This window comes from Gossypium arboreum, chromosome 11 (assembly GCF_025698485.1).
Source record: "Gossypium arboreum isolate Shixiya-1 chromosome 11, ASM2569848v2, whole genome shotgun sequence".
Taxonomy (NCBI): Eukaryota; Viridiplantae; Streptophyta; class Magnoliopsida; order Malvales; family Malvaceae; genus Gossypium; species Gossypium arboreum.
This window is the reverse complement of record NC_069080.1, coordinates 26,913,288-26,985,376: the sequence shown is the minus strand read 5'-3', so window position 1 is coordinate 26,985,376 and position 72,089 is coordinate 26,913,288. Positions and strand designations below refer to the sequence as shown.

General features: G+C 34.2%; 4 protein-coding genes and 1 long non-coding RNA gene across 5 annotated transcripts; 3 read left to right on the top strand and 2 right to left on the bottom strand.

The window, feature by feature from the left end:
• Window positions 1-29,048: 29,048 nt before the first annotated feature.
• LOC108470402 (uncharacterized) lies at window positions 29,049-33,756 on the bottom strand. The gene is made up of 8 exons (XM_017771692.2): window positions 33,225-33,756; window positions 32,916-33,011; window positions 32,660-32,770; window positions 31,757-32,066; window positions 31,547-31,637; window positions 30,478-30,808; window positions 29,942-30,090; window positions 29,049-29,826 (listed from the first exon to the last, which is right to left on the bottom strand). The coding sequence occupies exons 1-8, from the start codon at window positions 33,504-33,506 to the stop codon at window positions 29,316-29,318; spliced, it is 1,881 nt and encodes a 626-aa protein (XP_017627181.1). The 5' UTR covers window positions 33,507-33,756; the 3' UTR covers window positions 29,049-29,315.
• Window positions 33,757-45,901: 12,145 nt separating this feature from the next.
• On the bottom strand, window positions 45,902-47,625 carry LOC108472974 (protein RADIALIS-like 3). The gene is made up of 2 exons (XM_017774542.2): window positions 47,085-47,625; window positions 45,902-46,161 (listed from the first exon to the last, which is right to left on the bottom strand). The coding sequence occupies exon 1, from the start codon at window positions 47,367-47,369 to the stop codon at window positions 47,118-47,120; it is 252 nt and encodes an 83-aa protein (XP_017630031.1). The 5' UTR covers window positions 47,370-47,625; the 3' UTR covers window positions 45,902-46,161; window positions 47,085-47,117.
• A 1,253-nt stretch (window positions 47,626-48,878) lies between these two features.
• On the top strand, window positions 48,879-50,326 carry LOC128284314 (uncharacterized). Its single transcript, XR_008274711.1, has 2 exons — window positions 48,879-49,196; window positions 50,020-50,326. It is a non-coding gene; the product is annotated as an uncharacterized LOC128284314 (long non-coding RNA).
• Window positions 50,327-52,732: 2,406 nt separating this feature from the next.
• On the top strand, window positions 52,733-65,720 carry LOC108473658 (U-box domain-containing protein 5). Its single transcript, XM_053022119.1, has 11 exons — window positions 52,733-52,946; window positions 53,164-53,256; window positions 53,360-53,394; window positions 53,855-53,975; window positions 54,081-54,201; window positions 61,210-62,308; window positions 62,451-62,534; window positions 62,789-62,974; window positions 63,129-63,236; window positions 63,340-64,502; window positions 64,708-65,720. The coding sequence occupies exons 7-11, from the start codon at window positions 62,478-62,480 to the stop codon at window positions 65,465-65,467; spliced, it is 2,274 nt and encodes a 757-aa protein (XP_052878079.1). The 5' UTR covers window positions 52,733-52,946; window positions 53,164-53,256; window positions 53,360-53,394; window positions 53,855-53,975; window positions 54,081-54,201; window positions 61,210-62,308; window positions 62,451-62,477; the 3' UTR covers window positions 65,468-65,720.
• A 3,405-nt stretch (window positions 65,721-69,125) lies between these two features.
• LOC108471965 (laccase-11-like) lies at window positions 69,126-70,010 on the top strand. The gene is made up of 3 exons (XM_017773500.1): window positions 69,126-69,222; window positions 69,317-69,441; window positions 69,486-70,010. Exons 1-3 carry the CDS (start codon window positions 69,126-69,128, stop codon window positions 70,008-70,010), a joined length of 747 nt encoding a protein of 248 aa, XP_017628989.1.
• The last annotated feature ends 2,079 nt before the right edge of the window (window positions 70,011-72,089 follow it).

The window sequence follows — 72,089 nt, the reverse complement described above, 5'->3', positions numbered from 1 at the left end:
TTATGGGGTGTTATATTTAGTGGTATCAGAGTCAAGCTTGTAAAAACTCAGCCTGTGTTTTTACGTAACCGTGTGTTCGTGTGTTTGTTTTAAAGAAAAAATTTTGGGAAACTATACCATAGTGTTTTAAAATGACTTGTGATTAGAAAAAACCTTTCTGCAAAAATGAGATGTCCGAGACTCTAATGTCCGAGACTCTGATGCCGGTCTAAGCTAAACTTAAGGAATTGTAAGATTAGTTAGGTAAGCTTAGAATTGCAATATTTAGACATTTATGCTTGTGTGCGATTTTGGAAATTGTAGATTCTTAAAGCTTAGGTACAAAATTGATATAGATTCTGAAGGAAAGCGAGATCGTGAGGGGTCATCTGTTTCTCCGCGACGTGTGTCTGTTCAAGAGTCAGAGATCAATGCGATTTCGCCAACTTCAAGTAGCGATAACTCGGAGCTTGGTACTAAGGCCTTGACTCGGGTAGTAAGGGAAGTGCTAGAGAAAGTGGTTGAGGCTAGATTAGAGAGGTCTAGAGAAATACTTCCATCTAGGTGCGTAAAATTTAGGAAGAAAAGAGATCGCAATCCTCCGAGGTTAGACCTTTGGTCTGCGGAGCGTGCTAGAATGCATTAAAGTGGCAATAAAGGTTTTAGGGAGGGTGTTGGTAGTGGTGCGAGCCCTTCGTTTTGTGAGTACTGTAAGAAGCGTCATCCGGGAAATTGCTGGAAAAAGACAGAAGCATGTTTTCGTTGCGGGTCCACAGAACTTCGAATTTTGGAGTGTCCTCTACAACTTTGAGACAGGTATAGTTGTGAATGTTTTGATGTTTTGATTAGAGTATAGTAATTGTGTGTGATAGAACAAAAATGTGTATTTGCTTCAGTAATTAAGTGTTCTGGGTGTGTGTATGAGGTTCTGAGTTTAAGTCTAACGTGGTAGCACTTTAGGACTAGAGTGCGCAGCGGGAGCATAGTGGTGTAGCTTGTGTTATACCACTGTTTTGTTAGTTGGAAATTTCGGGGAAGAAATTTCTTTAAAAAATGGTGAGTTGTAACACCCTGAATTTTAGGGTTAGAAATTTTGAACTTTGGGGTTAGGGTCAGTGAGTAGGTTGTGCTATTGTGTTTAGTTGAGCGTTTAAGTGACAGAATGAGCCTACTAGTCTGGTGGTTGGTAGTGTGTTATTGTGCCTTTGAGCCTGGGGTTCTAGTCCTCATGAGTGATCTGATGGACTATTTTTTTTTTGTTTTAAAAGTTTAGATAATTATTTCCTTTATTTAGTGTTATTTTATTATTTTATTATGATTATTAATTATTTTTCTAGTTTTTTTTACTGCTCTTTTATTTTTCACGTTCTCCTTTTTCTTTTCCTCTTCCTCTTCCTCTCTCTCTTTTGTTTTGCTTTTATTTTTATTTTTATTTTTTCTTCTCTTGGGAAATGATTTTGGTTGTAGATTTTTGAGAACGTCGCTCTCTTGTCGTCGAGTCAGTGTCTAGACGTCATTGATCGCGAATCAAGTGTGGGTTTCGTATCTTTTCTAATTTATTTGCAAATTCTCGATTCGACTATGTGAAACTTAACATTTTAGGTGTGTGTTCGCAAATTGGTTATTTACGATGTTGTACCACTATTTTTATGCTTAGAACTTGTTGATTTAGTATAACTTCAAGTTATCGAGGGCTGAAAAGTGATTCGAGAGGGAAAGCATGTTTCTTTGAGCTATTTTAGGATGGTTTCATGACCACACAGGTGGCCACACGGGCTTGTGCCCTCACACAAGCAGTTCACATGCCTGTGTATAATTAGGAATTAGGGTTTTCGGGCAGGATTTAGTGACACACGGTTGTGTGGCTGATTTGGGGAAATTAGTCGATTTTCACACGGGCGTGTACGATTGGGGAATTAAGGATTTAGTGATTTGGAGATATATGGCCGCGTGGCTAATTTGGAGATTTAGGGATCTCATACGAGCGTGTATTTTGGACACACGGCTGTGTCTAGTGGGCACACAGCCATGTGAGACCCTTACATGGCCGTGTCTGCTCTGTACTCATAATTTAACGCAATTAGATAGAGAGTTACACGGGCCTGTGCATTAGCCACACGAGCGTGTTAACCCCCACACGGCCTAGGCTTTTCCACACGGCCAGAGCACACTGCCGTGTGGCCATAAGTCACCAATTTTAGTCTTGTGTATGTTTTTTATCTAAAAATGTGTCTGTGTGTTCCGACCTCTGACTAGGCTTTAGTGAGGGTAGTTAAGACTCTAATATGGGCTTTGGCTTATGTATTATTTGTGACTGTTGTGCGAGATATCTGATTTTGAACCCGGTTAGCTAGATATGTACATGTTTGTTTCTGTTTGACTGTCTGTCGAGGTGTCTGTAAGGTTATAAGCATACATGCACTTGTATAAAGTAATTTTTGGGTTGGTTGTGAATAGAAGGAAGACTGATTCTGATTTGATCTGGCAGTTTAACTGCAAACTTATCGGTACAGTAATTTACCACTCTATACCACATGTACATCAACTTCCCCGCGTACTATTATCTAATCTAGCAGTTTAAACTGCAACTTGTCTGTACAGTGATTTATCGCAATGCACTGTACTGCAGATACATCAGCCTTACTGTGTATTATTATCCGGGTGGATTAGTCCACATACATGGTGTGTAGGGTTGGATGGGCCTTTCGAGGTCCTATGTGGTGTGTTTGGTTGGACGAGCTTAAAGAGCTCTTTTGGGGTGTGATCGAGGGACAGAGAGGTGTTTTGGCTGGATGGGTGGGTTTTTAATACTTTACTACATTTATATGCATCTAGATGTGAGCTACTTATTTGTCATCTGTCTGTTCCTTATAACATTTTTGACTGATTCTATGCGCATTGAGGTGTTAGCGTAATGTCATTTTGGATTCTGATGATAAGTATTATTGTATCAACCCATTGACAGATTTATCTGTTGGGCAGTTTGTATGTGATTTGGTGTGCTTTGACCGTGCATATTTTTGGGATGTTTGTTCCGAGTTTGTTGTGTTTTTGAGTTTCTCTATAAGTACTTTTCATTATCGAACTACTGTTTTGGACTATAAGATCTGTTTTAAACACTGTGGTATAAATTTTGGGTTTTACACATTTAAGCGTTATTTGGATTAAATTTTTAAAATAATGGGAATTTGATAACTTAGAATCTTTATGCAATTAAAATTTTCCTACGATCACTTTGGTGATCAATGTAACCTCCAAGATTCAGTCCAAACTTCTAGGCCGGGTCATTGGGTGTTACACCTGTAGCTAGGATGGAAGCTATTAGAAAACTTTATCTTTTGCATGCATTAATGATTTTAAATTATATCAAATGGATGTTAAAAGTGCTTTTTCTAAATAGTTTTATAAATGAATAAGTGTATGTTGAACAACCACTCGGTTTTGAATATTCAAAATTTCCAAATCATATTTTCAAAATTTCAAAAGCCTTATATGGTTTAAAACAAGCTCCTAGAGCTTGGTATGAAAGATTATTAAATCTTCTTACTGGATATATTTTTCAAAGGAAAGGTTGACACAACATTTTTTATATAAAAAAAGACAAGGATTTGTTCGTAGTTTAAATATATGTTGAGGATATTATTTTTGGAGCTACAATGATCTTTCTTATTAAGAATTTTCCAAGCTAATGCAAGGTGAATTTGATATGAGCATGATGAGAGAACTAAATTTTTTTTTGGGACTCCAAATCAAGAGAAGGAAGGATGACATCTTCATCAATCAAGTTAAGTATACAAGAGAAATGCTCAAGAAATTTGGGATAGACACACTCAAACTACAAGCTACACCCATGAGCCCTTCCACAAAGCTTGACAAAGATAAGAAAGGTATATGTGTAGATTTACAGTTATATAGGTCTATGATTGATTCTTTTTTTTATCTTACCCAAGTAGACTCGGCATTATGTTTATTGTTTGCTTGTGTGCTAGATATCAATTGTAACACCCCTAACCCATCTACGTTGTCGGATTAGCGTGATAGAGCATTACAGTACAAAGTAGGACATTTATTATCAAATAGAAAAAAATATAAAATAAATGATAGCATTCAATAGCTTATAAAAATCAAGGTAAAAATATACTTACGGGCCTTAAATCGAGCTTACAGGGCCCTAAAAATAGTTTGGGAACAATCCGAGACTAATTTGAATCAAAACAGAAAACTATGCAAAAATTTGAAACTTTTGGAAATAGGGATTACACAGCCATGTGGAATAGCCTAGGACGTGTGGCTTCCTCACACACCCGTGTGAAAAATCTGGGACCTAAAAATTAATAAGACACATGGCCGTCTATGTCACATGGTCGTGTGGTCAGGCCGTGTGCTCTTTAAAAACCTTCTAAAACAATGCAAGCTTTAATCCAACACTTAGGTTCCAAGCCAAATCAAAATCAACCATTCTCATACTTTAAAAACACATTCAAGCAAGCCTAAAATATGCTAAAACAATCAACCTATAGGTTCTAACCAATATGTCATTCAAAGGCACCTCAACTTAAAACAATTTACTATCACTCAATAGCTTAAGCTTACTTCAAGCAACCATAAACATTTCAACCATTTGAACCACACATATAAACATGTCTAAAACATACATTTACATGTCACTCAGTGTGACCAAAAGACACTTATTTACAAAGCTTTACAAGTTCACCACAAAACATAATCTCCAAAAGATATGACCAAACCAAGTGGACCAAGTAACATATTCATGACACCTTTTACATATGAGCCTTATACATGCCAAACACACATCACACACTCACCATTTAGTTACTTCATTCTCAAATTATACCACTTAGTCACATTCCTTCACAAGACACACATAAGAGACCAAACTTACCTACTAACACAAGCATATACCATTTATTTCAAAACATATATATATACACAAGCATGTTAGGCATTGGCTCAAAAAATAACAAACAAACATACAACCCTATACATGCCATTTATAACCATTATCCCAACTTATTCAAAAGCTACCAAAATAGTCAATGGATGGTGTGATTGTGCTCCGACGAAGATTCCAACCGTTCGAACCTTCTAATGATCTACAAAACAAGGAAAACAACTATATAAGCAACTAGTGCTTAGTAAGCTCGTATAAAGGAAACTTAAACTTACCAAACACATTGAATTAAACAACCAACATACTTTCATCATTTCATTGTCAAACTTCCTTTCTATACACTGTAACACCCCTAACCCGTATTCATCGCCAGAATAGGGTTACAGAGCATTACCAAAATAAACAAATCAAATACAAACATTTCATATTATTTAACATTCATGTCAGATATTATTCTTAAAGTCCCTTATATAAGCCCTCGAGGCCCAAAACATACATTAGAAACAAGTCAGGACTAAACCGGGTACTTAAAGAATTTTTCACAAAATTTTAAAATTTTTCCTAGGTGCAAGGTACATACGCTTGTGTTATCAAATCGTGTGAGCCCACACGGCCAATAGACACGCCCGTGTCACAGGCTGTGTGGGCTTTCAAAATAGCGCACTCGACCATGTCCCAGCCCGTGTTAGTACCCGTGTAACTCTTTGACTTGGGTCACATGGCCAAGTCACACGTCCATGTGTCAAGCCATGTGATCAATTCTGAGCATTTCATTTTGAAATTTAAATAAGAAGGGAACACATGGCCAAGCCACACTCCCATGTGCTAGGCTATGTGCCACACACGGCTAAGACACACTCTTGTGTCTTTGCCAGTGTGGACGAAATAAGGCTATTTCCAAGCCATATTTCTTACCTAAATTTGCCTTCCACCTACATAAACACTTAAATATGTTCTCAAGTCAATATAAGACATTCAATCAAACAATCAATATGTTTATAAATTATCCGTAGTTCAACCATACTAGCACACATTAAACATGATAAGACCTTTTACATACATATCAAAATATGATCATTATAAGCCATTCCAATGGCTATTTACAACCAAAATTATTTTCATATTAACATTGGCTAGTTAACCTATATATGCCATTATAAGCAAAAGTAATTTATTATTTATACTGAAATGAATCGAGGGAGAGTATGAAGATGCTCTGACCAACCTCCAACTGTTACGAGCTTTCAAGTACTATAAAATAGGGAAAAAAATAAAGTATGCATATAACATTTAGTAAGTCTGTATAACAGGAAATTAACTTACCATTTAGTTCACATTAAGATAAGCTAACTAAATATGCTCAAACCAATTTGGCTAATTGCCTAAACACATATCCTCATCAAGCATGTTAGTCATGTAATTCACATAAATACCAAAAAACATGAATGAGCTCATCAATATTCAATTTCCACATACATGTATTTATTAGTTCAAGTATATGCGAACATGTACATATCATATATTTGTACTTCAAATATTTCTCATAGTAATTCATCTTGAATTCATTTCATCTCATATCAGAACTTTACCCATTGAATCATTTAAAATATCGATGGATACAAGGGTAGTACACATGAAGTGTATGAATCAGAGATCCATCAATTTATATTCAAGGGTGCTCATTAGAGAATATAATCGGAAAGCCCTTTCACGAGCCATATAACAGGAAGCTCCTGAGAGCCATTAATGGGAAACTTATCCGGGCTATATAACGGGAAGCTCATAAAAGCCATAATTAGGAAGTTCATGCGAGCCAATAACGGGTAGCTCCAAAGAGCCATTAATCGGGAAGCTTCAGATAGCCATATATCGGGAAGTTCTAACGAACCATATCAGGTAGCTCTGGAGAGCCATTAATCAGGAGGCTCACAAAGAGCCTTTAATCGGGAAGCTCACAAAGAGCCATATATCGGGACGTTCATAAGAGCTGTGGTGTGTCTACAATATATGCAGAATCACAACCAATTGGGATACTCCGAAAAGCTATTAGCGGGAAGCTCGCAAGAGCCATATAACGGGAAGCTGGAGAAGGCTAATAACAGGACGCTCTTTTGAGCTATCGTGTGTCCGCAACATATGCAGAACCACAATCAATTCGAGAATCTTGTATCCATTGAATTTCATTTATTCAATTTGGACTTAATACTTATCTAGCATTATCAGATATGTGACTGATTTTTATACGTGTAAATTATACAATTCGCATACATAACAATCAATTTAAACATATAAATATATACAATTTAGTTGCATGAACTTACCTTGACAAGTGTTTGTTGATTTGTTATCTACTAATCTGACACTTTCTCTTTTTCTCGATCTAATTTCATATTTTGTCTTTCAGGATCTAATTGAGCCAAATAAGCTTGCTACCTTCAAGCTCTTCTAACTAGGGTTTCCATGTAAAAATATTTAGAAAACATGATGAAAGAGATGATATTTTCTTTATTTAATAATTTATCATCATTTATTATTTTTACTTTCCAATTTAGTCTTTTTCTTTATTTAATTTTCCATGGATGACTAAGCATACTTATCTACTAACTCTTCTTAATTGTAACGCCCCAAATTTCTGTAATTTTAAGACCTTTGTTTTGAATCATTTGGCCTAAAATATATGTGGTTTAAGAGGTTATATGCTCTGGGGTGTGTTTGGGAGGTTCCAAGTTCGAGCCTTAGCTTAGGCTAAGTTTTGGTTTTTATTTGAATTAAGCCTGACTTTTGGTTAATGGGCTTATAAGAACTTATTGGTAGGAACTTAATAGAATGGGCCTACTGGTTTAGTGGTTAAGTGGCAAGGGATTATGTCTGAGATCCCGAGTTCGAGTCGTGGGTGTGGCATTATTTTACTGCTAAGCCGTGCGAAAGTTTGAGTTGGACTAAAACACTAAGGGGGGTAGGGTTTATCAGATGTTTGCCTAACCTGTTTTACTTTTTCTTTTTGGCTCTCTCTATCGTTTTCTTCTTTCCTAAGACTCCTTGCTACCAAAATTTTCTTTCTTTTACCCCTTCTCCTCCGTTTTTCTTTCTTTCGATTAGTTTTGGCGTATTGCTAATGGTTCCGTCGGCTCGGTAAATATGGTTTTGCTAAATTGTGGGGTTTCTTTTGGAGATCGTTTAAGAGGGATTTATTTTGCTATCTAGGGGACAATCAAGGTTCTATGGATCATTAATCGGGGTTCTAAACAGTGAGTAATCGCCATTATTCGTTGAAGGTAAGTAGCTCTCTTATCGAGATTTGTCTATTCTGAATGAATCAAGAAACTGAAAATTTGGCTTATGATTGACATTAATAGGTTCTGGAGTGTTCGGGATTGTGTTAGGCTTCAATCAAAACCAGGTGTGTACTCTAATCGATTTGAAATCGCGTTTCGCTGAAAGCTAAAAACGTTACTGTCGATGCCACACGGATGTGTGGATTGCCCGTGTAGAGGCCGTATGGTGACACATGACCGTGTGATCGACAACCAGGCTGTGTGCGTGCCATACAGATACGACGGACACAGGCATGTGATGGCTTGTAGACTGTGTGCGAGGCACGGGCTTAGGCAAATAGGCCATGTGGACCCACACGGGTGAACCACACGGGCGTGTGGGCGTCTGGGCCAGGCTGTATAATCCACACGGGCAAGGGCAATATGGGCCGTGTGACCCACACGGGCTGGGCACACGGTCGTGTGAGCCTGATTTGCTTAAAATGTTCTGCAAGGTTGTACTGGTCACCCGAGTCGACTGTGACCTGATTGTAGGGTTGGTAAGCGTTACTTAGACTCCTATACTCTAATCTGATACTAAAATGTATATAAAAGTATGATAATTAAAGTATGTGTATCTGTTCTGATTTGATGAAGATGTTATGATCTAGATCTGTTCTGATTTGATGAAGATGTTATGATCTGGTATCTGCATATGAGCATGCCATATTATTTTTGTTGCATTGTATTGGGTTGGGTTTGTTGTTGAAGAGAAGGAAAACTGAGAGGCTATTAGCCTGTCATCTAGCAGCTATGCTGCATATATCTGATACATGCCACCACTTGGTGTGTAGGGTTGGAAGGGTTGATTTCATCCCCATACTTGGTGTGTAGGGCTGGGTGGGTTGATTTTATCCCTACATGGTGTGTTGGGTTGGACAGAGATGGTGTGCAGGGTTAGTGGGCATTGCTGTTCTGATTGATATGCATGTATGTCTATATGGGCTAAGGCCTGAATGTATCTGATACTGTTCTGAGTAGGCTAAGGCCTACACTAAATCTATTAAGAGCTCAGGCTTGATTATGACTGTTTGACTGCTACCCGTTTACATGCATGCTTTACTGTGGGGATGTACACACTGAATTTGCCAAAACTCACCCCTTATTTCATTTGTCTATCAGTAATCCCCAGCAGTAGGTAGATCGGTGCAGCGGAGGGATCGATGGTAACCACGGCCTTATATATTCTGGTTTTATGGTTTTAATTCTTTTATTATTTAACTGCTATGATTGAAAGTATTTTTGTAATTTCTGGACTCAGACGGCTTGGTTTAAATTCGAAATTTTGAACCTCTGTTTAAGGATTTTGAAACTGTAACGTATCACGATAAATTTAATTGTTTTTTTGAGCTTCCGCGTATAAAGAAATATTTTAAGTAAACCAATCAATGCACGTTTTCTGTGCTAAGTAGAAGATAATAAGGAACGGTTTAGGGTAAATGCAGTTTTAAATACACTCTCATGTGACATCGCCAGATTCAGCCATAATGTCTAGGCCAGGTTTGGGATGTTACATTTAGTGGTATCAGAGTCAGGTTGCAAAACTCGACTGTGGATTTGGGTTTAAAAAATTTGGTTTTAAGAAATGATTTGTAAAGTGACTTGAAATATTTTTTATAATAAGTATGTGGTACACCGAGCCTCCGGCACTGATCTTGTAAGTTCTCTAAAATTCTTATATGTACTTCTGAAAGCATGTTCATTCTGAAATATTGTCTGAATCTGTCTGAAATACTGTGTGTATTATAAGACTACTGTAGGTAGTACTTTACTGAAACACTATAGGTAGTGTAGATTGAAACTGTAGTGAGACTGCTCCTTGCGATAACTGACTCTGAAACTTCATTACTATGTTGCATAAAATATCTGCTAATAATTACCGGAACTGTAAACTAATCTGCATAAAACTCTTAATATAGATTAATTCGTTATTTGTGATGAGCACACGTGGTACTCGTGGATGGGGTACTAGAGGCCGAGGTAGAGGCCGTAGAGGGATTCGAGCTGAGTCCTTCGCATCTGATATGATTCCTATTCTGGACACTAGCGAGATACCGGTGTCACCTGTTACTGAAACTGGTGCTGAGTCTCAAGCCCATGCAGCTGGGGATGATGCATTGTTTCAGGCCATACTGCGAATTCTGAAGAGGGTCGATAGGGCTAATACTGGATCTGGAGGCTATGGGTCGGTTACGAAACAACTCTAGTTAAATGGGGGTGAGATATTTAGGGACATCGCTGGAGTTTCCCGAGTGTGCCCGAGTACAGGATGGAGGCCACGGAGTGTATCATGAATGATCTGGACTTTTCTGATGAGCAGAAGCTCAAGGGAGCTGTGTCATTGCTGTGAGATAAGACGTATCAGTGGTGGCTGACCGTTAAGGAGGGCACTCAGCCCGATCGACTGACTTGGGATCTGTTTAAGACCACTTATCAAAGTAAGTAAGTGGGAGCCAGCTACATTGATGCTAGGTGACGTGAGTTCCTGAATCTCACCCAGGGTGACCATTCAGTGGCTGAGTACAAGGCCGAATTTCTGAGACTGAGCTGTCATGCGAGCGGCATGGTGGAGACAAAGTATGAGCGTTGTGTCTGTTATGATGATGGCCTTAAGGATAACTTGAGGGTCTTGATAGCTCCGCAGAGGGAGCGTGAGTTTTTCGTATTAGTCAAGAAGGCCAAGATTGTGGAGGAGTTTAAACGCGCTGAGTGTCAGAACTGTGACAAAGGGAAGGCTAAGATGGATTCTGAGCCTACGAGTGCAGGGATGAGGCCTAAGAAGAAGGTCAGATCTAATGGGCCTATGAGAGTTGGGTCTGCTGTTGGACCTGTTGGGGTGGGGATTTGTCAGCTTTATAATAGATGCCATCTAGGCGAGTGTCAAAGGTCTACTGGAACTTGTCTTAGATGTGGGTCTTCTGATCATTGTGTTAAGGACTGTCCATTAAGGATTAATCATATGCAAGCTCCGACTACAGCCATCGAGGGTAGTAAATCAGCCACCTAGGGGCCGAGGACAGGCTAGGGGTGGTAACGGTATGGGTCGAGGTCAAAGAGCACCAGGCAGAGGTGTTAGACTGGCTGAGGCGAGGTAGCCTGCACTTGTCTATGCTGCACGTCGTCATGAGAATGGAGATACTCCGGATGTCATCACTGGTACGTTTTTAATTCTTAATGCACCTTATGTTGCACTGATAGACATAGGCTCTACACATTTTTATATTGTATATTCTGTGTCTGAGACTTTGGGAATCCTGCATGAGAGAACTTCTAGTGAGATTTCAGTGGTGAGTCCGTTGGAGCAGTCTATTAGGGTCAGTAAGCTATTTAGAGATGTTCCGTTGGAAGTTCAAGGAACGGTATTCTTAGTTGATTGATGAAACTTTTGTTTGGGGAGTTCGACTTAATTCTGGGCATGGACTGGTTGGTGAAGCATCGTGTAAATCTGGATTGTGCTGAAAAGAGGGTTGTTCTGAGGACCGAAGAAGATAATGAGGTAGTCGTGATTGGAGAATGACGAAATTATCCGAGCAATATGATATCTGCGTTGGTAGTAGAGAAGCTTATGAGAAAGGGATGTGAGGCATACTTGGCCTACATCAGTGTTTCTAATTCGGTGGACTCTTCGGTTAAGGACATCCGTATTGTGAAGGCTTTTCAAACATTTTTCCAGAGGAACTACCAGGATTGCCTCTGAGTCATGAGGTAGAATTTGGGATTGAGTTGATTCCTAGTACAGCTCCGGTGTCTATCGCCCCTTATTGAATTGCACCGAAGGAGATGACGGAACTTAAGGATCAGATTCAGGAGCTGTTGGATCGTGGGTTTATTCGTCCCAGTGTATCTCCGTGGGGAGCACCTATTCTGTTCGTAAAGAAGAAGGACAGTACAAAGAGGATGTAGATCGACTACCGTGAATTGAACAAGTTGACAATTAAGAATAAGTACCCACTTTCGAGGATAGACAACTTATTCTATCAGTTCAGAGGGGCTTCAGTGTTTTCTAAAATCGATCTGTGGTCAGGTTATCATCAATTGAGGGTAAAGGAGGTCGATGTGCATAATACGACATTTAGAACTCATTATGGGCATTATGAGTTCCTAGTTATACCCTTTGGGTTGGCTAATGCACTAGCGGCATTTATGGACTTGATGAACCGTGTGTTTCAGTCCTACTTGGACCAGTTCGTGGTAGTGTTTGTTGAAGACATCTTGATATACTCTAAGTCAGAGGATGAGCACGATGAGCATCTCAGTGTTGTTTTGCAAATCCTTCGCGAGAAACAACTTTATGCGTAGTTCTCTAAGTGTGAGTTTTGGCTTAAGGAAGTAACCTTTTTGGGACGTGGTGTTTCCTAAGGGGATTTGTGTTGATCCTCATAAGATTGAGGCTGTGTTGGATTGGAAACAACCAAAGAATGTGCCAAAGATCTATAGTTTTTTTAGACTAGCAGGATATTACCGACGTTTCGTAGAAGGGTTCTCATTGATCGTAGCGCCGTTGACTAAGTTACTGCGTAAAGGAGTTCATTTTGTTTGGACTGATGCACAGTAGGAGAGCTTTGAAAAGCTCAAGGTTGTTTTGACTCAGGCTCGAGTTCTGATACAGCCTGAGCCTGGTAGGGACTTTGTGGTTTACAGTGATGTGTCACATGTGAGTTTGGGTTGCGTCTTGATGCAAAACGGTAAGGTAGTTACCTATGCGTCTCGACAGCTTAAGACTTACGAGGCTACTTATCTGACGCATGATTTGGAGTTGGTTGTAGTTGTCTTTGTATTGAAAATCTGGAGGCATTATCTGTACATGAGAAGTGTACCATCTACACTGATCACAAGAGCCTCAGGTATCTCCTTACTCAGAAAGAGTTAAATCTTAGGCAGGGTCGATAGGTTAAGCTACTTAAGAATTACGACTGCAGTATTTAGTATCACCCTGGTAAGGCCAATGTGGTGGCCGATGCGTTAAGCCATAGGGCTATGACTAATCTGAGAGCAATGTTTGCTTGACTGAGCCTTTATGACGATGGGAGTCTTCTGGCTGAGTTACAGGTTAGACTGACGTGGCTGGATCAAATTAAGGATAAACAATTAGGAGACAAGTCTCTTGAGTTATGATTTTGTCAGATTGAGGCTGGACCTACTACTAATTTTGAGATTGACAGTGATGGGGTACTGTGTTTTTGAGGTAGGATCTGTGTACCTAATGATGAGGATTTGAGACTATAGATTTTGAGGGAAGCGCATAGTAGTCCTTAGCAATGCACCCTGGTGGAAACAATATGTATAAAGATCTTCGAGAGTTGTACTGGTGGCCAGGGTTGAAACGTGAGGTGACAGACTATGTTGCTCGTTGTTTGACTTGTCAGCAGGTTAAGGCTAAGCATCAGTTACCTTTAGGTTTACTATAGCCAGTAAAGATACCGATGTGGAAATGGGAGCGCGTAACGATGGGCTTCGTTAGTGGGTTGCCTCTAACACCCACTAAGAAGGAATCTGTTTGGGTCATCGTAGATCAATTGACCAAGTCTGCACACTTCATTCCTGTTAGGACAGACTTCTCTTTACAGAAGTTGGCTAAATTTTACATCTCAGAGATAGTAAGACTGCATGGGGTTCCAGTGTCGACTATCTCTGATATAGATCCTCGATTTACTTCTCGATTTTGGTAGAAACTTCATGAGGCTTTGGGTTCTCTTCTGGATTTCAGTACTACTTTTCATCCTCAGACAAATGGTCAGTCGGAGAGGGTGATTTGGGTACTGGAGGATATGTTGAGGGGATGTGTTATGGATTTTTGAGGTAGTTGGAAGGAGTGCCTTCTTTTGGCAGAGTTTTCTTACGATAACAACTATCAATCTAGTATTTAGATGGCACCGTATGAGGCACTTTATGGTCGTAAGTGTCGCACTCCTTTGTGCTAGACTGAGTTGGGTGAGCGACATGTTTTGGGTTCGGAATTGATTTCACAGACTAAGGATAAGGTTCGGTTGATTCGAGAGCGTTTGAAAGTGGCTTCTGATAGAAGAAGTCTTATGCTAATTTAAAGAGGAAGGACATTGAGTATTCTATGGGGGACTTAATCTTTCTTAAGGTCTCGCCATGGAAGAAAGTTTTGAGGTTCGAACGCAAGGGTAAGCTGAGCCCTCAGTTTATTAGGCCGTATCGGGTTCTGAGGTGAGTTGAGCCAGTCGCGCCTCAGTTAGAGCTGCCACCAGAGTTAGATCCTATACATGACATATTTCATGTCTCGATGTTGAGACGTTACCGCTCAAATCCCACGCACATTATGCCTGTGAAAGAGATTGAGGTTAGACCAAATCTGACGTTCGAGGAGGAGCTAGTTTAGAATCTAGACCGTGATGTTAAGGTTCTGTGTAGAAAGTCCATTCCTTTAGTGAAGGTTTTGTGGCAGAATCATAGCACTGAGGAGGCTACTTGGGAGCCGAAAGATTCAATGCGACAGCAGTATCCTCACCTTTTTTGATCAGGTAAAATTCAAGGACGAATTCTTTTAAGAGGGATAGAGTTGTAACGCCTTAAATTTCTGTAATTTCAGGACCTTTGTTTTGAATCAATTTGGCCTAAAATATATGTGGTTTAAAAGGTTATATGCTCTGGGGTGTGTTTGGGAGGTCCCAAGTTCGAGCCATAGCTTAGGCTAAGTTTTGGTTTTTATTTGAATTAAACCTGACTTTTGGTTAACGGGCTTATAAGAACTAATTGGTAAGAACTTAACAGAATGGGCCTACTGGTCTAGTGGTTAAGTGGCAAGGGATTATGCCTGAGATCCCAAGTTCGAGTCGTGGGTGTGACATTATTTTACTGCTAAGCCGTGCGAAAGTTTGATTTGGACTAAAACACTAAATGGGGGTAGGGTTTATCAGATGTTTGTCTAACCTGTTTTCCTTTTTCTTTTTGGCTCTTTCTGCCGTTTTCTTCTTTTCCCAAAACTCTTTCCTGCAGAAATTTTATTTATTTTACCCCCTCTCCTCCGTTTTTCTTTCTTTCGATTAGTTTTGGCGTACTGCTAGTGGTTCCGTCAGCTCGGTAAGTATGGTTTTGTTAAATTGTGGGGTTTCTTTTGGAGATCGTTTAAGAGGGATTTATTTTTCTATCTAGGGGACAATCAAGGTTCTGTGGATCACTAATCGAGGTTCTAAACAGTGAGTAATCACCATTATTCGTCGAAGGTAAGTAGATCTCTCGTCGGGATTTGTCTATTCTAAACTAATCAAATCAAGAGACTGAAAATTTGGCTTACAATTGACATTAATAGGTTCTGGAGTGTTCGGGATTGTGTTAGGCTTCAATCGAAACCAGGTGTGTACTTCACTCGATCTAAAATCGTGTTTCGATGAAAGTGAAAAATGTTACTGTCGACGTCACACAGGCATGTGGACTACTCGTGCGGAGGCCGTGTGGCAACACATGGTCGTGTGATTGATGAGCCTGGCCATGCACGTGCCACACAGGCACGACGGACACGGGCGTGTGATGGCTTGTAGGCCTTGTACGAGGTACAGGCTCAGGTAAATGGGACGTGTAGGCCACACGAGTGAACCACAGGGGCGTGTGGGAATCTAGGCCAGGCCGTGTGATCCACACGGGGAAGGCCAATTTGGGTCCTGTGACCCACACGGGCTGGGCACACGGGCGTGTGAGCCCGATTACCTTGAAATGTTCTACAAGGTAGCACGGGTCGCCCAAGTCGACTGTGACTTGATTGTAGGTTCGGTAAGCGTTACTTAGACTCTTATACTATGATCTGATATTAAGATGTATGTAAAAGCATGATAATTAAAGCATGTGTATATGTTCTGATTTGATGAGAATGTTATGATCTGATATCTACATATGATCATGCCGTATTATTTTTGTTGCATTACATTGGGTTGGGTTTGTTGTTGAAGAGAAGGAAGACTGAAAGGCTATTAACCTGCCATCTGGCAGCTATGCTGCATATATCTGATACGTGCCGTATACGGTACCACTTGGTGTGTAGGGTTGGAGGGGTTGATTCATCCCCTTACTTGGTGTGTAGGGCTGGGTGGGTTGATTTTATCCCCACATGTTGTATTGGGTTGGACGGAGATGGTGTGCAGGGTTGGTGGGCATTATGTATGTCTGTATGGGCTAAGGCCCGAATGCATCTGATACTGTTCTGAGTGAGCTAAGGCCTACATTGAATCTGTTAAGAGCTCAGGCTCGATTATGACTGTTTGACTGCTAACTGTTTACATGCATGCTTTACTGTGGGGATGTACACACTGAGTTTGCAAAAACTCACCCCTTATTTTATTTGTCTGTCAGGTAATCCCCAATAGTAGGTGGATCGGTCCAGCAGAGGGCTCGACGGTAACCAAAGCCTTAAATACTCTGGTTTTATGGTTTTAATGCTTTTATTATTTAACTGCTATGATTGGGAGTATTTGTGTAATTTCTAGACTCAGACGGCTTGGTTTAAATTCAAAATTTTGAACCTCTGTTTAAGGATTTTGAAACTGCAATGTATCACGATAACTTTAATTTTTTTTTGAGCTTTCGTATATACAGAAATGTTTTAAGCAAACCAATCAATGCACGTTTTCTGAGCTAAGTAGAAGATAATAAGGAACGGTTTAGGGTAAATGCGGTTTTAAATACACTTTCATGTGACATTGCCAGATTCGGCTATAACATCTAGGCCGGGTTTGGGGTGTTACATTAATGGTCTATTTTTCATATAAGGACCTAAAATTTTGATTTCCATAGCTATTTGATATAGCTACTAGAATCCAACTTTTGCACTTTATGCAATTTGGTCATTTCTATTAAATTTAACATGTAATCGATAAAATTTCTTTACGAATTTTTGCATATGATATTTCTATCATAATTTAGACCATAAAATAATATTAAAATAATTTTTCTTTTCAAACTCGAATTTTTGGTCTCGAAACTACTGTTTCGATTTCACTGAAAACAGGCTATTACATACACACCACCTCATAGGGTTAGTAAATATAACATTACATGTAAGTTTTAAGTAAATAATGACATATAAGCAATAAGAATTTAGGCTTTATATATCATCCATCACATATATATATATATATATATATCCATTACACATTCTTCTCATTTGAATCCACATAGTTAGTAGATAATGAGTAACATAGCATCTTTGAAACATAACATAAATTAAGAAATGAATTCCATGCATTTTTCATCCATCACATGATAAATTCTCATCCTTTACAATTTCATATTTGCATATCCATCTTTCCATTTCATATGAACATTAGTAACATTAAGTTTTTATACATGTCTTTCCATTAACCTTTACGTACCCGTTGAACCGTATAGCATAACATCAGATACTCGGGAACACCTTTCCATATAACCATAACTTTTTCAATAATGCTCATACGAGCTGTGAAGTGGGCCTGCTCACACGAGCTGTAGGTCAGGATGTTAGCTACAGGAGCTTTGGAGAATCTGCAACAAATGTAGGACCTTAGCCATGATAGGACATCCAAGACCAGCACCCAAAACATATAATCCCTAATGACATGTCATTTGTATCCTAAGTGTTCACAAGGTTCAAACGAGTCTCTTTCCATATCCTTATCCGTGACCTTCATTTTCACCATAGCATTTCAATATTTTTCCATGAAATTCACATTTTCCTTACTTAACTTTAACTCCCTTTTCGATATAATATCTCGCATGACCATTCATGAAATTTACTTGTTCTTAAATTCATCACTAACCCACTTTAATCATTAAATTCAATTAACCATGTAATACATAATAATCAATTCATTTACCTTAATTATTCAATAGCAATTAACAATTTTACCATTAATGAATGATTCAATATACGAATTTACCTGAACTCATAACAACTTCTAACACGGTCAGACCACTATTTCGCTACTTTGACTTTTCCGCGATTTTGTCTGTTTGAGTTGTTTCTTGATCTAGATAAATATTTTTATTCAATTAACCCCATTCCAGCATTTAAAATATTCAATTTAACTTATAACCATTAATAATGAAAATTTATAACATTGCCCTCAAATTTTACCTTTTATGCAATTTAGTCCCTAAACCTGAAACTTACAATTTCACTATTTTTAACCATAAATCATGCTAGATGATTTTTACCCAACCTTATAACAGCCCATATTTATAAAAAATTTACAATATTTTCCTTAAATTATACCATTTTCATGAATAAGTCCCTAAACCTTAAAATTATCAAAAATTACTTAACAAAATATGTCCATTTAACAACCAAACTCAATAATCCACAATAAAACTTCAAAATTTCCTTAAAATTATTCATGGAAAGTCCCTAAAATTTTAGTAACTCTACAAATTGACCCTCGGGTTAGCTAGACTAAACTAAAACGATCACAAAAATATAAAAATCATTAAAAACAAACCTCGAAATCTCACACATGCGCAATAGAGAGCTTGGCCAAACCTCTTGGTGTCAAAAATGGTGTTCTTCGGCTTGAGGAAGAATAACAATAAAATATTTTTTTTTCTTTTTGTTTTTACTATATTTTAACTTAACTTTCTTTTTTATTTTATTAAAATAACATATAAATTAACTAATATCAACCACCAACCGTGAATACCATTTACTTATGGTATTATTGCCACATAAACCCTTGTAACTTTATTAATTTAACTATTTATCACTTTTAACTAATAGAATTTAACTTTTGTAGCCTTTACGATTTAGTCCTTTCCAATTAATTAACTATCTAAACATTAAATTTTCTTAACCAAATTTTAATGTGACCCTAATAACACTCAATAAATATGCAATAAAATATTTACGGGCTCGGTTTATAGAAATAAGGTCACAATACCTCATTTTCTAAACCCACTTGACTTTAGGAACACACTAAAGCTTAGTTATTTATTCAAATAACATAATTTACCATATCAAAATCAAATATAATATAATATTTCACTCGTAAATATTAAATAATTATATTTACGGGCTTACTCATCGGATTTATGGTCCCAAAGCCATTGTTTTCGACACCACTGAGAAACGGGCTGTTACATCAATCTTGTCCTAAGGAATCTCATTTACAAGCTATAGACAAACCTAGTTTAGGTCTTTGGTATCATAGAGACTCATCCTTTAGCTTACATGCTTTCTCAAACACAAATTTTGGAGTTTGTAAATTGGATAGGAAAAGCACCCCTGCTACTTGTCAATTCTTAGGCAACATACTAGTGTCATGGTTTCCAAAGAAACAAAATAATGTTGCATTGTCCACTACCGAAGCGGAATACATTTCTGCCAATAGTTGTTGTGCTCAAGTTTTATGGATGAAACATTAACTTATGAACTATGTAATTGATGTAGTTATCATTCATATCAAGTGTGACAATACTAGTGTTATCACTAAGAATCTCATCCAACACTCTAGAACTAAACATATTGATCATTTCTTTAAAGGTCATGTCCATAAAGGAGGTGTTGTTCTAAAATTTGTTGACACTTTGAACCAATTAGTTGACTTTTTTACCAAACCATTAAATAAAGAAAAATTTTGAACAGTTGAGAGAGAATTAGGTATTATTACTACCTTGCCATGATATTGTGTTCAAATAAATTTATGCACTTAGTTGTTTTCAAAATATTTTATGACTTGAAATTGAAAAAACATGAACAAATTATTTCAATGGCTCTCATATGCAATTAGTTAAAGGGAGTTGATATTGCATGTCTAATCTATTTTTAACCTATTTGGTCTAGTTTACATGATTGTTGGATATCTTTGAGTATGCTAAATTAGACTTTATTGGATATTAATGTTCAATTTTTGCATATTTTATGATCTTCTATGATTCATATACATCATGCTTTAATTCTATACAATTAGGTGTATGAAATCATTAGAAATGATCAAAATGATTGCATTATTCGAGTTATTTTTATTTTCCTATTTCTATGTGATTTCACCTTAATGTTTGTTATAATAGAAGTCGATAATGGCAATAGAATGCTCGCAAAATAAGAAAAATAAGAACAAACACAGATTTTACATGGAAATCCTTTTGGGAAAAAGCCACGGTAGAGGAGAAGAAATACACTAATGTTGAAAAACGAATGATCCAAGAGGAGTTTCAACTACATCTATTTAAAGGTTGAAAAACCTCGGCCTTAAGCCCTACACAGATCCCATTGTTTTGCCACTGAATTTTATTTCTTTAACAAGGATCCGGGTCACACAACTCTAACAATGTTTATTTGGTATTTTAAGATACTTTCATAATTAGTTTTCAAATGTTAGTTCACTTGTTCTTTACTTTTAAATATCTATCTTTAGACTAATTACTTTCTTTTAACTTTATTTGTTTATTTTTTATATAACAAAAGTGGGAGAAAGAAAGGTAAATTTAATTGGTATTTGGTTCATTATTTTTTAATGACTAATCTTTTAATTTCAACACCTAAGTGGCCAGTTTTATACACTCATGCCTTTGTTTCAAAAGTATAAAATCAAGTCTTTGTTTCAAAATCATAAAATCAAGTCATTGATTCAAATTGAACTTTAACAATGGGAAGTAGCAAATTAGAAAACAAAATTACCAAAATGTTTTGTTATATCAAAAAGGGGGAGATTGTTAAACTTGTTTTATTTGATAAATTGTTTTGGTATAACAAACAAAAATGTTTTTGAATGAAGAAATTATAAAATTCAAAGCATAAAAATCATTTCAAGACATCTAAACATCTTAGAAAATGTTTTGAACACTTAGAAAATTTTTGGACAAAGTTAAAAAACGGTTTAAACTTTTTTAACTCAATTCAAACATTTTTAAATCTATTAAAAAACTGCTCCTTACAAAAAGTATCGATATCTTTCATAAAGTTTGATATCCATACAATTTTTATCAATACCTTTTTCAAGATCGATACCAAACTTCCTTACTGACTTGAAACAAAAATTGAACAAAAGCAAAAAGTATGGACACTTTTCAAAGAGTATTGATAACTATTATATTTTTATCAATACCATCTTTGATATCAATATTGTTTTTGCATTCTGACTTGATTTTTCAAACAATCACAAAAAGTATCAATACCCTTCAAAAAGTATTGATACCTTTTACCAGATATCGATAAAATGTATTTGGTATCATTGTGAACTAACTTTAATGGTCACTAAATCAGACAATAAATGTTGATAGTATCGATACTTGATGAAAAAGTATCGATGCATTTTGTTGCAGGTGAATTAAATGAACTGGTATTTTTATCCCAACAGCTCTATTAACTTTCATAACAACCACAATGGTTGGTAAATCAATTAAAAGGTATAAATACAATCTTCCAAAGGTCCTACAACAGTAAGAAAGAGAATCAAGGCTAAAAGACCAATCAAAACAACATTTGTGCCAAAATTATTTCATACTTTTCTTATACACACTTATGAGCTTTCATTGTTATTCTTTTAGATCAAGTTTATTCTTGTTTATTTGTGCTTAAATGGAAAACATCCTCATCTTGTAAAGATTATTTCTTTGTTTGCTTATTATTTATTCTCTTTGAGTGGGTTGAGTCTTAAGGCTTGGGTAGAAACCTTAAGGTAGTTGCAATCTTAAGATTTGGGTAGAAATCTTAAAGGGAATTATAAGTTTAAACATTGTCCTTAAAGGTTGCCAAATTAGTGAATTTACAAAAAATCCTTAGTTGTGAAAAGCTAAGGTAGTGGAGTAGGTAATTGGGGTCGAACCACTATAAATTATTGTGTTCAATTTTTTTACCATTTCTTTCAAGCTTCCACAATTTTTTTTAAAGGTCAATTCACCCCCTCTCTTGGTTATTTCTAATGATCAATTGAGCTAACAAAAACCAATAACAACTTAAAAGAAAAGAAGAGCTAAATACAATGCTTCTTATGTTGTGGTCCGTATAGGGTGCGGGACTACCCACAACAATCCAAGTTCACCACAATGAACAAAGAAGAGGAATCAGAACTTGAGAAGGGTAGGCTATTGAAGCTTGGATCAATGTTACTCAATTTTGCTAAAGCAAAGAGGGATCGCAAGCCGAAGGGGAGGTGCTCTTGTTGATACAAGGGAATCTAATTTGTTCATATCGGAGAAAGCTATAACACCCCTAACCCGTATCCGTCACCAGAATAAGGTTATGAAGCATTACTGAAAACTTTTAACTTAAAACATTCGATTACAACCATTTATAAAACACATTATATTCCATACAAACACATGCATAACGTCTTTTTTTCGAGCCCTCGAGGCCTTAGAAACACTTTTGAGACGATTCGGGACTAAATAAAAAACATTTAAAACTTCATGGAAAAAGATGAAAAAGTCATACTACAGGAATCACACAGTCGTATGGCCAGGCCATGTGATTCACATGACTGAGACACATGCTCATATCTTATGTCGTGTGGGCATTCGAAGTAGGGACACATGGCCTTGTCCCAGCTCGTGTCCATGCCCGTGTAACTCTCTGACTTGGGTCACACGGCCAAGTCACATGCCTGTGTGCCAGGCCATGTAACTCTTGAAATGAAACTTTTCAAAATCTACAGGGGACACACGGACATGTCATGTGGCCGTGTGTCACACACGGCTGAGATACATACCTGTGCCTTAGGCCGTGTGGACAAGAAATAGGTCAAATTCAAGCTATTCTTTTCATCCAATTCAAACACACCCTTACAATTCATTTGCACCTATATTCAAACATTCAAAATATACCTAACACATGCATATTCAAGCTAGATCATCATAGTATTTAATCATTCAACCAATATGCCCAAAAGGCACCTCAATCATAACAATCAAACATGGTTATACAATTGCTAAGTTTATCCACAAATCAATTAACCTTTATAACTAATTTTATGCCAACATCTACCACAATGTTCACATACCAATATCATACTCAAAAACACCAATTTGACTATTCAACACCTACCAACACTACCTTAGCAAACTTGACCATATGTTAACACATCCAAACACACCAAACTAGCCATTTATTAACTCAATGTTCACTATTAATTTCCATACCTCAATGATCACATTCAAGCATATCAAAACAACATTTCATAGCATGCATTTTATATACCATTCCAACTCCCAACCTTTAAGTACCAACATGCCAAAATATCAACCTTTAAACATCAAAGTGCAAAAAGCACATCAACCATCAAGGCATCAAATATCATAAGTTTCACAAATTCAAGGCAACATTACATGCCGATATCATTAACTAAACATTAGACATATTCCGCCTATACATGCCATTATAACCATAACCAAAGTATCAAAGTCTACCGATAAAATCAATGGATAATGTGATGGATCTCCGACTAGCTTCCAACCCGATCGAGCTTCTGATAATCTGTAAAGTAAGAGAAAAATAACCACATAAGCAATGAATGCTTAGTAAGCTCATCTAAGCTTTAAGCATAATATTCCACCTCAATAATAAACTTTATTGAATAAACATAAACCTATACCAATTTCATAAGGTTCATAATCTATATAATCATCAACCTTTTTATACTATTATATACCTTTCAATTTACTTGCTTCCCATTTCGTTCTCAATGCTTATCATAAACCTAAACAACATTGTCAATTTTCGATTTAGTGTATTTATCCATGAAATAGGTAGATTCATCCATAGCATAAATAGTTTGCTCACATATAAATACATCATTTAACTCATCACTTCTTTATTATCATCATACTATATCCCAGTATTGAACTTCCCATTTCACTTTCTTTTCTTACTTGTTCCATTTGCATATTACCAAGCATAGGCATAAAAATCAACCATGAATACAAGCTTAGTACAAACCTAAATATCATCAATGCATGAGTTAGTGCACACATACATATATCACTTGAATTAAACATATGATGACACATTTCCATGTGTACATATTTCATTTAAATCATTTAACCTTTCCATAAACATATGCATAAGGTCAAGTGAAAGCTTACCTTTTCAATGAATAACTTCAAAATAAAACATCATACAATCCAACCAACAGCTTGACATATCAATAACAAATGTTAGCTCATTTAAGTATAATTCATATGAATTTAACATGAATAACCATTATACTTGAGCATAATTCAATTGGATTTATCATCCATCTCAACATAACATATTTTCCATTTAACTCACCATTTCAAAGTCTTTCATACATACAAGTCTTGGTTCATATAGAATGCTTACCATATCCTTGTAAAATTCATGCCTATTGAATCAAATGAAATAAGATCGAATAAGGGAAATAATATTTTCAATACAACTTACCTAATACAATACATTGGCACGAAGATTGCCAAGCTCGAAGCCTGATATAACACATCAGCACAAAGCCTGATATAATACATCGGCGCGAAGCCTTCTAGGCACAGAGCCCGAATATCACCAGCACAAAACCTACTAGGAACAGAGCTCGAATATCACCGGCACAAAGCCAGCTAGGAACAGAGCATGAATATCATCAGCACAATGCCTACTAGACACATAGCCTGCTAGGCACAGAGCTCGAATAACGTTACGTTTCTATTTCTTAAAACATAACTAAATGACATTCAAGATTTAACCAATAATGAAATAATATGAAATATTCAATACAATTAATAATAATCGTATAACGAACTTACCTGACAAAATTGTAGAAATGTCAAATTATAAGGGCATTTTGGTAATTTTTTATTCTCGTCGATTTTCCATCCGATCTTGATCTAAATTAATAATTTCATTCAATCTATTAATTTAGACAGTAAAACAATGTATTTATGCAATTTAGTCATTTTTACATTTAAAATTACCGTTAAAATTTTACTTTTATTCAATTTAGTCCCTGAGCCTAAAACATGCAAATTAACCATTTTTATTGAAATTTCCCACTAGCTAAATATTCATAGCCTCCATTTCAGCCCATTTTTGCAACAATTTCATATCAAAACTTTGTACTTTTACTATTTCAACAATTTAGTCCCTAATTGGAAAATTCATCAAAATTACTTAACAAACATTTCAAATTCATCATTTAACATCAAAAATCACATAGATTCATCAACGGAAAAATTCATGATAAACCGTAATTTATAAATATTTTTATCCCATGCTTAGCACATTTATGAATGGTTTCTCCTTAGAATTGGTGAATTAGATGCTCCTAATCCTTTAATTTCATTTTTTATACTTAGGTGAGCATAGGAGAGTAAAAAGAGTGAGAAACGGGCTGAAAACGGAGAAAATGGACTCACGTGGGAAATTAACACGGCCTGGACTTTCACATACAGACGTGTCACACGACCGTGTCCCTTTGGCAGGATTGAAGCATGACTTACACGGGTATACTACACGCCTGTGCCTGTTCGACAGCCTTGACCACGGGCTGGAGTAATCGCACACGGGCGTGTCCCTACCGAGCCCAAGTATAACCCTATTCGGAAAAGGCCAATTATGGGGGCTCTTAGGCATTCTAAAGCCTATTTAAACACCTGAGAAGGCACTTAAGAGGAGGGCGCAGAGTAGGAAGCAAGGAATTACTCAAGGAAAGCCGATTGATCCATCTCAGAAGCCAGATTCATCATCAAGACTGAAGATCTCCCTTCAAGTTCCTTCAAGAGTTTTTGGGTTTTCTTATGTTTTGTTATCTTTATGGTTTTGAGATGTTTTCTTTCATAAGTATGAACTAAACCCCCTAAATACCTAAGGGGAATGAAACCTAAGACGGATCTTGTTATTATTATCTGAATTGTATGATAAATAATTGATTTGTTCTTAATTATGTGTTCTTAATTCTTGTTTTAATAGTCCAGGATATTGATTCAAGTTAACGCTCTTATTCAGAGGAGGAATAGACCCTGTCTAAGAGTAAATTTGTTGTAATTAAGCAGATTTGATTGCACGCCTAGAGATAGGGTGACAAGATTTTGCTGGATTAGGGTGAAACCTAATAGGGGAATCCATAGATCGAGTTAATACAATTCTAGGGTGTTAATTAGAAAGAGATTTCAATTATTCAACGTAGGGTTAGACGTTATTAGTCTCGAGAGAGATAATAATATAACTTAAGGATTTCTACGGATCAAGTCAAATGAATAAATCGTCTGATTCAGAGTCAAATAACAAGTGAAGTCTAGGTGGATTTTTCCTTAGGTATTGTCTCAATCAATCGAATTTTCCCAAAAGAATTTTCCCAAGTTTTGTTTTTGTGCATTCTTAGTTAGCAATTAGTTTAGATAACCAAACCTTTTAATTTTTAGGCTAGATAATAAAAAGGAAGTAAATACTAGTACTCGTAGTTCCTTTTGGGTTCGACAATCAGGTCTTGCTGAACTATACTACTGTTCGATAAGTACACTTGCTTTAATCGTGATAATAAGTTAGTCTCAAGAACGATTCATTTATAAATTTTTAAAACCTGTTACGAATATCACGCATCAATTCACAATCTTTAACAGTTTCAAAAACGAAGGTATAGGATAGCTAAACCTAGTTGCAACGATCTCAAAAACATAAAAATTATAAGAAACGGAATCAAAATAGGCTTACATGCAAGAATTAAAAATGGTCAAACCTCCCAAGTTGAGTTCTTATGGTGTTTCGGCATGGTGAAATGAAAAGATGAAGAAATGGCTTTTTCTTCTTTTAATTTTGTTTTAATTTCATAAAATCTACCATTTTGCTATTAAACCATATAATATTTTATAATTTTAATACATAGTCTTGTCCAATGTCAATACTAAGGACTATTTATTACATTGGTCGTTTCTAATTTAATATTCAAGCCATTAAATCACTAAAATGTTATATTTACTACATTTTGCACCATTTATAACTTAGTCTTTTTTAATTTATTAACTATCGAAATGTTAAAATTTTTCAACAAAACTTTAATACCACCTTAATGACACTCTGTAAATATTTATAAAAATATTTACGGGTCGACTTATAGAAACGAGGTCCCGATACCTCATGTTCTAAAACCACTTGACCTTAAGGTCTTACCACTCATACCTAATAAATAGTTTAAATAACATAAATTATCAATCAAAAACCTTTTCAAAGTCACATTTGACTCATAGATATTAAATAATAATATTTACGAACTTATTCGTCAGATTTGGTGGCCCCGAAACCACTGTTTTCAACACCACTGAAAAACGGGCTATTACAAATACTATGGGTAAACTTGGTCTCTTAATTAGCAAATCGACTAATAAGATCAAGACTATTAACTCTAAAGAGGTCCTAACTGTGGGAATAACACAAGGAATTGAGCTACAGATTGGTCAGTGGAAAGGCAAGAAAGACTTCGAGGTAATTCCTTTAGAAGATTACGACTTTGTTCTTGGATTGAATTTCCTTGACAAGATCAATGCTCTGTTAGTTCCATTTACCAGTTGCATATGTATCTTGGATATTCGTCAACGACAATGCATTGTGTCGGTGAATCATGATTGGAAAGGTGGAATCAAGGTATTGTTGACAATCCAGCCAGTCGAGGATGTTCACTGTGGTAAAAACATTGGCTTGGTAGATCGAAATGTTACAAAGACCCTCTTAAAAATGCTAGAGGTATGGCAAACTGACATGAAACTTGTTGAGTTATCAATGGGGCTACCACCTATGAAAGAGATGTGTTGTGCATTGGACTTTGTAGGAAAAGTGATGATGCAAACTGTGCAGTTAAAACAAGTAAATAACTATTAGCAAAGTACATTTTAAACACTTTGCTAGTGTTTTACATTATGGCTTACCATTGGTTTGGTAAAGACATAAGGGCTCTTTCAGAATTCTAAAGCAAGTAAGCCGAGGGCCTTACAAACTAGAGTTGACGGCAATACTCAAGGTTAACCTGGTGTTCAACATGAGTGTGTCAAAACCTATTTTTGAGGATAAAGGAAATCCCAATCGAGGCAAATCACAATAGGGGGAAAAGAGCAGTGACCTCTTACAATCAAGATGTACAAAAGAGAGAAACAATTCGAGTTGAACGACGATAGAGACATAAATTGAGTCAAACATTTCGAGGGCAAAACTACCCAACATAGAGGAATCAGTCGATGCATCATGGCATTTCCTAGACGAGTTAGACCAATGTCATTCTAAGGACACAACAAGGGCATCATGAGAATGGGTAGGACAGAATATCATGGGTTGCAGATCAAAGCCACAGAGCATCTCATGGAGGTCAATCGATTAAATAGGGCTCATTTAATCCATTTGAATTAGCCCAATTCGTGCAATATATGGAGAAGCTCATCTACTTAAGCCTTGGCGCCCTAGTGGAACACTCCAGTAAAACTTGAGTTATCATGGTAAATATTGTAAATCCTAAAGGGTAAGATTGTATAGAATTTAAATCTTGATCACCAATGTGATTTAAATTGTGCCTTTGAATGTGGGGGAGCTCAACTATAAATAAAGGACTTTCCCCACATTTGTAATCATCTCATTCATAATGATTGAATATATTTGAGAACATGTACTCAAAAGTGGCATTTTTTAGCTCTTTTATCTTTTGAATTTGCTTCGGCTTTACTTCAGTGCCTTAAAAAATTTCCTTCCTGAATACTCACTTTCGAGAGTAAATTGAATTCGAAGCAAAAGAATAACCTAAAGCCACGTGATTTGCAAGACTAAAATTCTAGCCTCGTGATAGTAGTATATCCATATTTTTCGATCCTTGTTATTGTTAAAAGATTAAAGAAGTAAACAAAACATTTGTAAGTTATTCAAATTAAAATGGAAAAATAAAAAATAAATTTGACTAGATACCAATCCAGGAAAAGTTTCAACTTATAACAAATTAGGAGCCAAAAATAAGACAGAACCATGTTATTGCAATGAATCTAATAGTCTTTCTTCCAGGTCTGAGGTTACAAGGTTTGATGAACGTAATACATTCTCGGAAACCTCATCACCCAATTTTAAGATTTACCATAATCCACAATTTCATTCCAGCACTGTACCTACTACTAATCATGTATCCACTTATCATTCTTAAACAAAATTCCCACATCCATGGCTTCAGGGGTAAAAAACGAAAGCACACTCTATCCTGCAAGTAAAACTCTTAAGATGGCACACCACCTTCAGATGCCAATTTTATTCTCTGGTGATGCTCGGTAACCTTGTAATTTACTATTTCCTTAAACAACTGAGAATCCAATCTGCAGTCTGAGCGTCCGTACACGGCTGCCTGGATGCTAGCCACAAGTTTTGCTATCTCACGGCCAGAGAAACCTTCCGTCATTTTGGCAGCCTCTCGGATTACATCTTCTGGCAAATCTTCTATGGTTATCTTCTGTGGTTTTTTATTTAACAGAGCACCCCACTTAGATGTACTGTCACTTTCTCCGCCAAGGTATTTGTTTAAATAAAGCTTCAAAAGTTGGAATCGTTCTTCCTCCCCAGGAAGTGGGAACTCAATCACATCATCAATACGGTCAGTGATAGCACTGTCAAGATCCCCAGGTCTGTTTGTGGCAAGCACAAGAACTATATCTCTAGACTGATCTCCGGTTCGAAAGAGCAATGCATTCAAAGCACTTCGCTGTGCTTCACTCATATGTATACTGTTACGCCTGTATTCATGAATAAACAACACAGTTATTAACGCCATCACCAAAAGGACTCAGTATAATGCAGACAGCAATTCCACCTTGAAAATTTAAACACGCCAAGGATGTGGTAACTTACTCGCAGAGAAAAGCATCAGCTTCATCAATAAAAAGCAGTAAACCTTTCTTTGACTTCTTAGCCCAATCAAATATCTCATGGATTTTGGTGACAGCCTGCGCACCCAGTGGTGCGACATCACCTCCAGTCATCATTGCATAATCCAATCCCTGCAACATATAGGGTCAAAACACAGGAAGTAAGCAGCAAGTATTGCTGAAAATTAGATCTATTCTAGCAACAGGGAAGTCGAAGACCAAATAAATTGTCGAATTACTCCAACAGCATTGATTCATTCACTCTATTTATTTCTATGGGACATACTGTAATCTTCTTTTTCTCAAACGTATAGAAAAGACTATAAGTCAAATAGATGTGTAATTCTCTATGAAATTCAACATTCTCAGTTAATTTTCCTTTGTATGTCATATTATGAAGCTTATAGGAATTACTCCATCCAAAGAAACAACTTGCTGAGGCAGCAATTCGAGGGTATGGTACAAGTATCTCACAGTATATATGAAGGAAGGAAAATGGAACAATCAATCACCACCTACCGATTTTTGTGCTATTTCCCTTGCAACCAGTGTTTTACCGGTACCTGGAGGTCCATAAAATAGCATGTTTCTGAATGGGGCCTGATGGGTTTTGGTATTTGCTGTAGCCCTAGCAAGATGCTCTATTCTCCTTTTCAGCGAGGGGTGGAGAACAACATTCTGAAGACTCTGTTTGCTTTCCACTGTTGCTGCTGTACTATAATTTAAAATTCGGTTCCTTGCTTGAGACATCATGCCTGACCATGGAAATTTAGCAATGGATGACTCTCGTATCAGCGATGGCTGTCCAAGTATCCTATTAATATAACCCCATGTGACTCTAGCTCCTTCTCTGTAAACATGATAAGAGCCAGCTACCAATTAAAGTTAGAATGTCATTGTGACACAAAAATGAGAGGCAAGTGAGGGTATAGAAACTATCCATCTTTCTGTTAAATCTGTGAATAAGGCACAGCTTAACATGGTGCTAATAGAAGCATACTAAGAGAACAAATCCCATAGATTAAAGTAAGAATGTATTTGGTGACGTAAATATGAGAGCCTATTGAGGGTATAAAACTTTTCCCTATAAATTAGTGAATCGGGCACAGCCCAACATGCCAACCAAACATTGTAGCAACACACTTATCATTACAGTAATGCCACCCCAAGAGAAGCTAGTGATGGCAGAGTTCGAGGAGCCATCAGCTGTGCTAGTACTATTCATTATACAGCAGATACAGTGCTTTGGCCAAACATGTGCTTTTATAACATGTTTATAATGCAGTCAACATGACATTAGCATCCACCACAGCTAAATATCCGAAAAGTCATTCATTTTATGCAGATGGATTTATATTGGACTACACAAAAACTTATTTTCAGTATCTTGAGCATTTGAAAAGCACTTTCTGAGCAAAATTTGTGACAAAGAAAACTGGCATTTCCATTTGCAAATAAGGAGACTGTGGATATGCTGGTAGAACAACATCAAAACTTGGGGGAAATAAGAGGGAGGAAATTTTTAAATAGTTTAATCCACTAAACCAAACTTCAGTTTGACAGCAGCAACAAAAGAAGGCAAATATACCTTGTTGTATAAACACCAGCAGCTAATGCAGTAACTCCTCCAACAGTCATAACCAGATTATTCCTATCAGTCAATAGAGTTCTAAATCCCCCTGTAAATTTCATTGCAAGGAAATATTAGCATACGAGAATGTCCAATTAATTTAATAGTCATAAAGATACAAGACCAATACCACTAGAACAAAGAAATAATATCAAAAACGTCATGCACCTTCTATGTGACTAAAAGTTGTATTAATTGCAGCAAGCCACTTCTCTCTTTCTCCATTCACCCTTTCTATTAACATTCGCCTATTATGATCCTCTGTCAACTTTGCCTCATGCGCACGTCCTTCAGCCTCAGCCATGGCCTTAACTCTTATAGTTTCCCTTTCTATTTCAGCCCTCTCTTTCTCTGTCTGGCGTTGCTGAGCTTGTATTTGCTCTTCAGTAGCTCGTCTTGCTTGTTCTTTTCTGATGGATGACTCTTCTTGCATCTTAACCAATTCAGCATTATGTTTCCTCTGAGCTTCATGATCTGTCTGCAAAGATTGATAAGGTGGTAAATATAACAGTTTGATAGAATAGTTATAGCAAATTTGATGCTTGAAGGGCATAGAAAAAGAACATTTAAACGAAAAGTAAAACCAAACTGTCATTTCTATCAAGAAGAGACATACTTCTTCTTAAGCCAACTTGACCAAAGTTTAAATATAGAAGGATTGAACTAGGATAGTTGATAGTTAAGTTAGCATGCTTAAAATATGCTGCTTTTTTTAGATATTACCAACCAATGCTAAAAGCATGTTAGTGATTTTTTCTCTATGTTGTTCCAACTCTTCATTCTTCTTGAAATACCCATGTCCAATGCACATCTAGATATGAATATGAAGATATAATACACCAAGGACCCTCCAAACATAAGTAAAAAACTAAGAAAAAATTGAACATCCCATGTCAGACACATCCCATACATGACACTCGTACCCGAGTCTAATAAACTTTGTTTCTTCTAGTAGGACAGTAGTCTAATTTCAGCTTCAAAGACTAGAACTCATTGTGTCTAAGTTCAAACTCCTTTTAGTAAGTTTAGCATAGAGTAAAATAAGCAAGTAGAAAAACAGGCCCCTTTCACCTGCATTCTTTTTCTGGCCAACTCATCTTCGTATCGTAGCATTTGCGCTTTTGCCTGAGCTTGTTGTTGCATTAAATTCCGTTGCTCCTCAGCCAACTTCCGTTGCCTTTCCTGCCAATGGATGGTCACAATATAAGCTAATATCCTAGAAGTATTTGTACAAGCTGCATTGCTAAGTAGAATTGCCAACATGATTAGAACAATGGACTAAGAGAAAGGAAATAGAAACTGTGGAACGGTTTAGCTTATCACTCACAATATCAGCCTGCGATTGGATTGCTTCATGATGAGCTTTTTCAGCAGCTAACTCCGCTAGCCGAGAACGTTCCTGTTCTCTCATAAGATTAAAAACCTGAAAAGAAAAAGAAGAAAAAAAAAAACCAAATTGTCATATCAGCAACACAATCGATTCTACATCCCCAGTCAATTACACATTTTCCTTTAATTTATTTCCGTTGCAAAATAACGAAATCAACACCAAAAGATAAACCTTCTATAAATCTACATTTGTTTCGTTATTTGGTCAAAAAAGAAAATAAAAAGGCAATTAAAAATGAACAGTTACTTGTTTGGCATTAGGAGAGTTGTTAATCTCGCGAAGAGCTTTAGCGCCTCTTTCAAGAGCCTCTGGATCAAACCCTGCTCCTTTGGGCTCCTCGGACTCCTCCTTGGCATTTGATGATTGCTCCGCCTGTGAACCAGGAGGAATAGAAGAAGAGGATGAGGAGAATGGATTGAATCGAAATGGCGAATCGGCGTACGCAGGGTTCTGGAGTGTGGAGGCGGCGGCAGCAGCGGCGGCGGCGGCGGCTAATGCTACGCATGACGATAATCTAGAAGCAGACATGGTGATTGAGCAAAATAACTTTAAAAAAACAATTGCGTAAGCCGGGTGATTAGAAATGAAGTACGACTGGATCTCGAATCATAACGAGAGGACAAAGGGGAAGGAAGAGCAAGTTTCCAGAGTCGGGGACAAGCGAGCCAGCTTAAACCCTGGTTACTGCATGCTAGGGTTTAAACGGTTGAAATTTCACCCAATAGGGCGGAACTTTTTCTTGGAGAATAATCCAATTAGGACCCGAAACCGGCCCTAAATGTGTAAGTATTATTTTCGTTTATTTAATTTGTTTAAAAATTAAACAAAAATATCATTTTAATAATCATGATGGTTTTAATTTTAAAATTTTAGTGTTTTTCTTTATTAGATTTCAAATTTTAGATTCAATTATTAATATTATTGGGTTTAAATTTTAAAATCTGAAAAGTAGAAAGTCTAAATTGCCAACAATAAAAATATAAAAACTAAAATTTAAATTTATGAAAAGATATGATATAGGCTTTCATGGGTGTTCAAATAGTCGGTTCGGTTATTAATCGAATCGAATTATTATTAACCGAATTACTTGAAATATAAAAATCTTTAATTGTTAACCAAACCGAAATTTTTCAAATACATCAACCAAATGTAATTATTTTAGTTAATTCGATCGCTTAACCAAATTAACCGAAATTTATATATTTTTGTCTTTTGGTTAAAATAAGTATAAAACATATAAAAAAAATACAATGCTAATATAAAACATATAAAAAATACAATGCTAATGTTCATTTTTTTCTTAATAGTTCAAAAATATATTGTTAATATAAAAATATATTGTATATAATACATATTATTTATTTTGATTAATTCGGTTAATTACCTGATTTTGAACCAAAAATAACCGATAACCGAAATTTCAAAAAATTATTAACCAACTTCCGACCAAATTAAATTCGACAACTGACCAATTAACCGAATTAATTCACTTGTGACATTCATGATGTGATTTACCTAAATCTTGAGTTAGTCGTTTATCATACGTATGTAACTTATGTGTTTTTATACAAGTGGAAGCTTATGCTCTATAGATGATCGAGCCGATAGCTAGTATATTGGGTACATGATTTGTGTATACCATGACTTTAATAGCAATAGTGGAATTCATAGCTCAATTAAAGAGTTAACGATATTCTCTAATTATCATTGTATGGATTGATAAATATGGAACGTGGCCACTGGTTACTTATTCTCGAACGAGCAATTTATCACAGTCATTTGTTAGCAATGATCATATTAATCATTAATAAGACACAATGGTGACAATGAAATAAAATATGATTGTATTGAGTGAACAAATTTAACTCAAAGGAATCAAGTATATCATATGAGGGTAACACATAAATGACAAGGTCATTAGACAAAGCAATTGGATGAATTACTTTCGTAAATAGTATATAATAAGGAGTTTTTTATCATGGTACTTCTTATGAACTAAGTCCATGATTAAGTAATTTTAAATTATCGGAATGATGCTTCTGGACATAATTGTAATTACTAGAGCCTAATTGTATATGTCCGATTGATCCCTTCGCTAGCTCAACAAAAGCTCATCAGACAGTATTTGAATCAGAAGAAAATTCTACGACTTTAGAAATAATTTAACTGAGTTGATTTATTGGACGTGGAATTAAATTGGGCGGTCGTAAGAATTGTTTAACTAGAGAATTTGATTAAAAATTTTATTAAAAAATAATTTGGAAAATCTAAGTGATTAAATAACTTGATTTTGATCAAGTAAAATTAAATTAATCAAATTAATTAAAAGTAATATGATATTTTTGGAAATTAGTTTTCAAGTCAGACAATTGGCCTAATGGGTAATTGAACTTGAAAATTGGACCTATGATCGTAAATTGGGCCCGGGAACCCAAAACCGAGACCAAAACCAAAAATTGGTCGAATCGGGTCTGGTATGTGAAATCAGGCTGACGGTCTAATCGATGGCTGGACTGGACCGGTCGGGCCATCATTGGCCTTCCGAACCGAACTAGCTCGAGGTGCCGGCGGTTGTGACAGCAACATTTTGATGGCCGACAAATGGTCGGTGACGATGATTCTTCTGTGGTTGAGCAGTGGAAGAATTACACTCCTACTGGAACTCTACCAGATAATTTGATTTAATAGTAACTATTCTAAAAACAATATTATTTTAATAGATTTAATATTTGATTTGATTTAATATTTATCTTAATAGTATTTTATTAATTTAATATTAAAGTAATTAAGTTTAATCATAGTTGAATTCTTTAAACTCTCTCTATAACACACTTGAATTCAAGAGAAATTTGTAGAGACAGAAAATTCTCAAAATAAATTATTTTAGAAAATTTCTAGAGATATTTTTCTTATTTACAACTTGGCCTAAAAGTTTATAGAATTTGCGAAATTATGTCACTGGTAATTTTTGTAAAAAAAAATCTGATTCGAAGCAAACCCACACTCGGTAGACGTGAGCTTGAGGATAGCAGAGAAAACTACTCGCTCGAAGCGTTCATCCTAAACGAATTGAAAAGGTACAATTTGGATTAAGTGTTTATTACTTTAAATATCACAACCAAGTTATTATTTTGGATTTTTTTTAGAACTCTAGGTTTGCACAAAATTTATTTTCCATTGCATTTTTCAAATTCAATTTTCCATCAGACAAATCATAACAAGAAAATGTTACAAGGATATTAAAGACGCTACTCTAGGGACCAAATTGTAAAGAGTACAAGATTATGAAATTAACCAATAAATGACTAACTGTGGTTGGCTGACTTCGATGGGTTTCACAAATCTTCGAATGAGGGACTTAAATTGTTTAAATTACTAAAGTGACTCAATTTTATCTCTCATTCTCAATTTTACCAAATTAGGCAAATTAGTCTGGTTTATCTCTCGATCTCACCGAGTAATCCAGGATTATTGAATTGGTGCAAAACAAAATCACCTCTCAATCTCACTTGTCTTGATGTTCACTTAGGGGAGTCAATCTTAAGTTTTTATGTTCATTCAAATTAATCCAATTTATTACAATTTGGTCATTCATCCAAAAATCAATTCACCATATCTCCATCAACCAACCCACTTAAAGGTTTAGAAAATACAACTAACAACTATGGAAATGAAAAGTAAAAAAGTCATTAAAGTAGAGTTTAAGAAAAATATAAAAGTTAAGATTTTTATGCAAGAAAACTTAAACAACATGAAACGAAAAGTATTCAACAAGAAAATCTAAAGCAATACACATAAAAAGAACAAACTTTAATAGATTTAAAGTAAAAGAAACTGAAATACATCAAACTAAAGCTAGAAATGTCATTACAACCAAAGTACAGGGATTGAAAGTGCAAATAAACCTAGGCTACAGTGATAACTAACTTAACTAATTACAAGAATACTAAGAACAAGAAGAAAGTGCAGTAAATAAACTCTAAAATTAAGAAATGAGAAGAGAAAATATAAATCCTAGAAAAAGTTACAAAAAAAAAAACAAGAGAAAACCTAGAGAAACTAAGGCTAAAACTAAGCTAAAGTGTGTATCTCTCTCCTCAGCCAAAATTGGTTATTTTAGGCTAATGGCTAGTGAATTTTTATTGCCAAAATTGCCCCTACACAAGCTTTGTGTGATTGGTGCATCGAGTGGACAAAAAGTACCCTTTTTGTCCAATTTTGTCCCCTCACGATATCGGTATCCTGATATCCAAGAAGAGGATATCGCGATACCCCGGTCCGTTTCGAACTTGGGGGTCTTCTTGGTAGGTGGATATTGTGATACCCAAAGTGGATATCGCGATATCACTGAAGGGTAGTCTCCAGTCTTCAAGTCTATCACGATTCCAATATTTGGATATCTTGTTAGAGGGAGGGTGAGATCATTACACATAATTATTTTATTTTTAAAATTATTATAATTTTTTCTCTACATAAGTAGCAAAATTAAAATGAAATTATTACACGTAATATATTAATCTAAAAAAGTGGTTGATGATACAATTACTAATAAAATAACAAGAAAAATAAGCATCATATGTAATTTTATCTAATTGTTCTAGTGTTCTATATTTGTTGGGCTATTCCCCTATTTAATATTTACTATATGCTCTTTATCATCATTTGTTGGTCATTAATCGAGTTCATTATCATCTGAATCTGTATCATTAAGATTATCAATATTTTTTTCTTCTATGGACTCTTCGAAGTTGGATCATCCTAATTTCAACTATGAATGAAGTTATGAAGTATGCAACATGCCAGTACGATCCAACTTGATTTTTTTATATCAGATTAAGGTGATCAAAGCCTTGATATCTCAAATTAAAAAGTTCGCGAGCTATCCTTGGTGTTTGTGTTTGGCTCTATTTTTTCAAATGGTATTATACCCCCACGATATAATGCAAAAAAAAAAAAAACCTTTTGTATTTGTATAATTATCATCTACCATAAAATATTTGAGTTTATAGTGCAAATAGTCTATAACTTTAATCATAAAACTTATATAAACTTAATTTGGAGAAAGAATTATGCTAAGTTATAACTTTTTTATAATTCATAAATTAAGTACAAAATAATATAAAATTTATAATATATAACATTTATAAAAAATGTTTTTATAAAGTGTCTAATGACTTTAAGGACACTTCTTATAAATAATATATATTTTTTCATAATTTAAGAAATTTAATCTTTTATAACTAAATTAAAAACTATAACACTTTTTTTAATCAATAAGTATATTATTTTTATAATATATAATAAGGACACGTAAATAAGTTATTCTAACACCTCTTGCCCAACTCGAACTTCGGGTTTGACCTATAGAATGCTACACTGCTTACTAGAGCAACAACGATCAAATAAACACCTAATTCATGACGTTATATATTTAAATACAAGCAAAACAGACCTATGATATAATATGCAATCAATTCCGGATGTTACTCGGGTTTATGAATACTTTTATAATAGTCTGTGCTCAAACTAGAACCAAATTGTGAAGTTGTAAAAATTCTTGGACCGGCATTGCGACCTCGTCATTCCTCATCGCAGCATGGTCATCTCAGTAAGTCACAACACGACAATATGCATATGATCGTCACGACGTCACTCTCTGATATGACAATGTTGCGACGTCAAAAGCTAATGGTTGCGACGTTGCCCCTGTTTTTAGCGAAATACACATTTGGTACCTAATTTAATTAACTCTAAACCATTTCCTAAGTGTATCATTCAACCTTACAAAAAAAATATACCCTTTAAACCAAGCCAATGGACAACCAATTCAATTATTTTAACCAATTATTCTATAACATACCATTCAACATTTAAACATATTCAACTCTATTTTACCTATTCATGTCAAATGCTTTCAATTACAATTTCAAAACATATTCATTACACCAATTGGAAACAAAATAAAACAATAAGATTAACATAATTCAATCTAAGCATACTCTAATCCAAAAAACATGTTTAACATTTAACTTACCCTTTCTAGATTATCATCTCAATTTAACCAATTCATATAACAACTTAGCCAGTTCCAACTATCATTGTTGCAATTTTGATATGCCAAACCTACCATTTGAGATCATTGAACATATAAGCATCACACAAGACATCAACATACAACAATATGATCACATAGCAAGCCAATTACATAAGTTCCTACCATTATCAACTTATCACAAGACATTAACACCAAATTGAGAATTTGCACAACAAAGGTCCTTATGTACATGCCACAAAGTCTTGGTTCAAGTGAATATAAATCTACCATCTTGTGATAGTGTGAGCTCCTCTTCTAATCCAGCTCAGCAAGTTCCGCAAGGTGACGATCTACAGGGAAGGAAAACAACCAGAGTAAGCATTAAGAAAACATAAAGAAAATGTCATTCATTTTGGCATTCAAAAGTGACTATTCTTGGCACATATTGGTACATCTAAGTACATGACGAAATTATCAACTAAATAGGTTAGTCACATTTACAAAACATAAGAAATGTCTAGGACATTAAGGCAATCCAATACTTATCACATATCACATATCAAATATCCAATATAATTATGCCATATCCAATTTGCATTTAAGTTTCCATTTCTTTTTAATTGAACATCGCCTAATGAAACTATAGTAAAATGGACTTGGATAAGCGGGAATAAGTTGCTCACACAAGCTAACATTATATCTAGGTTACTAGTCTGGGATGAACCTATAATACGTATAACCCAAGAATCTATAAAAAATGCTAAATATTGTAATATCATGTAAAATCTCTGACCAAATGTGCGTAAAACCCTAATAGCATGCCATAGGTATCTTAACATTATACTAAGTTCACACGGGCATCTCATATATATGTCAGTACCAATCCTTATAAATGATTTCATATTTCATTTGCAAGTCCTGTAATCAATCAACAATCTTATTTTCACCATGTAATATTACATAACAGTCAATATTCACATGACTTTTCAATTCAGGCCATTTTAAGCCATATGTGCCAAATTCACCATATTCTACTTAATTCTGTAACAGCCAGATTTTGGGCTTAGTCAGAATAGTGGTTTTGAGACCACCATTCGAAGTTAGAGAAAGTATTTTATTATTATTTTAGAGTTATAGCATGTTTATATTAGTGCATGAAAAATTTGGTGAAAACATTTTAGCGTTTGTGAGCTTAATTGCGAGAAAGGACTAAATCACATAAAGTGCAAAAGTTTTAATTTGATAGTTAAGGTGTTAAATTGCCATATCTTAAATTGGGGTCTTTAAAGGGCAAATAAACCCTTAGAGAGAGGCTTGACCGGCCATGAGACAAAGAAATTAAATGGTCAAAATGTTAGGTATTTGATGACCTAATATGTGATAAAAAAAATACTAAAAAGCTTAGCCTTCATCTTTTTTCCTCCATCCTTTCTTTTTTGACCGAAAATATCAGCCATTAGAGGAGTTTTTGAAGCTTGAAATTTCATCCACTTAGTCTCTCTACAAGTAAGTGATTTTGAGGGCTTTTCTTGAATATTTTTGTACTTTTGAAATCCTTGTATCTTGAGCTTTCTAACAAGGGGACTATTTTGCAAAATGGTTGAAAGCCTAGGGTTTTGACATGATAGTAGACATGTAGTTTTCTAAAATTTTATGGAAGAAAAAATGAACCATGGTTGTGAAATAAACAACTTTTGTGAAGAGATTTCTCATGAAAACCCTAAAAAGGACCATTTTGCATAAGTTGTAAAATAGGTGATAAAGGTGTGAAATATTGAGAATTTTGGACTGCTTCTAATGTAAAAAGTAATCGACTAGGCTTAAGATATGAATAAATTCGATAAAAATCAATTTTCGAACCTAGGGGCAAAATGTTCATTTTGCCCAATTTTAAATTGTTGAGTATCTAAATTAATAAAATGATTAAATTCGTAAATTTTTATCATTCTAGATCAAGAATTACAAAATCCGGGCCTAGACCGGGGAAAAGTGAAGCAAGTGGACTAAGCAAAACTAGTCGCCACATTTTGAGTACCGAGGGAAGTTGTATGTAAATAATACAACTATATTGTTATTATATGTGTTTGAATTGATATAGTATAAATTGCTTAATTGTGGTAATGAAAATACATGATGAAATTGAGATAATAAAACTCCCGAGTGAACCTTAGGAACAAATCGGATATTCGTGCCATGACATTTGGGTCATTTGTGCGCTAGTGTAAGACATGTCTGGGACATGGCATCGGCATTGAGATGAGAGCTAATGTAAGACACGTCTGGGACATGCATAGGCCTCAAGATGTAAGCCAGTGTAAGACATGTCTGGGACATGCATCGGCTATGAGATGTGTCAGTGTAAGACCATGTCTGGGACATGCCATGGGTACGGAGATGTGAGAGCCAGTGTAAGACCATGTCTAGGACATGGCGTCAGCCTCAATTTTGATAGTCAGTGTAAGATCATGTCTGGGACATGGCATTGACTTGATGGATGAGCCAGTGTAAGACCATGTCTGGGACGTGGCATCAGCATTACACCTTATGTTTGAGGCTTAATGAATATCCGATAGAATTGCAAATGGTTCAACGGTGAGAGTCATAGGTTAAGTTAAACAAGGAAAATATAGCCATGTTGTGAGTGGTACAGGTACCTATTTGAAATGTATGAGATGTGAGCTCAATATATGCTATGTGAAATGTATTGGCTGGTGATGAGTAAGTTGTGCTTATGCCTACTTAAGTACCATGAGCATGATGATGAATGGTAAAGTTGTTTTTAAATTTATTGCATACAGAGCTTTATGCTTATCCTATTTCTTTCCATTTTCTTATAGTGCCGCCTAATTAGCTCATGGATCAATAGACGTCGGAGGCATCGATCACACTATCATTTGAAGCAATTGGTATAATTAGTTCTTAAATTTTGATTATGGCATGTATAGAACTCTTTGATTTCATTTTAGTGTCACATTGTTTTGGGGCTAAATGTGTTGGCTTACTTTAGCATTTTGATTCATTTTGTATAAGGCCATGTAAATGGCTAAAGTTAAAAGTTGTTATATGAATACAAGAAGTTATTTCATGAATGGGTAATTTTTTGGTTGTTTTAGTAAATATGAAATGTGTAAAGGCCTTAAATCTGGTTGTTGGATTAAGGAATCTTATTATGATGATCTTTAGCATGATGGATGTTGTTATTTTGTGTTACAGGGTGGCAAAGGGCTTGGTAAATAGCCCTATGTTGTCCACATGTGTAGACACACGGGCTTGTGTCTAGGCTGTGTGTGACACACGGCCAGCCCCATGGGCGTGTTGTTCGGCCGTGTATCCCCTGCACATAAAAATTACAAGTCAATATGCATGGTAGTAAACACATGGGCAGAGACATGGTTGTGTGTCTCAATCGTATGGAGGACACGGCCTCTGGCAACGGGCGTGTGCCCCTTATTGGATGTTGGTGTCAGAAACAGAATGTCAAGGTTTTTAGATACTGGCTAGGACACGGGTGTGTCATGGCCATGTGAGGGACACGGGTCATAGATACGGGCGCGTGTCAGGCTGTGTGAAAACCCTTGTAGGTTCGAATTTGGGATTAAATTCACACGGGTATTAGACACGAGTGTGTCCCTAGATGCTTAGGCCGTGTATGTCATACTGGCCATCAGCATGGCCATGTCATAAAGACCACATGGGCATGTTACCCTTCCATATGGGCATGTGCCCTGTTTTCAAGGGTTAATTTTCTAAAGTTGGTTAAAGACCCGAAATGGTCCTGAATGGTTTCAAATAGACGTTTGAGGCCTCATAGGCCCATGTTAAGGAATTTAACCAAAGTTTGAAAAAGTTTTAAGTTTGATCAAGTCTTAATGATTAGAAAACGTTAGAATGCATGTGTTTAAGTGAGGTAACGCCTCGTATCCCGTCCTAGTGTAGGACTCCGGTGTGGGGTGTTACAAATTATAACATTAAGATAAATTCAAACATAATTCATACATAACATAAAATAGGGTGGTAAGTTCTTTATGAACTTACTTGTCCAAAATATGTAAAGTGAATACTTCAAGGGCTAATCTGCAATTTTAATTTTTCCCCGATCAACTCCACTTCGATTCAATTCTTGATTTAAACAATCATTTTATATCATCCATCAATACCAAATATCTTAATACTATGCTATTATATACATGAACCTCTATAAACTCAATTTTTTAATATCTCCAAAATTTTATATTTTATTCAATTTAGTCCCTGAACTCGGGATAAGCATAAGTTTAGATTCCTAGCTATGGATTAAAATTTGATTCCATATATTCTCATTAGGGACCTTATAATTTCTATTTCTAACACAATTTCATGATAAGTTTTACATTTATTCAATTTAGTCCTTAACGTAACAAAATTAACAAACAAGCTAAATTAACTTTACAATCTAGTCCCTTTTATATTATAAACTTAAAATGTATCAATTTCAAGCCTAATTCTTTAAGAAATCAACAATTAAAACTTTCTAAAACTTTAACCGTTTTACAAATTGGTACATGGGCTAGCTAAATTAAGCTCCCATAACCTAAAATTCATAAAATTTACAAGAATATGACTTGAATTAGCTTACCAATCAGTAGTCGAATGTTAAAGGAAAATTTATAGGTTTTCTTCTTCCTTTGGACGACAATTAGATAACCAAATGAGAAAGATGACATTATTCCACTATCTCAACATATATAGCTTGATTAGAACTTAATTAACATTAGTTAATTAACTAAATCTTTAATTACTTTACTTTAATTAACATTAACATCATTACTGGAAAAACACATTATCATCCACTATCTTTTGAAATAAAATAGTCTATTTACCATTTCTAACCTTTGGTAACGGTTGGACTTTTACAATTTAATATCTGAGCCTTAATTAACTATTTAATTGAAAAAATTACTCGACCAAACTTCAATATATTTTTATATTATACTCATAAATATTAATATTTAATAGTTACAGACCTGATTTACGAAAATGAAGTTCCAAAATCGTATTTTCAGTACTATTAAAAATCGGGCCATTATAGTAATGTCCATACTTCTTAGCCATAACTTTTATAAATAAATATATTATAACACTATTGTAATATATAAATTATTTTTATAATTAAACTTTTGACAATAACTTTAAAAAATTAGGATTTAAATAATATAAATTTTTGCTATAATTTTATAAAATACATATACTTTATTTTTATAATATATTTTTAAGATTTGTAATATAAGAATTGTTTTTCTATAATCATCCTAAAGATTCATATATGTTCATGCTTATAATATAAATTTTATAACTTAAACTTGTATAAAATAATTTTTAAAATTGAATTTGAGTATAATTACCTGCATAATTACTCTATTTCTCATCTTCCACTAAAAATTCAAAAGTGTAACTAGAGTGTTCCAATTGTATCCAATTTAGTAGGACTCACTAATTATAATTTCTACTCAAACATGTCACTCTTATATGATTAGAAGCAATTACACTCAATTCAATTATTAAATGAATTTTAAATATCACTTTAATAAAAATTAAAATATTTTAAAGACTGGATTACACTTAATATACTTAAATTCCACTTGCTCGAATTCTATATTCAATCCATGTACACAAACAAAAAGAGTTAGTTCATATGTTCACTGTCGTTTGAGTAAGCACTAATATCCAATCCATTGAAGGTTTTTTTCTTTATTATTTTAAAGTAATTTATGTAAAATAGTTAGGTCATGTGTTAACTTACAAATCGATTTAAAACTAATATCTAATTCTACATAATTATAATAAACATAATTTTTATAATTAATGAAAATTAATTTTAATAATAATTAAATAAATTATTCGACAGTTACGGGGAGCATGCTTATTCATGTGAAAAACCACGATTTAAAAAAAAAAAAATTCCAAATTCAGACCTGAAATTGGGCTGGCCCGTTTCTCTATTCATAAATTAATAAAAATAAAAACATGTTTTATTATTAATACTTAATAATTTAGTTTTAAACAACAATATTTTTGTATTGTTTAAATTTAATCCAGGCCGGCCCCAAAAATGAAAAAACTATCGTGTTTAAGCCCGACCCGGATTGAGTTGAGCCCACTTTCTATGTCCGCGTTTCGTCCCCGCGCAAAGTTTCGCGTTCATTCGAATTTCAGTTCCCGTTTCTTCATAAAAAAAATAAAAAGAAAAAAACAGTTCCCCTTTCATATTGTTTTCTTGCCATTCTTTCGTTTCTCTCGAAATTCATCGTAAAGAGAGAACAGTTTTATTCTTTGAAATGGAAAATGGAACCGTTTGCTCTAAAAATGGTGGAAGACCCTCATATCCATAATCAGGTCAGATACTTTATCTTCCTTGCATTGCTATTTACTGCACGTTTGCTTCTTGAATTTAAGGAGAACCTTTTCAATATCCGTTTATAACATTGGTTTTTTTTTTAAAGGTAACATTGGTGTTATTTTGATTATTAAATATACACATTATTAATTTATTGAAGTTTTGGTGATGTTAGATGATTTGCAAGATCAACGGGATTTTCAGTTGAATTGGTTTTTCACCGATTAACCAGGTCTGTTTCTCGATCGTGTAACAGCTTTGTTTGTAATTTTCATATATGCCGTTCGATTATATACTGCTTAATCTTTTAATTGTAATTTGCAATCCGTTTAAAATTAATAATATTTAGTAAACAAAATAAATTATATTAGGTTATTTTACAGCCACAATTTGAGAATAACAGTTTTATCTAATAAATATATTTATTAAAAGTATAGCCGAGCTTAAAGAATGATTTTATATAAAAGATAAAATTACTATCATAGTAATATAATATAATTTATATATAATAGAGTATTTTAATGTTTCTCAACTGAGATTGTGCCCGTATAACTCGTGACACAAATTTAATTAAAAGCTTAAATACAATATAAATATCAATAAAATATATTTAACATTTAATCTAACTAGACAAGGTCAAAGAAAAATACAAAAGATAAATAAAGCAAATAATAATATTTTTCTGGGGAATATTCTATAATAGTCTTCCTGCAATTGAGGTCTCTGGTTGCATAATATAATGTTCTTTCACTATGATCTTTGACCCTTCAGAGAACCTGAAAGACAAGTAGAATAGGTTAGACATTATAAAAAGAAATCTATTTAATTTTTTATACAGTCTATACTCCATAGTAACCTTGAAAATAACTCTAAAAAGTTGGAGATAAAACACAAAAAAAGTTTAAGATTTAAAAGAAAATAAAGGTATTAAAAACATTATCAGTTCGAGTAGTAATGTAGTCATTTATTGCATAGTATGAAGCTTGAATTATAGTAAAAGAATTTGTTGTAAGTGAAAATAAAAGAGGGTGATTTTTTTTTTTTAATATCTCACTTGTGAATTGTTTGAACTGGTAATGTTGAGGACCACTAACAAGGTATCCGAAAAGGGTAAGATTAAGCCTCATATGGGCTTCGTTTTGGCTTAGAAACAGGATAAGTACTTCCAATTACGATTTTTGTTAGGTAATATATTGAATAGAATTGATACTTTATAAGCAGCTAGGTGAATAGAATTGTTGCCTAATGTTCATTAAGAAATAATAAGTAAAATAAAACAAAATGAAGGACCACAGAAAAGATATTCTCCACTTTTTCTGGATTATGTTCTACGGACCCACAAGGTGACTTCAGCTATCAATGTTTAAGGACTTAGGGAATGACATTGTCTGATTTAAGAGTTCTTGTGGGGCTTTGGAGGAGCTAGAATATACTTCCTGGATAACTATTTCTTTAAACACAGAAGTATAAGCATTTTGTTATTTATCACAAAAACCACAGAAAGTTGCATTGTTAGGAATGCCAAATTCATGCTTATGAAATGATCTTCTGTTTCTTGGTTATCTGAAAGTGTTTATGGATAACTAGCAAATATTGACAAGTGAATAGAGCTGTGAATGATCATATAAAGTGGTTTTGGATATTAGCTATTTATTTGTTAGGTTGGGTACTGAGTGGTACAAAGTCACTAGCACATTACCCTTTGGATACGGTAAGCTGATAACTCACTGCTTTAGTTGCTGCTCCCACTTGGATATGGATAAGGGTACCGTCCAGACTCGATCTCTTTGACATCCCTGACTAGGATCTCATAGTGCTGCTTGACTTCCTCAGCTGACTTTCCACCCACAGCTTTAGCAATATTAATCCAGCGCTCAGGAGTGTCCTGGTCAAATTCAGCCAGAGCCTTCTCGAACATTTTGTTTTGCTTAGGTGTCCAGGAGGAGTTAGAGCTACGTGAAGAACTGAGAGAATGGGATGCCATTTGATGAAAATCCAAATGCAACTATTGAAAACAGAGGATTTATCGACAAGCTCGGGTGAATGGCAGGCTAAAACTTAAAAGAAATATGCCTGTGACTGAATTTGAGAGAAAGGTTGAATAAATTGAAACGATGATGGAAGGGAATAGATGGACTTTTTCTCTCAAAAGGTTACTTCAAGTCAAGGTGCGGTGTGTGAGAGATATCATGATAGAAGCTCCTTATAAGATGGAGGAAAAGTGTAGTGGGGTTGAGCAAGTTGGGTGAATATATCCTTCAAAAGGGTAGAGTATAATGTGACCCGTCCCCTTAGGAACCACAAGATGGAGCACCACAAAGAACAAGAAGTAAAAGAGAAGAATCAGAATCAAAGGACACTATTGTTTTTTAAACCAAACCGTATTCTTTGATTAGGTCAGTGGCAAGTGGGATTTGCCTTGTTAGTTACTAGTTAGTGAAAAAAAAATCGGATGTAGATGCAAGTAGCTGTACCAAACTCATCCTCTGTTGCGTTCTAATTATGCATCAATTAACAAACCAGTGGTTGCATTATTAGCTAAAGCTAATGTAATCCATTTCTTTTGGTACGGAAGGGGTTATTGATGATAATTAAAACGTGAGGTCAATAGGACTGAAGTACTAGCAGCTTAGAGTTTTCCTGGACAAGTGCAATAATTTACTTTGTTATGTATCTTTAAAGAAAATTATTGTGTCATAAGCACCTGAAGAATTTTCGTCATGTCTTAGTTGGCCTTTGGTAATGGTTCTAGCTGTTGTTCAGGAACAGACAACTTGTTGCCTTATTATTCAGTCAGAAATTAGCCAGCCAACTTGTATGGCTCCCTTAGCAGGACTTGGCATCTTTCCACGTGTGTGTCGACTAATCCGAGTAAGAATTCCTGCATCTGCAACCAATAAAGGCAAATGGTCTTTGTTTCTTGATGGTAATATAGCTGTGTAATTATTTGCAGAGCTAAATCTGTATATGGGTAGTTTCATAATGCAACCAGTTCCCAGAAAAAGATAGCAATAGGTAGTTGTCCTTTTGGATAAGGGGCAACCGGTCTCACTTTGTTATGAATAACCCCTTTCTCCTATTTTTTCCGTGCTGGCTTGGGTAGGGAGAAGCGTTAGCTAGGATGGGCAACTATCTTTAGCAATATCTTAATCTATTTCGACTCGGTTTTGTTTGGACTGAAGTTATAAAGAGCAATATGCTTTTCACTTTGTTTCAAATGAAAATTGAAACCCATGAGCTATCTGTCAAAGTTGTTCTTAGTAAAACTTGTTTTAAATAAGAGTTGTTCAACACAGTAATTTTGAATTACAGTTGTTTTAAAGAGGAGTTATTCTTATGTAGCTATTTTTAAACAACAATTATTACAAGCGACAATATATTAAGTGAAGTAGTATTGATACTCATATTAGGTTAACTTTGTTACTTTATTCAGATGCTACAATTTTTTGTAATCTTATTAATTTTTGGAAAGAGATAAAATAGTAGTAACCAAAATTAAATATCTACAACATACAAAGTATTATTGTTTTTTGGGCCAATTTTGAGGAGCGGAAGAGGTTGTAGAGAATTGAAACCTTAAATCTGGTGCCAACTTTAAATCCAGTGGCCAAAGCATTATTGCTTAATGTGCTAATTAATGGCCTTTCTGCTCAGCTCTCAAATAAGTGCAACTCTTAACTACTCATTCTGGTTGTGCACCATAAGCACAAGATGCGGAGTTATTCTCTCTTAAAGTTAGAGAAGAAATAGGGCCATAGGGCCATCACCTGCCAGCCGAATCGTCATGAACATGGAAGCAGCAGAAAAATAGGTTCGCAACACTAATTAATTGACTCATATATCTTGAGAAAGAGTTGCTTCCAATCTTTGGAAATACCATGGTTCTTCATATTGGTCAGCTGGGCAACCATCTATTAATACTGTATAAACCACGAATTGCATAGTTTCAGGCAGATCAAGCTTATGAGTTATGATAGCTTTTGATATCTTTCCGACATGTACTAAGATTTGGCACAATGTTAAGCCATTATGCAAGCTTGATCTAGAGAAATCACCCTAGTCTAAGTGCATCAAGTTTTGTAACACGTGCCTGTCTATTTTATCTTCTTGTTTCCACGGTGAACCATAAATGCATTAGGATTAAGAGGTGATTATGATGTTGGAGGTGAAAATTGTGTTGACGATGATAGAATAAAGTGCCGGAGATTATGTTAAGTAACAGTCAAAAGTTCACTACCTTAAAGCCAGGCTAGGCTAGCAAATGTTATCAAGGGATGGCTTAGATTTGTCATTCTTCTTCTTCTTCTTCTTTTTATTTTTGAATCTGTGCATGTTGTAGTTCTGCATATTAAACAATCAAGGTCAATCCTGATAGAAAGTATGAAATTTGTCAATCAGAATCCTGCTGGACTGCTACACCAAATCTTGGAAGATCTTCTTGCTATGATTCTTATCATTTGCGGCTTTTTTTTTATTTTATCGTTTTCCCCCTCTATGATACACAGATTGCGACCTGTGTTTTTTCCACTCTCTATTATTCCAATCAAGATATGGACTGAATTCTTTCTAAAATGTAAATTACCGCTTGGAATGTGAGGCATATTGATTCTCAACCAAAGATAATATCTTGGCAGCTACCCAGAACCTTGCTAGCCGACTGTGTGTGGTGATGGACTGGCCCTTTTGAAAGTGGGACTGTGATCATGTGTTTGTTTCATTGCTAGAACCTAGAAGTTGCTTCCAGACAAAAGAAGGGTACGGAAAACTTTATTTGATTGTCTTTACTACTTTAACTTGAGTACTTAGGTTTAGCTATAATTTCTCACCATATAACTCCATCGTAAAATTGGATCTTTTCAGTCTCACTTCACAAATATTTCCTTCCATATTGTTTGGTTAATTGGTGTCAAAGAATAATAGAAGTGTAATTTTGGGCGTTAATCATTGGATGACAGTGGCTTGAGTAAATGTGGGGTGAATATGAACTTGTGTTTCTTTTTTACTTTATCTTGCTAAGATTTGAATTCCAAAGTAAAATGGATGGATTCCCCTTTTCTTTTTCCCCCTTGGTAGAGATTGTTCTCATTTTATGGTTGCTATACTCTAATATTTACCTAAAGAAGTGACAAAATTGTCAAAAGATGCCTAGCCTAGCTAGCTAGCCTTTATGATTCCTTCGTGGTTAGATTCTGTCCAAAGGACATAAATGTCCCCATGCATAAATTTATATTATATTTGGTTTATAATCATGTTACTGGGTCAATCAAGTGGTAAAGTTTGACATTTTGGAGCTTGGTTATTGTAAGTAAATCCATTATTTTTGCCTAGTCTACATCTGCTATCATAAGCATGGGTACAATACACCTTTTTTAGGGGGATCTTTGCACAAAAGAACAAAGGGTTTTGGAAAATTGCTAATGACAAGTGAACCTGATTGAGGGAGCAAAGTATCTTTCAATAATCTTTCTTTGCTTTGTCTAAGTTACAAAAGCATAGACGTGTAGTAATAGGGTTCATGCACCAATCAGTAGTGTGTTCATCCATATTTAGACATTAGTCGATGTTAAAAGTTAGGAACCAATTTAAGGACTCGTAAGGTGATATATTGATAATGGATCTGTGGCCTGGATAAGTTGGATAAGATACTGAATGGATTATTGTGAGGAGGTTGAGAGACAGTACTTATTGTATTGTCATCAAAGACCATGATAAAACCCAACTGGCAGCAGTACTTTTCGGCCACTTATTTTAGCTCTGTGTCTCTGGGTGAATATGTATCTAGGTCAACAGCCTGCGGGCTTAATAGTCTTTTGGGTCTATTTAGGTGTTCTTAAGCTGCAAGTTCCTATTGGGTTTGGCTGTGGTCCAAGGGTTCCGATGTTTCATTCATCATTCTCATCGTGGCCCAGTTTTGCCTTTCATTTCCCATTTTGAGGCTAAGCAGCTTGTAACTTGAAATATCAAAGAGAATCTAAAGGACAAAATGAGTGAAGTATTAGAGCAATGTCCGTGCGTGTATATATGTGCTTATGTATATAAGACTATTATTAGTTCTGGTATTGTCATTTTCAAATTCTAAAAAAGTGAAAGCGACCGGGGAATAGCCGTGCATATAGGTCTTCTTGCAATTATTTTTTAAGATCTAAGAATTGGAGGTTGTAACTTGTGGAGGGATTATCTCCATGTGAACAGTGAGTTGGATTTTATTCAGGTTAGCATTTTTTCATATCAAATTAAAGTATATATATTTTGTTGGAGGTTACTTATCCTTATATCATAAACGTAGAGCATGTATGATACCATTGAAAATAAAATAGATAATTTTTTTGGATCGGGAATCTAACATAAGTATATTTATTTTTTATATTTTCATTTATTTGAATGGCTTTTAGAGAGATAAATTTTTGTAGGGTAAGCGTTTAATTGAATTAAGTCAAATCGAGTGAATGAATTTTAAATTAATCGAATTGATGAATCTTATTTTATCATCATAACGTTATCTGAATTTTTTTTCTAAATTGAGTTGTGTGAAATGAAATTCAAATGTGTTGAGTCAAATAAATTTGTTCGAGTTAAATTAAAAAAATTAAATTGACCATATTAAAATCTTGTTAACATTATGACTAAATTTCGAGTTAAACAACATAAATACCATATATATTCGGAAATTCTTTTAAAACAAAACGAAACAAAAATTAAGATAATTTATATGAAAGATTTGATTTAATAAATTACTTGTTCAAGGTCTCAAATTTATCATCTTGGAGTTTTTTTTTAATATAGTTTAGCATTTGTATATATCTTAAAGATTTTCAATATTTTTATTTTTTCAAATTATATATATTTATAAAATTTGGAAAAAATATATTTTATACATATTTCTAAATTTTGTAATTTTATTAGAAGGATCAATTTACACATTTTGAAACTGTTGTGGACCTAAGTGGTATTTTCATCATTTTGTTATTCAAGTTATTCAATTCTTTGGGTTGTAAAATTCAATTTGAACTTGAAAAACTAAATTATTTATTTGAGTTGATTTGAAAAACTCAATAACTAGAATAAATTGATTCAATTATATTGAAATGCAAAAAAAAAAATCAATTTTTTTAAATTGAATAAAGTTTTGTTTACCCTTAATCTTTGTACTCATACCTATGAAACAAAAGTGTTGGATGTAATTTTTTTTTGAGAAAATACCCGACTGGAATTTATTCAAAAATAAAATAACAGAAACAAAAAGAACTAGGTTCAAACTAAATTAGATCCTAATTCAAGCCTAAATGCAAACAGGCGCAGCTTGGCCCACCATTACAAAATAAAAGCCCAAAATAAAACAATTTTCAGTTAGATACACCAATTGACACCTGCTTCCGAGGAAGTCTCAATCATATCGCCTCAGTCGGTCCAGTTTCCAAAAGCTAGCAACTTTCCAAAAACAAACTCTATCAGTTGCTATCATCTCTACTAGAGCCTTCCACAGCATCCCCTTTCAGTCAGGTTCTCTTGGTCTTCTTCTTTTTATGGCTTCAGCAACGAAGTTTGGTACTCTTCCTTCTAGGTAATCTTCTCTATCCCTTTTCAAACTTTCAGTGGCCAGAACACGTGCAAGAGCTTTTGAAGATCTGGGCACATGCTTAAACCAGATCCTTTGAAATCCCCATTTTATTTGTTGAATGTTTCATATAATAGCTCCTATTTCTGATTTATCTTAAAGATTTGACTGAAATTTTTATTATTATTATCCTTGCATCGCCCTCCACTACCATTGCTCGGAGTCTTAACTATATTCCAATAACAACACTTGAAGGCATGCATGACCCTTTGTCGCAAACGGGGACGTAACCTCAATGTAGAGAATCGTTTTGGAGGTAATTATCTCATCTGATGTGTTTTTGGCAACAACTCTTGAACCCAATTTGTCATGTGTTTGATTGAATGAAGCATCAAAGTTGATTTTAATCAATGAATCAGTTGGAGGGTTCCATTCTTCATTTCCTCTCAATCTGGTAATCTTTCTTTCTTCAATCTCTTTTAGTTCACGAATATACCGAACTACCCATTCACTTATTTGGTTTTTGTTTGTCCATATGGCCCATATGGAATAGTAGAACGTCCTACACTACTTGTCCGTACTTCTGAAAATCCAAGTAATCCACTCCCAATAATTTGTAACTAAGTTTGATAATATCCAGTTGAGATTTAAATGAACCCATACCTCCACTGATGTAAGATAGTTTTGAAAAATATGGATGAGATCTTCCACTGCACCTTCACATCTGGGACAAAGCGCATTCGCCACCAACCTTTTAGAACTTAAATTAGCCAAAGTAGGAAGAAAATACCAAGTTTTCCATAGCATAATTTTAATTTTAAATGGGATCTGTCATTTCCATAAGTTCTTATAGAAATTAGTGTTGTCATCTCGTGTTAAATTTGTATTTGAGAAAGAATCATTTTCATATAAAGTTTATAGGCACTTCGAATAGAAAATTCCCCAGACAACTCACCCCTCTAAACCAGTAAGTCATCGTGAGCTTATTATGCTAAAGGAGTTCTGAGGATCATAGTCGCATCTTCCTCTAAAAAGGTACTATTGATCAGATCTGCTTTTCACTTCCTATCAATATTGTCAATTAAGTTCGAAACCCAAACTAGCTCCTTATTACCAAATGACTTGTTAATTTTGTAACAGGCAGAGCCAGGAAGCCACGCATCACTTGGAATGGAAATTCTTTCCCCTGAATCAACTCTCCAACACTGCCCACTTTGCAAGAGCTCTTTAGCAGCCCACACGCTCTTCCAAGTAAACGAAGGTAAATTACCTAACCTTGCATGCAAAAAGTTATAAATATGAAAAATATCTCTAGAAATTTTTTAAATAATTTATTCAGAGAATTTTCTCTCTACAACTTTCTCTTAAATTCAAGTGTGTGAGAAATAATGACCCATGACTCTCTTTATATAAGGGAGAGTTTAGAGAGTTCAACTATGATTAAACTTAATAACTTTAAAATTAAATTAATGTAATACTTATCAAGATAAATATTAGATTAAATTTAATATTAAGATAATCACTTTAATATTAAATTAATAAAATATTATTAGGATAAATATTAAATTAAATTAAATATTAAATTTATTAAAATATTATTATTTTTGAAATAGTTAATCTAAAATTAAATTATCCGATAAAGTCCCAGTAGGAGTGTGATTCCTACACTACTCAACTGCTGAAGGGCCACCCACCATGTTTGGTGGTGCCATCATAGGTATGGCACCCTCATGGCACCTGAGCCGGTTCGGTTTGGGCCTAGTGACGGCTCGATCGGTCTAATCTAACCTCCTGTTAGATCGTCAGCCTGGTTTCATATACCAAGCCCAGTTCAATCAGCTTTTGGGTCTCGATTATAGTTTTGGGTTCTCAAGCTCAATTTTCAATCCTAAGTCCAATTTTTAAGTTCAATTACCCATTAAGCCAATTGTTTGACTTGAAAATTAATTTCCAAAAATATCATATTAATTTTAATTAATTTGATTAATTTAATTTTACTTGATTAAAATTAAATTTTCTAAAAATCACTAAGATTTTCTAAATTAATTTTTCAAGAAAACTATTTAATCAAATTTTCTAATTGAACAATTATCACGACTGTCAAATTTAATTCCACATCGAATAAAACGACTCAATTAGATTATTTCCAAAGTCATAGAATTTTTTTTTCTAATTCAAATGCAGTTCGATCGAGCTTTTCTTGAACTAGCGGATGGACCAATTGGACATATACAATTATGCTCGAGTGATTGCAATTATGTCAAGAAGAATCGTTCCGATAATTCACAATTTACTTAATCATAGAGTCATACTCTTTACAAAAGTCATGCCATACACAAGTCATGTACCCAACATACTGGCCATGGGCTCGACCATCTTTTGAGCATAAGCCTCCACTTATATCAAAGCACATGAGTTACATACACATGGTCAATTACATAAGACTAGTTGTAAAAGGTTTCGCTCGAAAATTTAGAGTAGATTATTTTGATATATACTCTCTTGTGACTAAGGTCTCAACCATTCTTGTTTTGTTTACTTTATCTTCCATTCACAATTTATTGGCACATTAGATGGATGTGAAGACAATTTTCTTGAATGGTGATTTCGACGAGGAGATATACATAGAGTAACCTTCAGGATTTGTGGCACATAGTATGGAAGATAAAGTTTGCATACTCGAAAAATCTTTGTATGGTCTTAATCCAAAACAATGGTATGAGAAATTTCATAAGACTATTCTTAGTTTTGGTTTTATTGTTAATTTTCAGCACTAATATAGAAGCCATTAAAAAACCCATAATTTCTTATCTACCAAGTTTGATATGATTAATTTAGGAGAGGTAGATGTAATCTTAAGGGTTAAGGTTACTAAATCAAAGAGGGATTTGCTTTGAATCAATCTTACTATATAAAGAAAGTGTTAAATAAGTTTAATAGCTTTGATGTAATCTCCGTAAAGACTCTTTTTGATTCTAGCATACAACTGATAAAGAATAAAGGAAATCATGTTTCTCAATTAGAGTATGCTAAAATTATTGGAATCTTTATGTTCTTGATGAACTAACTCAACTTGATATTGCTTATGCAGTCTATAGACTAAGTGGATATACTCATAATCCTAGCAAATAGTATTAGAATGCTCTAAAGCGGTTGCTTAAATACCTTAAAGGTACATTATTTTGGGAATTGGAATTTGTCGAATACCCTGCAATCCTAGAGGGATATTGTGATGCAAACTAGGTAACTAATAATGATGAAGTTAGCTCTACACGTGGGTATGTCTTTACTTTGGGTGGAACAACTATTTCTTGGAAGTTTGCTAAATAGACGTGTATTGCTCGTTCCACGATGGAATCAAAGTTTATAGCTTTAGACTTAGCCAGGCAAAAGGCTGAATGGCTTAGGAATCTACTTGCAGAGATTCTTTTATGGGAAAAACTGACACCTCTCGTATCTCTATTATATGACTCATAAGACACAATTTGCGTTGCAAAGAGCCAAGCTTACAATGGTAAGAAAAGGTATATTCGAATAAGACACGGATCTGTGAGACATTTAATAAAGAATGAAGTACTTGCTTTGGAGTGCGTGATGTTTGAAAGGAACCTAGTTAATCCACTAACCAAAAGGTTAAGTAAGAAAATGGTTCTTGATTTGTCGAGAGGGATGGGTCTTAAGCCCAGTGGTTGAGGAATTCAGTGTGGTCAAATGAAACCATGAAAAGACTCACAGTGTACATTTTACCTATCCCTATGAAAAACAATGTACATGCATAAAGTTGAGTTCTTACTTTTTATGAATTCATATCTCAGAGTTTGGGTGTTCTTATTGAGACGGGCTTGATGAATTCATTGACATGTGAGGTTGAATTTATTACTCTTAATGAGTTCATATCCCAAAATTTAGGTGGTCTTATTGAGACAAACTTGATGAATTCACCGAATTTAAATATGAGATGATAAACTTAATAAATGATCTTAATGATTTCATAATCTTGATTTGGGAAATCTATATTGAGATAGACTTGATGAAATCACCAACGTAAGTGCGAAGAACTAGCCATCTTCTATGAAAGGCATTGGGCAGTCTTTCTAAAGCACTTACCAGCATCTCGAGGTGTATTGCTAAAACTTGTTGATCTATCGTGGAACATCAATTAGATCTGAAATTAGTCGTGTGTTATGAGTTAACCCCAATCTTAACAAGTTCAAGATTTGTTCACTTGTTAAAGAGAAGAACCACTCATTTCACTACGTACTAGTTCAAATTCATAAGATACTAGTACTTAAGTGGTTAATTCTACTATTGCTCTTCTCACGTTTTACCTTTTCTCATGTTTACAAAATTTCCAATTCTTTTGAATTAATGGAGGAATATTGGTAATGCAAACTAGGTAATCCCCCGTTGGTTGAGAAAATGCTTCTAAGAGGATTTAAATATAACCTTGCCTCTTACCTTCATTGAGTAAATTGGGACTAAAGGCCCAACACGCGTGTGACGCTGCCCCACCCGGTCCATGTTTGTGTTAACAGGTCAACGACACATATTGCACATGTTTCTTTTTTAATAAAATTCATGTTCCTTTTATCATTTTTTTTTTGTTTTTCAAGATATTTTTTTAGTTGCAGAAAATCTTCTGGCTGTTGCAGAATATTTTCAGTTAAGGAAAATCATTTGTTATTTTTTGGAAATTGACACTGTTATTTTACCATTTTGCCCTTTTAGAAAATAATATAAATAACAAGTCATTCTTTTCATTTTTCCACAACAACAAGCAAACAACAGTCTCTTTTCTGTCTTTCTTAGCTTGCCTATTTTCTTTTCAAAAACCTTTTTTCGGTCAAATTTCCGTCTAAGCTTTCAGGTTTAGTTTTCATCTTACTTTTCCAAATACTCTTGGGAAGAGCAATACAAATTGTGTTCCATCTTATTTATTCGGGTGTATGAATATTGAAGTACTGTGTTAACTTTGGGGGACAATGTCCACTCACGATTACACCTATCAGTGCGGATTGACTTTTAAGACAGTGGTCCTTCCACGGCACAATGATTATTTTATTTATTTATGCTTAATTTATTTATCCAATCAATGCTAATTATTTCATTTTATAGTAGTATATTTCCAACACTTAGAATCACTTCAAATATGTCGTGTTTGAGTTGTACCAAAGTCAATTTCAACATGTCATAATATTCATTTGATGCTAAAGTTGAAACTTTTGTTGTGTTGATGAAATTTGTCCTTCACCGCTCACGATAAATATTTTTAATTTTTTTAAAATTGTATATTCTCATTTATAGAAAAATTAATGAATTTTCTTTTAAATAAACTATTCAATATCATTTAAAAATATGAATAGGGCTAGTTTCAGATTTTATTAGAATTGATAGGATAATTTTAATATTTAATAGTGACTAATTCTCTTTCCAATTACTTCATTAACATGAAATTTTATTAATTATTATAAAACCTTCAATTTTTTTAAAAAAACTTTAGTTCATTTCTTTCACTTTCTTTTCGTTATGTATTACAAAACTTACATAATAGTTTTGAGATTTATGTAATATAATTTATTTAATATATAATTTATTTAATTTACTTTCTGTTATTTTTTAATAAATACCTCTCCTTTAAATATTTAGTTTATGCTTTTAGATAGCATTTGGAAAATCACTTAACAATTAGATTTGAGTGTAATTATTTGTAATTACATAATTGTGGTATATTTGGATAACTATTGTAGTTGGTAGGTCTCATCGAATTTAGTGTAATTGGAGCATCCCGAATACATTTTTCAATTCTTAGGGAGGTGAGAATTGAAGTAATTACACATACAATTTACACCTAAATCTAATTTTAAAGAAATGTTTTTATACAGGTTATAAAAGTATATTATAAACATGACATAAATAAATGTTTGGGATAGTTATGACAAAAAAAAGTTATATTGTAAATGCTAAAAATATATTATAAAATATTTTGTGTATTTTATAAAATTATAAAAATATTATTTAAATCTTAAAAAATTAATTTTATGATAAAAATTTAATATAAAATTTAATTTACATGTTATAAAGTTTTATAATATATTTATTTATAAAATTTATGACCAAGTATGAACATAACTTATTTATATGTTCATGCTATATACTATAAAAATAGTATACTTATTTATAAAAAAAAGTTATAGTTTTTTTATCCTTGTTTATAAAAATTAATTGGAAAATATATTATTTATAAGAAGTGTTATGAAAGTTTTGGACAATTTATAAAAACTCTTTTATAAAGGTTAAATATTATTTATTATTTTGACTTAATTTATGTATTATGAAAAGAGATATATCTTAATATAAATTCATTTTCAAATTAAGCTTATATAAGTTTTTATAATTAAAGCAACAAATTATTTGAACTGTGGACCTAAATATTATAAGGTGGATGCTAACTATGCAAATAGAAAGTGTTTTCTTACATCATATAATGTGGTATGACACAATTTGAGAAAATGGTGTCAAACACAAGCACTATAGACAATTTGATAACTCTTTAATTTGACACAATCAAGGCTTCGAATGTGGTTGAGAAAATATTTTTTATTTTAAAAAATATTTCTCATTTTAACAACATCACCTTAATATAACATAAAAAAGGTGGATTGTAGTAGCATGATGTATATTCTATAACTTCGTAGGTGGAATTGAAATGATCCATATACTTCGAAAACTACACAAAGGAAGGAGATCTTTGTAATCTTAATGGTGTAGATTCAAATTCAGATGATGGTGAACTCGATCGATGATGATATGTTAAATATTAAGGTTGGAATAACCCAACAAATATGCATTAGAACAATTAGATAAAATTGCATATAATGTTTATTTTTCTTACTATTTTTATTAGTAATTGTATTATCATCTACTTTTTAGACTAACATAATACATATGACGATTTGATTTTAATTTTTGTTCCTTGGTTAGAAATTACTTTTACCATACTAATAATTTTTACAGTAATTAATATTTTTAATAATATAAATTATGTAAGTATGTAATTATTACCATTTGTACTACTAAATATAATAAAGAGAATTAGAATATAATTGTATTTTGTCAACTAAACACGTCTAGAAAATTACAATTCTTTATAATTACAAAAGAATGTAATTACAACATATAGAAAATTATTAAAATTTGTCATTTTTAAATTTGAAAGATTGTGAAAGTTTTATTGTATAAATAAATAAGAAAATTGTAGTGGAATATAGCTAAAATTTGGTGAAGGAATAGAAGAGATGTTGAAAAGTAACAATTTTATTTATTTTCGTTATGGTAATTAATTGTTAATTCTAGCAGCATGCACGTAATATTTGTTGAACATCCAATTCACATGACATACTTATTTTCTTTTTTCATATAAAGGTTAAATCCCTGACGGTTACTACATCATAAATAAAAGTTGATACATTCCACGATTATGATCAGAAAAACATCCTACCCCTGAGAGCTTAAAAAGCATGCGCCATAATTATATTCTGCTCCTCACATGATGATGACACTGTCAATTTCTTCTGCTGGGCCTGAATTGGGCTTTTTCACCTTTTTTGTATTTAAAAAGAAAAAAAAAAATAGGGAAGAATACATCTCCCTTTGTGTGCGCGCCGGCTTGGCTTTCAACTAGGTCCCATGAATCAAATCAAAATTGCCCCTTTTTAAGCTTTCCTAACTGAAATAGGTTCTGACAAAAAACTAAAAACAGAATGTTGAATTCTGCTATTAGTCTTTATATTTTATAAAAATTGTTTATTTAGTATCTTTATTTTTAAAATTTTAAAATTTTAATTTTGATCCTAATTGTAGCAGCTAAATTTATTCGATTAAATTTAATCACTAGTCTTGTATTATGTGTAAACTTATAGATTCAATCCATATTTTTAATTAGATTATTTTAAACCCTTATACTTTTTATCTTTGAAATTTTAGCCTTAATACATAAGACCGTTGTTAATCTATCAAGTGGATTTTAATTATATATGAAAATAATAAACCCATACTGACATTACACATATGATAATAATAAAACTTAACACAACAAAATTAATAGTAGAATTTAACCCAAAAATAAATTAGTAGTTCAATTTCATTTTATGTATTTAAAAAGAAAAAATTGGGTATCTGAATCTCATGAATAAAATTAGTAGTTGAGATATACAGTTTTGGGAGTTTTTATCTACTTTTGAACTTTGTTGACTTTTTTGAATTATTGAAGCCGAAGCTCCCACTTGCCGTTTTACCATTCAAGAGTGACTGCGTAGGCCGCACACGGATATATCAATTGGTCAATATACGAACTACTACTTAAACCTTAATCGCCGTTGATTCAATGCAATGAAGCATCAACGGTCACAAAATCATCACAGAATCATAGGCAAGTGCTATAGCAGTCCTGTGACTGTCGCAAACGTTGTCTTAAAGCTTAACCAGAGGAAGAAGAACCTGGTCTAGAGACCGAAGAAAATGATCCCTTTGACCATTTTGTTTTTGTTTTATCCTTATCTTGATTATCATAAATGCAATTCTTCTTCCAGAACCCTATTCGAAATTTTTTTATTCATGAATTTCATCTATCTGTACAATTGATAGATCATTTTTAAATTTATACATTAAATTGTTATTTTAATAGTACAAGCAATTATAATAAAAATAGGTGGGGGAACGTAGTTGATTCCTTTGATCATAAAGTCTAAAAAAAAAAAAACCAAAAAAGGAAGAAACTTTCTTTTAGGGTAAGTTCTCATTCATTCATAAGCATTTTCATGTCCTGTTCTCCCCACAGGCAACTGTTACTTTCCTGATGTAAAGGTTTCTTTTATTTTTCTTGCTTGCCTGGTCTAAGAGGGCTCTAAAGCTAAATTTGACTCTCTTTCGTTTGTTGGGTTATAACAAGAGTTCTCGTTTGTGGAATTGTCCTCCCCTTCAAGATTCTTCTTTTACAATATATTCACCTATGGCTGTTAACATGGTTCTTTGAGTGTTGGGAGTTTTTCTTTTCTTTTCTTTGAATTACTGCTTCCTTTTCACCTTGCTCATCTTTGGTTTGAAAAAATTAAGAGTTGGTTCTGACTGTTTTTCAAGCGTGAGTCACTGTTTCTGTGGTGGCTGCAATGATATCTTCTCTGAAGTGCTTACCTCTTTAATTTAAGTGGCCAACAGGCCAAGTATCTGGTTGTGGTTATTTTCCTAAATAAAGCGTATTTGCCTCTTGTTGTGGTTCAACTTCTGTATATTTGGTGTGGCTACATACAAATAACCAAAAGAAAAAGAAAAAAAGCTTCTCTTCATCAGTGCTCCATTTTCTCCATCACTAGGTGAGTTTCTCTTAAAAAAAAAAAAATTCACATCCTAATGAAAGAAATAAAACCCCTTTCCATCTTTTACAGTTTAATATTTGAAAAACTATATATGATTATCTTAAGCAGTTTCTGATCTGTTTAACTACTTCTTGTTCAGTTTCTTTAATCAGTATACTATCTCTTAATGGGGATCGATGCTGCCCAAGTAGTGGAGACTCCATGCCATCCCAGTCCCTTTAAGGTACAAGTAATTACTGAGTGTGGTTTTCTTTTTCTGATTCAACATGGAATTTTTGGGGTTAAAGTATAGCTAGAAAATAGATCTTATACAATTCATCTATGCCTGTGCAGATTAATTGTTACTGTGTAAGAAAACATATATTTGCTTAAACATAGAGGATCATATCATTGTACCCATGTTTGCTTTTAAGGTGTTTGATATTCATCTCATATGAGTATGTTTTACTTATTGCACTGCCGACACTATGTTTGTAGGTGCATCACGTGATGTGCACTGAATTTAGGAAGTTGGTTGATAGGATTATGTGGATATTCCCAGAAATCGAAGCTGCTCGACCTCGATGCACTTCGGGAATAACGGCACTATGCTCACTCATCAGTGCAATTGACAGAGCAAAGTTGCTTCTCCAGTACTGCAGCGAATCCAGTAAACTCTATCTGGTGTGTTTTTTTTTTCCCTTTGAGTTTATGACCTGGCTCTTGGAAGGCCAGTTTTTTATGACAATCTGATGCTAAATAGTCTTCTAGAGAGTTGAACTTCTTGATTGGTCAACTTGATACTTTTTGGTTGATAGTTCTCTGCAATTGCTTTCAGGTAATAACAACGGATGTCCTAGTTTCAAGGTTTCAAAAATCAAAAAACTTGTTGGAACAAGGTTTATGCCAAATTCAGAACATGGTTCCAGTTATGTTGGCGGTCGAGGTTTGTCAAATCACTTGTCCTATTAAGCTTATATTCACCCTTCTTTGTGGTGCTAGTTAGGGTCATGTTCTTTGCTCATGCTGACATTGAAATATTATTGCAGATCTCTCAAATTATTGATGATCTACGAGCTGCAAATTTTATCCCTGATAAATCTGAAGAAGAGATCGGGAAGGTTGTAAGAGAATTGCTCCTGAGGGGAGTTGCAGAGTCGGATTCAATGGACTGTGCTGAAATTAAAGCTCTTCAAACTGCAGCATCACAACTTCATTTTACGTCTTCAAAAGACATCTTAACGGAGAAGAGATCTATTAGGAAGTTGCTGGAAAAAGTCAGTGACTCTGACCAACAAAAGAAATATATCTTGAGATGTCTTTTGTATCTGCTGAGGAAGTATTCGAACCTTATTATCAAAGAGCAAACAGACGACAAGACTGATCGGAATGAAGAAGCATTTGCAAGTAACAACCCTAGTACTAATTGTATGCATACTCACTCGGTTAATGCGGAATCTCATATGGAGTATAAGCAACATGATGTTCTTGCTGATAAGTCAAGTATTGCCACTCTTCCTGACGAATTTAAATGCCCCATATCTTCAAGATTGATGTATGATCCTGTTATCATTGCTTCTGGACAAACATTTGAGAGGATTTGGATCCAGAAGTGGTTTGATGATGGTAATGATACGTGCCCAAAAACCGGAGTGAAACTGGCCCATCTGTCATTTACTCCAAATTCTACCATGAAGGATCTAATATTAAAATGGTGTTTGGCATATGGGATCACCATTCAGGACCCAAGCAGCCAACCTGATGTGTCTCACTTGTTGGAAACTTCTTCCACCTCCATAGCTAGTTTTGGCAGTTATATAAATGATCTGCGCTTTCCAGTGGACATCAGCAATATATCGCTTGGATCTTTAGATGCTAGTTATACTTCCAGTAAACAGAATGGAGATGGCTTAAGTTTGGTACCAGAGCAGAACAGTGATGATCTTTGCCGATATCAATCTCCCAGCAACATAAGTAAGATGGATTTGGAGTCTCTATCTAGCCTTCTTGAACTTGATTGGGAAGCACAAAATAAGATAGTTGAAGATATGAAAAATCATTTGGAATGTGATGAGCTATCTTGTTTTTCTTTGTCACCCGAGAACTTCATCGAGCCTCTCATTAAGTTTTTGAGCAGCGGTCATTATTTACAGGATGTAAGAGCACAGAGAGCTGGATTTCAGTTGTTATCGACCTTTCTTCGCAAAAACAGGTAATATGTTCTAGCATGTGTTGCAGCAGTTCTTGTATCATGTTTTATCATGTGAAAGGTCATTATTTTGCGTGTTTCCTTTTTCGTTTTTCTTTGAAGAACTGTATGTCTTTTCGATCCTTTAAAGCATGATTTGTTAGTTTCTGCTATCCTTTACTTGAATAGAGGGGCTTATTTTTTTCATTGCTTTGTGAGCTTCTTGCAGAAATGGCATAAGATACCTAAATGAAGATGCATATAGTCTGCTATCATTGTTCCTTGACTCTGAAGTAACTCAAGAGGTTCTCGATGCCATGGAAGTATTGTCTTGCCATAGCAGTTGTAAATCCAAGATTGCTGCATCTGGTGCTCTTGTTTCCCTTTTAAATATTCTTGACTTGAATATCACAGATTTCCAAGAACGAGCCATTAAAACTTTGCGCAACCTGTCCTCAAGCCCCGATGTTTGTTCCAATTTGGAGCGTTTGGAGTGCATCCCAAAATTGGCTCCATTCTTACAAGACACCACTCTCGCAAGGCACTGTATAGTGGTATTGCGAAATTTGTGCAGTAACGAAGCGGCTAGGGCTTCTATTGCCCAAACTCCTGGATGCATTGGTTCTGTTGCTATATTACTGGAGACCAACAGTCACGAGGATCAAGAGCATGCCTTGGGTATTCTCCTTTCGTTGTGCTCGCAATGTGTTGAATATTGTCAGTTAGTGAAGGATGAGAGTGATATATTCCCCGCCCTTTTCGATGTATCCGTTAATGGGAGTGAAAAAGGGAAGGCAAGCGCATTGGAATTGCTACGGCTACTAAGAGATACCAACTATGATGGTAAACGACAAGAATGCTTTCAATCGGACAATGTTGCACCCGAAGATGCTAATGACAATGCCAAAGACAAGAAGTCTCCCAAGGCACTGTTTGGAGTGAAATTGTCCATGTTCTCAAAATCCATCCCAACAAAAAAGAAGAAATGAAACATGGATTTTTCTGCTCTCAATTGACTTTGGTATTGACAAATATTTTGCCTGGTAGGGGGTTTGCTTACCGGGATGTGGCGCCAATATCATCATACCGTAGCTAAAGGCGGTTAGTTGGTTATTGAATTTGTCTGACTCCGACATTGATTTTCATGATATAGTTTCTTAGATTTGATCATATGTAAGAGGTATCTGCTGTCATTATCTGATTGTAAGATTTTTTTTTTTAAATGTATATAGTTTTTGGCAAGAGTTGGAGTTTGTCTCTATACCTTCTTTTCCCACAATATGTTAACTGTCCTTTCCAACATAGATACAGTGATCTGTAGGAAAACAGATCAAAAGACACCTACTTTTAGCAAAAGACCAAAATAATCAGTTCAACCGAAAATCTGTTGCCTTCTTAAATAAACTTGGATTAGTATCGTTGGCCTATTCCAAAATGTCTTCTTGTAATGACATGCTTCCATGCTTTAGCCGCTAGCTCTTTCTCACGTTTTTACCCCCAAGTACATGTGCAGCTTCGGCAACATAGCCATGTGACTATTGATGTAACTCATTTAAGAAGGCAGATTTTTTACAGGCTGTGGATTAAAATCCGTGACTAACGAACAAAAAGTTTTCATGAAAATCAATTGATTAAATGGGGCTTATTTGATCCACTCGAACTGGTCTAATTCGTGAAACATATGGAGAAGTTCATTTACTTGAAGGCTTGGTGGCCCAATAAAATAGTTAAAGAAAATTAGGACAAGCTTGGTAAATATAAAAAATAATCTTAAAATATATGTAATCTGTTAAGATTTTATTTTGTAATCCTAAAGATCATGTAAATTCCTTTTAAGAATTTCAAATTGTAAATATGTTTTCATCTTAACCGTTGATGTAGAGTAAATTGTACTGTTCGATTTGAAGGTGTTTAATTACAAATAGAAGTTTTTCCTTATTTGTAATCACTCAAATGTAATCATTCATAGTAATTGAATACTATTAAAAGCATTCACTCAAACACTTGACGTGATTGGGTTGTCTTGTGGCTTTTTTATCTTTCGTTATTCTTTTGTCTTTGAGTTGCTTCTGCTTTAGTTGCAGTGTCTTGAAGAATTTCTATTGAGAATTCTCACTTTGTAAGAGTTGGATTGACTAGAAGAATTTTAAAAAATATAAATTACCTAAAGCCGCACAGATTGTGAAACTAAAGTACTAACCTCGTGACAGATGTGACAATAATAACGGTTTATGTTACTCTTTTTAACTTTTTATTTTTCTTGGGGTGATTATATTTGGTACTCGTATCAGCTGTATGAGATTTGATAGCAACAATAACTTACGTACTTATAACACTTTATTTTTTTTTAAAGTATATGTGTCCAATACTCATGTTAAATATGTTTGTTAACATAAGTATAAGGAGATAATTATTTTTCAGATACATGAAAAAATCAAACATTACTTATATGGAACGCGAACGTATATCTGCTTGAAACTGATTAACATAGATAGCAGCTATGTCATCTGGATTGAAGTACTATTACAAGCTTCTATCTCATTCCACTACTTTCTTTTTACCATTTTGAGAAATGGTTTGGCTACAAGCAATACAAAGTTTCTCTACAGAGCATCTTAATAAATGATATATGTCCTTCAAATAATCAAACTGGCCTTGCAAAGAAATGCTACAAAATGCTTAGAAGTAAGCCTTGCTAAATTGTAATTCTTCTAATGCTTCAAACCATGGTAAAAACCTTAACTCTGATGTTACCAAAGAACTTAATCATTCCGGCAGTATAGAAGCAGCTGATTAATAAAAATACATGCTTATTGTGTTCATCTATAAATTTTATATATTTGTCATGAAGAATATGAAGTAAAGTTAATTGTTCAATCGAATCTAATTGTATGGAAAAATTTCGAGTTAATCGAGTTTATGAATCTTATTTTATTATCCTAATTTGATTTAAAATTTTATCAAAATGAGTCGTCGAATTGAATATATTTATTTGAATTAAATTTATAAAATAATTTTGGTGTTATTTATTTTTATGTAATCTTTTTAAAACTATATATATATATATATATATATTTTAAGTTATTAAACATAACCATATAAAAGAAAATTGAACTAAACAATTGAGAGGGTTGAGGACAAAATGTAAAATAATTAGAGTAAATAATAATATAAAATTAAAATCTAAAATAATAATATAATATAGTTTGATAGTCGGTTTATTTGACTCGAAAACTCAATTTGATTCAAACTTGAAATTCGAAAAAAAATTGAGTTGATTCGATTAACTTGATTCAATAATTTCAATTTTGAACTTCTTCTCGATTTTTTCAAAATTTGCTCACTCATAATATGAAGTATCCTTAAACTAAAGGAATAGTATTTGATACATTGTTAGTGCATAAATTTCATGCACTATTAATAAATAATAATATGGCACATCATGGTTAAATTAAACAAAAAAATAGAAGACTTGTAAATAAATATTAATAATTTTATCTAAACATAATTAAACATTAAGCATAACTATTATAAATAAATATTAATAACTCTCAAGTTTAAAATCTTGGATTTAGGGTCTAAGGTCTCAAGTTTAAGATTTTAATATAAGGTTTTGAGTCTCGACTTTAAAATTTAGGGTATAAGGTATAGAGTCTTGGGTTTTAGTATTTATTTATAACTAATTATTATTTCGTTATGTTTAAATTTATTAGTATTTATTTATAAATTCTCCACTATTTTTATTTTATTTAATGATGATATATTATGTTATTATGCACTGAAAGTATATCAAATATCCTCTCTAAATTTAAACTCTTAATATCAAATACATATAATATTTTTAATAATTTATTATTTTTAACACATGGCACTACCTAATTTATTATTGCATTAAATATAAATCCATAATTTAAATAATAATACTCTTCCAGTTGTAGCAATCTCAGCCCTACGCCAGTTAATGGTCTTTCTTTAAGTTGTTTAAGTGACGTATGACAACTCTTCAGAGACGAATTCGGGGTGGGTGGTTGGCAGGACACGCCCTTTAAAATAAAAAATTATTCTTTAGGTGTTTAAAATTTTCAATTAATAAAGAATTTTTCTTTTAAGTGTTTAAAATTTAAATTAATAAAAGTAAAATTATATTTTTAACATTTTAAAATTATAAAAGTTTAATTTAATTCTTTAAAAATTATAAAAATAATAGAGTTTGATTCCATCCCTAAAAAATTATACTGCCTTCCCCTGCAACTCCTTTGTAATTTCTACCTAATAATCTACATTAACAAACTGCCATAACTTACCCTTTTTCATGCTTTATATAAATACTTATATTTTCACCTTCATGTCTCATCCGGACAAAAAAAAGGAGTTATTATTACAAGTTTTCCACCTCGACAAATGGCTTTGTTTTCCAGATGGTCTCTTTTTTCTTGTCGGGTTCCTTGCATTCATTTCGTTCCCAGTAGAAGCTGCTGTAAAGAAGTACCAGTTCAATGTGAGTCAAATCTGAAATGAAAAATCAATTTATTAAATTCTCATGATCTTCTAATTCCTTTAGCCGTTGAATTTCAATGATGTGTTTTAAACAGATCTTAGTGAAGAACATTAGCAGACTGTGCCATGCAAAGCCAACAGCAACTGTAAATGGGAGGTTTCCAGGGCCTACAATCTATGCTAGAGAAGGAGACAGAGTTATCGTCAATGTCACAAACCATGCAAAATATAACATGTCCATTCATTGGTACCATTTTCACTTTAAACCATATATATGGTGGGAATTTGAGATTAAAATAAAACTTTATACTTAATTTGTTGTTTATTGATTATGTTTACAGATACATTTGCAATGGAGGTTGAATCAGGGAAGACATACCTGCTAAGAATCATCAATGCTGCCCTTAATGATGACCTTTTCTTTGCGATTTCGGGTCATAACATGATGTTAGTCGAGGTTGATGCGGTTTATACGAAGCCGTTTATGAGTTAAGCTATCCTGTAATCCAGATCGCACCGGGGCAAACGACCAACGTTCTCGTACGAGCCAAATGTTTGGCCGGCAGATATTTCATGGCTGCTAGGCCTTTCATGGATGCACCACTTCCAGCTGACAACAAAACAGCAACAGCAATACTCCAATACAAAGGAATTCCCAACATTGTTCTTCCTACACGTCCCCAATTACCGGCTTCCAACGACACCGATTTCGCTTTGAGCTACAACAAAAAGCTAAGGAGCTTAAACTCAGCTAAGTTCCCTGCAATTGTGCCCCTTAAGGTTGATAGAAAACTCTTCTACACAGTCGGTTTCGGTAAAGATCTGTGCACGACATGCGTAAAAGGAACGAGACTATTAGCTTCATTGAATAATATCTCCTTCGTGATGCCCAAAATCGGACTTCTCCAAGCTCATTACTTCAATACGAAAAGGGTTTTTAGGACAGATTTCCCAGACAAACCTCCAAAGCCATTCAACTACACAGGTGCACCCCTTACTGCCGACCTTGGCACTGCACATATGGGACAAGGCTAAGCAAGTTTGCCTACAATTCCCCAGTTGAGTTAGCGTTACAAGACACCAATCTCCTAAAAGTTGAATCACATCCATTCCATCTCCATGGCTGTAACTTCTTCGTCATTGGAACTGGGATCGGAAATTTCGATCCCGTCAAGGACCCATCGAAGTTCAACCTGGTTGATCCGATTGAAAGAAACACTGTTGGTATTCTACTGGGGGTTGGACCGCCATTCGGTTTAGAGCAGACAATCCAGTTACTAATAATGTTAGCATAGAACATGGTTCGATTAATTAAATAGGTAATCATAGGGTTGAGTTTGATTTTGATTTTATTTTGCCGGTTTAGGTGTATGGTTTATGCATTATCATTTGGAGCTTGACACTGGGTGGGGACTGAAAATGGCATTTGTAGTTGAAGATGGAACAGGAGCTGATCAATCAATTCAGCCTCCGTCCAAGGATTTGCCACCTTGTTATCTGTTTGAAAATGTTTGTCAATGTACAAAAAAAGGAAGCAAGCTTGTGTGTGAAATGTATCTCTCAATATATATGTATTGAAGGACGTCTTGAGGAACCAAATTTATATACCTATATATAAAAGGAGTTCTTACACGTGGCACACCCAACCTCTTTTTTTTTTTTTTTTTCATTTTGCGAAAAAAGTTAAATTTAAATGTTAGTCCCTCTAATATGCCTAAATTTGAGATTTAATCTATATACTTTATTTTTTAACATAATTTGGTCTCTGTATTTTTATAATGTTATTAATTAGTCCAAATAGTCAATATAATCAACTTTTCGGTTAAAAAATTATGTGATTATATATAGTTTGTGTCAAAACCATCCCTCGAATTAAAAAATTTTATTTTCGAAATTTTTGTTTTAATAAAAAAACGAGGGAATCGACTTTTTGGAAAATAGAAATATGGAGTCGCCACCGATCTTCTATTTTAGTGTGATCGGATCACTTAAAAGATGAGGTGAGTTTAATAAAACATTTTTTTATTTATTAAAACACGATTTTGGTCTTACGAAAATGTGAGAAAATGGGTTCGGGAGTCAGTTACGATGAGGAAGGATTAGCACCCTCACTACGCCCAAAATTGGTACCAAATCGATTTAATATTGTCCTTATGTCAAAGCTTAAAAAATGTTTTTGAAATGTGGTTCTTATCAATAACGTTTAAATAACCGAGTGGGTTACCAAAATCTTCTTGTTTCGACGTCCGAAAGCCTACAATTTTGAAATTAATAAAAGGATGCCCAACTGTTTGGTCCAACGAAAAATCGAAACCCAGCACAGTAGGGTAGATTCCTCGAATTTCCGAATATTGACCATTGCCTTACTTCATAAAATACGCGTGAAATTCTGAGGAGATATTCAATTATTTCGGGCAAGTGAAAAAGCGCAACCCAGCACGATAGGGCTCGATTCTCAAAACACCAAATATCAAATATCGTCTTCGTTTTTAAGTATTTATATTTTTTAAAACATGAGTGAGAATACGAAAGAATATTCGATCGTTTTGAACAAACGAGAAATCACAACCCAGCACGATAGGGCATGATTCTCGAATTGTCAAACGCCGAATATTGCTTTCGTTTTAAATAATTTTTTAAAATATATGAATGAATTTTTGAAGGGGTACTCGATCATTTTAAGCAAACACGAAATTGCAACCCAACACGTTAAGGCACTATTCCGCGAATTGCAAAATATCGAATTTCGCCTTCGTTTTAAAGAATTCTTTTAAAAGGCATGAGGGAAATCTTGAAAGGACATTCGATTATTTTGAGCAAACGCGAAATTGCCACCCAACACGTTAGGGCACGATTCCGCGAATTGTCAAACATCGAATCTCGTCTTCATTTTGAAGAATTTTTGAATGAATGATTATAAATCTAGCTTAAGACGTATTAAGTCGATTTGAAATAAGACAAAGTTAAATCATAAAACTTGGGTGTTAAATCATAAAACTTGGGTTTTAGAACCATATTTCAAAAATCAAAAGGAAAACAATGAATGGGGTAATATGTACATACGAGATTTAATGCTTAACGAATGAAAATATTAATCAACTAGCAGAACAAGCA

Excerpts from the sequence above, each read along its gene's own strand:
- LOC108471965 (XM_017773500.1), top strand. The coding sequence starts at position 69,126 with ATGGGAGGTTTCCAGGGCCTACAATCTATGCTAGAGAAGGAGACAGAG. Across the intron at positions 69,223-69,316 it reads TATAACATGTCCATTCATTG|ATACATTTGCAATGGAGGTT; the intron begins GTACCATTTTCA and ends TTATGTTTACAG. Across the intron at positions 69,442-69,485 it reads TGTTAGTCGAGGTTGATGCG|ATCGCACCGGGGCAAACGAC; the intron begins GTTTATACGAAG and ends CCTGTAATCCAG.
- LOC108473658 (XM_053022119.1), top strand. The coding sequence starts at position 62,478 with ATGGGGATCGATGCTGCCCAAGTAGTGGAGACTCCATGCCATCCCAGT. Across the intron at positions 62,975-63,128 it reads AATCCAGTAAACTCTATCTG|GTAATAACAACGGATGTCCT; the intron begins GTGTGTTTTTTT and ends AATTGCTTTCAG. Across the intron at positions 63,237-63,339 it reads CAGTTATGTTGGCGGTCGAG|ATCTCTCAAATTATTGATGA; the intron begins GTTTGTCAAATC and ends ATATTATTGCAG.
- LOC108472974 (XM_017774542.2), bottom strand. The coding sequence starts at position 47,369 with ATGGCATCCCATTCTCTCAGTTCTTCACGTAGCTCTAACTCCTCCTGG.
- LOC108470402 (XM_017771692.2), bottom strand. The coding sequence starts at position 33,506 with ATGTCTGCTTCTAGATTATCGTCATGCGTAGCATTAGCCGCCGCCGCC. Across the intron at positions 33,012-33,224 it reads ACTCTCCTAATGCCAAACAA|GTTTTTAATCTTATGAGAGA; the intron begins GTAACTGTTCAT and ends TTTTCTTTTCAG. Across the intron at positions 31,638-31,756 it reads AACTTTTAGTCACATAGAAG|GGGGATTTAGAACTCTATTG; the intron begins GTGCATGACGTT and ends TGAAATTTACAG.